This window comes from Vitis vinifera, chromosome 11 (genome assembly GCF_030704535.1).
Source record: "Vitis vinifera cultivar Pinot Noir 40024 chromosome 11, ASM3070453v1".
Lineage (NCBI taxonomy): Eukaryota > Viridiplantae > Streptophyta > Magnoliopsida > Vitales > Vitaceae > Vitis > Vitis vinifera.
The window spans coordinates 19,494,806-19,563,910 of NC_081815.1; the positions used below are offsets into that span (position 1 = coordinate 19,494,806).

The 69,105-nt window shown below is 34.1% G+C and overlaps 10 protein-coding genes across 11 annotated transcripts in view; 4 read left to right on the forward strand and 6 right to left on the reverse strand.

Annotated features, from left to right (window-relative positions):
- Positions 1-1,215: 1,215 nt before the first annotated feature.
- Positions 1,216-6,712, forward strand: LOC104880798 (protein DETOXIFICATION 15-like). The gene is made up of 4 exons (XM_059740573.1): positions 1,216-1,566; positions 2,926-3,150; positions 3,636-3,813; positions 6,540-6,712. Exons 1-4 carry the CDS (start codon positions 1,273-1,275, stop codon positions 6,710-6,712), a joined length of 870 nt encoding a protein of 289 aa, XP_059596556.1. The 5' UTR covers positions 1,216-1,272.
- A 377-nt stretch (positions 6,713-7,089) lies between these two features.
- Positions 7,090-9,447, forward strand: LOC109123393 (uncharacterized). The gene is made up of 5 exons (XM_019222954.1): positions 7,090-7,359; positions 7,819-7,969; positions 8,159-8,220; positions 8,290-8,401; positions 8,948-9,447. The coding sequence occupies exons 1-5, from the start codon at positions 7,090-7,092 to the stop codon at positions 9,445-9,447; spliced, it is 1,095 nt and encodes a 364-aa protein (XP_019078499.1).
- A 4,931-nt stretch (positions 9,448-14,378) lies between these two features.
- LOC100241039 (protein DETOXIFICATION 16) lies at positions 14,379-22,821 on the forward strand. Its single transcript, XM_002270834.5, has 8 exons — positions 14,379-14,731; positions 20,450-20,994; positions 21,099-21,185; positions 21,308-21,364; positions 21,452-21,690; positions 22,054-22,172; positions 22,285-22,371; positions 22,459-22,821. The coding sequence occupies exons 1-8, from the start codon at positions 14,462-14,464 to the stop codon at positions 22,522-22,524; spliced, it is 1,470 nt and encodes a 489-aa protein (XP_002270870.2). The 5' UTR covers positions 14,379-14,461; the 3' UTR covers positions 22,525-22,821.
- A 1,741-nt stretch (positions 22,822-24,562) lies between these two features.
- Positions 24,563-28,155, forward strand: LOC104880781 (protein DETOXIFICATION 16). 2 transcript variants are annotated; one of them, XM_059740546.1, is made up of 3 exons: positions 24,563-24,844; positions 24,890-24,976; positions 27,877-28,155. In XM_059740546.1, exons 1-3 carry the CDS (start codon positions 24,707-24,709, stop codon positions 27,895-27,897), a joined length of 246 nt encoding a protein of 81 aa, XP_059596529.1. In that variant the 5' UTR covers positions 24,563-24,706; the 3' UTR covers positions 27,898-28,155. The 2 variants fall into 2 exon arrangements, with proteins under 2 accessions (XP_059596529.1, XP_010656813.1); XM_010658511.3 differs by having other exon boundaries at positions 24,564-24,976.
- On the reverse strand, positions 25,962-34,677 carry LOC100242781 (protein DETOXIFICATION 16). The gene is made up of 8 exons (XM_002276427.5): positions 34,033-34,677; positions 27,784-28,328; positions 27,593-27,679; positions 27,417-27,473; positions 27,091-27,329; positions 26,609-26,727; positions 26,410-26,496; positions 25,962-26,322 (listed from the first exon to the last, which is right to left on the reverse strand). The coding sequence occupies exons 1-8, from the start codon at positions 34,300-34,302 to the stop codon at positions 26,257-26,259; spliced, it is 1,470 nt and encodes a 489-aa protein (XP_002276463.1). The 5' UTR covers positions 34,303-34,677; the 3' UTR covers positions 25,962-26,256.
- Positions 34,678-35,195: 518 nt separating this feature from the next.
- Positions 35,196-39,913, reverse strand: LOC100263305 (protein DETOXIFICATION 16). Its single transcript, XM_002270869.4, has 8 exons — positions 39,527-39,913; positions 36,975-37,519; positions 36,780-36,866; positions 36,596-36,652; positions 36,272-36,510; positions 35,790-35,908; positions 35,592-35,678; positions 35,196-35,494 (listed from the first exon to the last, which is right to left on the reverse strand). The coding sequence occupies exons 1-8, from the start codon at positions 39,800-39,802 to the stop codon at positions 35,435-35,437; spliced, it is 1,470 nt and encodes a 489-aa protein (XP_002270905.1). The 5' UTR covers positions 39,803-39,913; the 3' UTR covers positions 35,196-35,434.
- Positions 39,914-43,052: 3,139 nt separating this feature from the next.
- Positions 43,053-45,620, reverse strand: LOC100258170 (anthocyanidin 3-O-glucosyltransferase 7). Its single transcript, XM_002270911.4, has 2 exons — positions 44,918-45,620; positions 43,053-44,101 (listed from the first exon to the last, which is right to left on the reverse strand). The coding sequence occupies exons 1-2, from the start codon at positions 45,603-45,605 to the stop codon at positions 43,224-43,226; spliced, it is 1,566 nt and encodes a 521-aa protein (XP_002270947.3). The 5' UTR covers positions 45,606-45,620; the 3' UTR covers positions 43,053-43,223.
- A 3,541-nt stretch (positions 45,621-49,161) lies between these two features.
- Positions 49,162-50,055, reverse strand: LOC100253036 (cytosolic sulfotransferase 18-like). The gene is made up of 3 exons (XM_019222955.2): positions 49,959-50,055; positions 49,635-49,718; positions 49,162-49,529 (listed from the first exon to the last, which is right to left on the reverse strand). The coding sequence occupies exons 1-3, from the start codon at positions 50,053-50,055 to the stop codon at positions 49,162-49,164; spliced, it is 549 nt and encodes a 182-aa protein (XP_019078500.2).
- A 10,734-nt stretch (positions 50,056-60,789) lies between these two features.
- On the reverse strand, positions 60,790-64,165 carry LOC100247914 (anthocyanidin 3-O-glucosyltransferase 7). Its single transcript, XM_002270989.5, has 2 exons — positions 63,600-64,165; positions 60,790-62,008 (listed from the first exon to the last, which is right to left on the reverse strand). The coding sequence occupies exons 1-2, from the start codon at positions 64,087-64,089 to the stop codon at positions 61,119-61,121; spliced, it is 1,380 nt and encodes a 459-aa protein (XP_002271025.1). The 5' UTR covers positions 64,090-64,165; the 3' UTR covers positions 60,790-61,118.
- A 3,236-nt stretch (positions 64,166-67,401) lies between these two features.
- LOC132254626 (flavonol 4'-sulfotransferase-like) overlaps positions 67,402-69,105 on the reverse strand; it is a 2,148-nt gene continuing 444 nt past the window's right edge. Inside the window, exons 2-4 of the mRNA XM_059740574.1 lie at positions 68,480-68,658; positions 67,875-67,957; positions 67,402-67,769 (exon numbers count right to left, since the gene is read on the reverse strand). Coding sequence (XP_059596557.1) covers positions 67,402-67,769; positions 67,875-67,957; positions 68,480-68,658 — 630 coding nt within the window. The remainder of the gene's footprint in view (positions 67,770-67,874; positions 67,958-68,479; positions 68,659-69,105) is intronic.

Here is a 69,105-nt window from a genome sequence, read left to right on the forward strand (position 1 = left end):
ATATATATATATATAACATAATTTAGAATAAATAAATTCCTCATTAGACAACATTTTAGAGTGGCTGTGTGAATGGAGTTGTTTCTTTCGAAACCTGAATGTGGCCAGCTTAACAACATTTGTAATGAGACCCTTGGGTCCATCTGGGTTAAGCCCAAAAAGTTTAGAGAAATAGAGGCCCACGACCCAACCTTAGAGCTTGATGATTCAGTATTCTTGAGAATTTTGATACAACATATTTGGTAGTTTTGGCAATTATTTTTAAAGTAAAGTATTTTCTAGTTTTTATTTCCATAATCAAAATTGTTAGAAAGGGGGAAAATAATTTTCAAAAAAATCAATCTCCTTTTTTTTTTTTTTTTCATTAGAAGTTCTTTTTTCTTTTTTTTTTTTTATAAAAAAAAAATAAATAAAATATAATTATTTTTTGGGAAGGGTTAGATCTTAGAACAAGTTTTTCCGTACTTCCCTTGCTTTTCTCCCTCAAGTTTCCCGAGAAACAAAAGCTTATCGTCTTTCAAAGAAAAATATTAAAAACAATCTCAAAATCTTTATCACAGATCCAAGAAAACCGAAGCTGGGCATGGTAGTCGTTAAGATGCTTTAACATTTCCAAATTTTTCCTAGAAAGAGAGCCAAACAGAGGGAACCGCAAAGAAACAACCAAGTTCTTTCTACATATTATCAGCTCTTGTATTCCAATCATTCTTCACTGTACACCACAAGAGAACCTATCATCAACCGAGAACAAGAGAGACAGAGAAAAGAGTGAACACAGGTCCAACCACAACCTCTCAACAACTGCTTCCTCCTCTACTGCAGCTCTCGTCTATCCCTGGGAAACGAAACCAAAATCACTTCTAAACCAACCTCTTATGATAGAAAGCCTGCTAAATAGTACTTTAATCGCATAGTAATCATAGAAGGACTTGATGGTAGTCTTTTCATACTCTTGTTTCCATGACAAACATGGCCTTTACTATTCTTGGAAACAATCCAGAGAGATCAGGGATTGAACAATTTGGAATGATAATACTTGGAGATGGTGGATTCTTTTGGGTTCTATTCCTGAGAGTGGGCACATTCCCAAGCATGTAAAACATTCCTTCTTTCTTTATATTCTATGGTTGTTCCCCCTCAATTTTCATTTTTTTTGTTTAAGCCCATGGTTCATTGTTGGGCTTCTTTTTGTTAAAATTATTATGCTTTCTTCATCTTTTCTTTCTGAAGTTATTAGCCTTCATTTATTTTGCTTTTGTTGAAAAGTTAGGAATGGGAAGCGCATTAGATACCTTCTGCGGTCAGTCATTTGGAGCAAAACAATATCATATGCTTGGTATACATAAGCAAAGAGCCATGGTTGTGCTTCTATTGGTTAGCATTCCTGTTGCTTTTATTTGGAGCAATACAGGCTATATTCTTGCATCATTGGGACAAGATCCAGAAATATCAGCTGAAGCCGGACTTTATGCTCATTTTATGATACCTAGCATTTTCGGTTTTACACTTCTACAATGTCATATTAGATTCTTACAAGCTCAGAACAATGTAGTTCCCATGATGATTATTAGAGAATTCATTACAATAGATTTTCTTTCTATTTTTAAATTCTTCTAATTAGTTGTAATTTCCTATTTTTGTGTTTTGGGCTAATTCTAGGATTGTTTCCTATTTTTGTGTTTTGGGTAGATTATTTTCTATTTTTGTGTTTCAGGTTTGTGTATATATATTCATTCTTAATCAATGAAAAAGTTAAGCCATTGTTTCTCAATAATCCTCTCTCTACTTCAACATGGTATCAGAGCCTAATCTTCTTGGGCGTATTTTCTTTTTCTTTTTTTCCTTCTCCTCAATGGCTTCACTCTCAAGATCCTCACCATCCCCTCCTTACAATCAATCTCTCCAATATCACCAAATTGTCATCCACCAATTATCTCACATGGAGCCTTCAAATTCAATCTCTTCTTGAAGGTTATGATTTTCATCACTTCATTGATGGCGCTCATACTCCACCACCACCCACCATCACCATCACTGGTGTTGCATCCCCAAATCCAACATACACAACCTGGAAGTGTCAGGATCGTCTCATCTTTAGCGCTCTCCTTGGTGCTATCTCCGTTTCAGTACAACTACTTATTGCCTGCACCACCACTTCCCTTGATGCATGGCAAACCTTAGCCAATACTTATGTCAAACCATGTTGTGGTCATATTAAACAATTGAAGGAACAATTACAGCGATGTACCAAGGGCTCTCTAACTTATTGGACTTACGCCTTTGCCACTGCTGTATATCTCATCAACCGTATGCCCACACCCACACTACATCTCTCATCTCCTTTTGACAAACTCTTTCAGTCTCCACCCAACTACACTAAACTTCGGGTGTTTAGTTGCTTATGTTATCCATGGTTTCGTCCTTATTCTCAGCATAAACTTGACTCTTGTTCCACTCCTTGTGTTTTTCTTGGTTACTCTTCAACACAAAGTGCCTATATTGTTCATCTTGGTCGTCATCCAATTTCCTTAGCAGATCAACTTGTCGACGCTCTTACTGAACCACTTCCACGAAGCCACTTCCAAGAATTACAGGTCAAGATTGGCGTCTCCTCTGGAGCTCCATCTTGAGGGGGCATATTAGAGAATTCATTACAATAGATTTTCTTTCTATTTTTAAATTCTTTTAATTAGTTGTAATTTCCTATTTTTGTGTTTTGGGCTAATTCTAGGATTGTTTCCTATTTTTGTGTTTTGAGTAGATTTTTTTCTATTTTTGTGTTTTAGGTTTGTGTATATATATTCGTTCTTAATCAATGAAAAAGTTAAGCCATTGTTTCTTAATAATCCTCTTTCTACTTCAACAATGATAACCACAGGATTCACAACTCTACTCCATATCCTCACTTGTTGAATACACTTCTTTAAATCGGGGCTTCGAAACAAAGGGGCTGCACTTGCAAATGCCATATTTTATTGGATCAATGTCTTGTTGTTAGCGATTTATGTCAGGATCTCCCCTTCTTGCAAGAAAACTTGGATAGGTTTTTCAAGGGAAGCAATGCATGATGTTCCAAAGTTTCTGAGACTAGCTATTCCTTCGGCTGTGATGATATGGTATCTCCAGGTTCACTTCAACAATAAAATTGTTGTGTGTATTTGAAATGTTATATTAAATATTATATATATCTTGTAGTTTCATTTGTCTAGTGTATCTTGAAACAACTTGGAAATCTGGTCATTTGAAATGATGGTACCGTTATTTGGTCTTCTTCCTAATCCAAAGCTTGAGACATCAGCTCTATCAATCAGGTACCATATCCTATACCTGTACCCCTCAAATAAGTTTAAAGCCTTAATAACATATGAAAACTCCTTAAAGATCAATAAAAAAAAGTTACATATTACTAATGGATTATATATTTTAATGTTACAGCCTCATATGTTCAGTAATTTACATGATACCCCTTGGATTTAGTGGTGCAATAAGGTATGATTTATTTAGTATAATAATTGCAGCTCCTGCAAATGCAACATGTTGCTTAAATTATTCTTCTTTTCATTTTCCCCTTCAGTGTAAGAGTTTCCAACGAATTAGGGGCTGGACGACCACAATCAACACTTTTAGCAATATAGGTTGTGTTATTCATGGTCACTATAGAAGACGTTTTGGTAGCCACAATCCTGATCTTAGGGCATAAATTTTGGGGCTATTCTTATAGTAATGAAGAAAAAGTAGTGAAATATGTTGGAGAAATTATGGTGTTGCTTGCAATATCCCACTTTTGGGATGGTATTCAATCAGTGCTTTCAGGTTTATAACAATTTGTAATATGTACTTACAATCTATCAATTTGATCATTCATGTGATAACTGAAATTTCTATACTAATTTGTTTATGCTAAACCTATATTTATGTGAAAAGATGAAAATTCATCATATATGTATAGCTCAGTGTTAGATATGAAAATTATCTTTCTAATGTATAGTCTTACTGTCAGCCCCTTAGCCTCATGACCCAATGTTGAAGGAAGGGGCCTCATGGGTAGGCCTTGCACCTATGGGAGCCTAGACAAAGAGCAATGATAGCCTGGAGGTTTGGTGGTTTAAACCCCAGGAGTTAAAATGAGGAGGTCATATGTGAGCTAGACATGCACCACGACCGAGCTAGACACACACCACCCGTGTATCGTAGGCGAGCCAGACACGCACTGCGTGCACACCAAACGAGCACCCCACGCGCGCCTGTCATATGTTGACTGTGGAGTTGGTGCAGATGGAATGTGAGGTTTATTTTGGAATATAATTTATAATTATTTAAATATTCTATTATGTCTTCTCAAGCATGTATGATGTCTCCTCCAGACATCTTGAGAATGACCCGTATTGCTCTTTAAAGAGAAGGATTGGGTGACTCAAGGGGACACCAAGGGAAGGCCTTGACCAAACCAAGGGGGCACCATGGCATGACCTTGGGCGTGTCTAGGACACACGAACAACACCCAAGCACGTACACATAGGCTCCATGACATGTGTGGTGTACACACTGTGGCCGCAATGGCACAGGGCCTGGTGTGACCTACCTTTTCCCTATGCTGACACGAAGGCGCTTAAGCTTTATGTAGCGAGCCAACTAGAGAAGCCATGGGCGCAATGCCATGGTTCAATGGGGCACTAGACATGCAGTTGACTCGAGCTCATGAGAACTAATGATTACTACTCAAAAACCACACATTTTAAAGAATAATTCTCACGAGTTTTACATCTTTTGAGTAGTAATTATGCCTAAAACACTCAATTAACATGTTTTTGCCCTTGTAAGAGTTACTAACAAGTTTTATGAAGTTTTGGAGTCATTTCAAGGTATGATTTTGATAAATTGGTGACAAAAGAGATGAATCAAATTGAAGAAAACAAATAAAGTTGATGATAATCCAAATGCACAATGAAAGAAGTAATGCAATTGGTTTGGACCGGGATTTGGAGTTGATTTGAAGGTAGTTGGAGTGGAATCAAGAGAAAGAAATGGAGGAAATGACAAAAAGGAGTTAAAAAAAACTATGTTTTTCAATTTCACGTGAACATGTGAAAAATTCGCACAAACGTGCGAAATAGACTAGGAGGGGATTTTGACTGCAGCTCAAAGGGGAGAAGTGAAAACTGATTTCACATGACCATGTGAAAATTTTGCACAGTCATGTGAAATGCTTTAGGAAGACGAAAATGATGTTGATGAACTTTCCACTTCGCACAATCGTGCGAAATTGTTGGAGCTCGTGCGAAATTGTATTTTTTCTAGATTTCTTAGTGAAAAAGCCTCTGAAAGACCTCTTAGATGATGCCAAGTGTCTACTTGACCTTGACCTATAAATAGAAACTTGATTTACTCATTTAAGGACTTTTTACATTTTTCTAATTGTAGAACTTTCCAGATTTTCTCTCTCTATGGAATTCTCTACTTTCCTTCATTTTATCTCATTTTCTCATTAGTCAAACATGCCTTATGAGATCAAATCTCCAAGCATGAGTGGCTAAATCTCATTTTTCTCGGAAGAGGAAGGATCCAGAGGCAAGATCTATGGTGAATTAGAAAAATGAACTTGAATTGCAAAGGTAATTTGATCCAATTGATTGATTAATTAAAATTTGGGGATTTTTCTCTTCAAATTCTCTTGGATGATTACTACAATGCAAGCTAGGTAGATTCATCAAATTCTTAATGCTAGATTTGATGAGATTGAATAGTTGCATTGTGTGAATCATTGGAAGATAATTTAAGATGGATTGAATATATGATTTGAATTGATCTCTTGGATAAGATGACCTGATTTGAAGAGAAATTAGATATAAACTTAAAGCTAAATAAAAAATCGGTTTAGATGAAAATTTAGGTTTTCAATCTAACTTGATGAAAATTAGATCTCAACATCTATTCACCATAGAAATTGCTTTCTAGAAAATCCTTACTTCGAGAATTTCATTTTCTATTAATTTTCTTATATTTTACATTTCATTTTCCTCTCAATTTGGAATCATTGTCATTTTGAATTGTAATCATGAATTGTCAAATCATTTTCACTTAATCTCAATCATTTCTTCTCATCTCATTCAAGCCTTGATTACCAAGAATAATCCATATTTGTGGACGATACATAAAACCCACTATACTATAGTAGTTTGTACTAAAACCACTTTTTGATCGGGTACAAATTGTTATAGAATAGTGAATTAGGTTATAAATTTTGTTTCGATCCAATAAACGACGAAAATCCGAGCGATCAACTATGCATGGCATATGGGCGCAATGCCTTGTGCACTAGGAATAAACAGCCATGAGCACAATGCCATGGCTTGTTGCTGTGGAGCTTGACCTGATAGTGGGAGCTAGTCACATACCTAAGCCATGGGCACCTTAACATGGCTTGGACTCATACATGAGTGTGGGGAAGGCACACTAATGCACTAGACACCTGGTCAGCTAGTTGGTGCATGCTACTGGTTTAGATGACAACAAACTAGTGGCAACAAGTGAGTGATTAGGACAGCATTTAGCTACAAGGGACTGGCAGATGGTTCTGGTGTTGATGGCTGGTGCGAAGAGACACCTTGAGCTGAAGAAGTGTCTCCAGTTGGGAGGTTATGCAAGCAGTTCCTCCAACTGGGTGGTTATGCAAGCAGTTGTGGCAGTTGTGGTGATTGTAGCAGTTGCATAACCACCAGTAACCTCCCTAGTTTTGAAATTCAAATTGTAAACTGCAAGCTGAGTCTTTTAAAAAGGGCCTCCTGCATTTCTTAGATAGAGCATGAGAGTATGAGACTGCCTTTGAATACTTAAGGGTTCTAAGCATTGTACTCTGACTCAAGTCAAATGTTGACACTTTGGGAAAACAATTTTGTATCTTGTAGAGTTGAATAATACAAGTTGGGAAGGGTGTTCTTGTAATCATGTGGTTGCCTATTACTTTGTTTTTCTAAGGGTTGGGAAGAAAGGTTGGCTAAGGAAGGGTCCTTAGTACCACACACTCGATGAAAAAAAAAATTGGGTTGATATTCAAGGGTGTGACAAGTAGTATCAAAGCCTGCACCAAAGATGATTGGTGGTAGTGCAATGGAAGCCTTGTGGGAAAGGATTGCTCGGATGGAAGAAATGTTAGGAGAATGGCCATGTGAGAATGGCACCGTGGCTTCATGGGAAAAACACATTGTGGGAGAAATTCAAGTGCAGAGGAGTTTGCTGGAGATCTATGAAAAATTCTTTGAGGATAAATTTGTTGGCTTGAAAGTAGAAATTCAGTCCCTGATAGATGACTTCAAGGGCTTCCTGCAGTCTTATGGAGAAGAAATTGCAGTCCTCAAGAAGGTTGTGTTGTAGGAATGCTCCTCAGGCCTTAAAGCCCCTCCCAAAGTCCGGGTCCCAGAGCCTAAGGGCTCCAATGGTAATAGGAATGTGAAGGAGTTTGAGAATTTCTTATGGGACATGGAGCAGTTCTTTAGGGTTGCTCATGTTCCTGATGGCGAGAAAGTGTCCATTACCAGTATGTATTTGACTAGTGATGCCAAATTGTGGTGGTGAACAAGAATGGAGGATGATGCAAAGTCTAGAAGGCCCCAAATCATCACTTGGGAAACTCTGAAAAAGGAATTAAAAAATCAATTCCTCCATACCAACATTGCTTGGGTGGCCAGGGAATCATTGAAAATGCTTAGACACATCGGATTAGTGACGGACTATGTCAAGGAATTTAGTTCCTTGATGTTGGACATGAAGAACATGTTAAAGAAGGACAAGCTTTTTAATTTCATGTTTGGACTGCAATAGTGGGCTGAGATGGAACTTAGGAGACAAGGGGTCCGTGATCTCCCTACTACCATGACTATAGTAGATTGCTTGGTGGATTACAAGATGGGTGGCGCCATCTCCACCATGCAGAAAACAAAGTCAGAAGGGAGTAAGAAGGCTAAGGCTAAGGGTAAGACTTCTGAGAAGGCGGGATGGAAGAAATAGAACAAGAAGGGTGCTGCAGGGGTAAAACTAGTGGAGAATACCACAAAATTTGTGCAATAGTCCACCCGAATGGTAGGGTGCTTCATTTGCAATAGCCCACACCTAGCCAGAGACTGCCCTAAAAGAGAAAAACTCTCGACCCTTGTGAATGCAGACGACAAGGAAGAATCTGACTCAGAGACCCTTCCTGTAGTTAACCCATTGCAACTCCTAAATGTAATTCATGGTGAGACCCTAGTCCAAAAGTCCCTAATGCATGTTCATGTGGTTGTAAATTGTGTGCAGGTGAAGACTTTGGTGGACAGTGGTGCCACTCATAATTTCGTGGCCACCAAAGAGGCAAACAAGTTGGGATTGAAGTTAGAAAATGATACCAGTCGGATCAAGGCAGCCAATAGTAAAGCCCAGAAGATCTAAGGGGTAGCCAAGAATGTTCTCATGCAAGTTGGTGACGGGAAAGGCACGTGTAGCCTACTTTGTGTGCCCTTGGATGACTTCGATTTGATCCTTGGTGTATACTTCCTCTTGAAGGCTAAGGTGGCCTTGATCCTATATTTGGGTGGATTGGTAGTGTTGGAAGAAAGACAACCCTGTTTCGTGCAGGCCTTGAGGGCAAAGGATGGTGGTAAGGGTCAACATAAGATGTTTTCCGCTATTCAGTTAAAGAAGGAATTGAAGCAGGGCTAGGATACTTATGTTGCAGCCTTGATCGAGATTAAGGAATGACAGTTTGTGGAAGTCCCTGATTTAGTGGTCAAAATTTTGAAAGAGTTTAGAGATGTGATGCCTGCACAACTCCCCAAGAAATTGCCACCCCGACGACCTATTGACCGTAAGATTGAATTGTTGCCTAGAACAAAGCCCCCAACTCAAGCCCCTTACAGGATGTCTCCTGCAGAATTGTTGGAGCTACGCAAATAGTTGAGGTAATTATTGGATACAGGCCTGATCCAACCCTCAAGGGCTCCATATGGTGCACCAGTGTTGTTCCAAAAGAAGCATGATGCCTCTCTACGCATGTGTGTGGATTATAGGGCTCTCAACAAGGTGACCATAAAGAACAAATACCCAATCCCCTTGGTAGCAGAACTGTTTGACAGATTGTTAAAGGCCTCTTATTTCACCAAGTTGGACTTGAGATCAGGCTATTGGCAAGTGCGGATTGTAGCAGGAGATGAAGGGAAGACCACTTGTGTAACTCGGTATGGTTCATACGAGTTTCTAGTAATGCCCTTTGGGCTAACTAATGCCCCTTCTACTTTTTTCAATTTAATGAATGATGTCTTGTTTGATTACTTGGATGCATTTGTGGTAGTATATCTAGATGATATTGTGGTATACAACCAAACTCTAACAGAACATGAAAGACATTTGAGATTGGTGTTCCAACGACTGAGTGAGCACAGACTTTATGTAAAGCCAGAGAAATGTGAGTTTGCTTAGAAGGATATCACATTTCTTGGACACAAGATCAATGTAGGCCTGATCAAGATGGATGAAGGCAAGGTGCAAGTTATTAAGAAGTGGCCAGTCCCTAGCAAAGTTACGGAGTTGCGGTCCTTCCTCGGCTTGGCCAACTACTACAGAAAGTTCATTAAGGGGTATTAAAAAATGGTGTCTCCCCTTACTGACCTATTGAAGAAGGACAACCAGTGAGACTGGAGCATGCAGTGTCAGATGGCTTTTGAAGGCTTGAAGGAAGCTATCTCCACTAAGCCTGTGCTGCATTTGCCAGACTTGAACTTACCCTTTGAAGTCCAGACGGATGCCTCAGATAGGGCTTTGGGTGGGGTCCTAGTGCAAGAAGGGCACCTTGTGGCGTTTGAAAGTAGGAAATTGAATAATGCTAAGCAGAAATACTCCACTCTTGAGAAAGAAATGACAGTTGTGGTTCATTGCTTGCAACAGTAGAGACATTACTTGTTGGGGAGTATATTCATAGTGATTACTGATAATGTGGCCAACACCTTCTTCAAAACTCAAAAGAAGTTGAGTCTCAGACAGACCTAATGGTAGGAGTTCATGGTCGACTTCCAGTTTGAATGGTTGCATCGACCAGGAAGACATAACATAGGGGTTGATGTCCTGAGTAGAAAAGAGGTGATTACCTATATTTCGGCCTTCTCATAAGTCATCTCTAACTTTAATGAGAGAATCAAGCAGGCTGCAGAGCATGATGTTGCATATGGTAGGCTGAAACAAAAAGTTAAGGGGGGTATGATTAGGAGGTATTGGCTAGAGGGAGACCTCCTTATGAAAAAAGGAAAAAGATGGTATGTTCCTACAAGCGGCTTGAGAAGGGAACTGTTGCGGGAGACTCATGATGCAAAGTGGGCAAGCCATTCCGGTGAAAAGAGAACCCTAGCATTGCTGGCCAAATCCTATTATTGGCCAAAGATTGGTGAGGATGTGCAGGCGTATGTGAAAATCCTGTCTGATTTGTCAGATGGACAAGACCGAAAGGAAAAAGGCTGCAGGGTTGCAGCAACCCCTCCCCTTTCTAGAAAAACCTTGGGAGAGCATTCCATGGATTTTATCACCGGATTTCCAAAGGTTCATGACTTCAAATCTATCTTTGTTATTGTAGATAGATTTTCTAAGTATTCTGTGTTTATACCTGCTCCTAATGCATGCCCTACGGAGGAAGCGACTAGGCTATTCTTCAACCATGTTTTAAAACACTTTGGGTTGCCTCAAGACAGTGAGTGATTGGGATGCACGGTTCACAAGCCGATTTTAGGTGGAATTGTTCAAACTCTTGGGTTCAGGGTTGAAGTTTTCCACAACCAATCTTCCTTAAATTGATGGGCAGACAAAGAGGATCAATGCCTTACTAGAGGAATACCTCAAGCACTATGTGACAGCACACACAAAAGAACTTGGTTGATTTGCTGGACACTGCCCAATTGTGTTATAATCTGTAGAGGAGCTCAGCAACAGGGATGAGTCCCTTTGAACTGGCTATCGGGGTGCAACCAAGGATGCCTTTGGAAGTGGCTAAGCAAAAGACATGAGGAAATAGTCCTGCAGCATATAAGATGGCTCGATCCGAATAGGAGATGTTTGATGAGGCCCGAGACAATCTAGAGAAGGCAACCAGATGGATGAAGAAGTATGCAGACCGTGATCGACGACCCTTGGAATTTCAGGTTGGGAACAAGGTCCTCCTGAAGTTGACTCCTCATATATGGAAGAAAATCAGTAGCAACACAAGGCAAAGGGGTCTAATTCCCAAGTATGATGGATTATTTGAGGCAATAAAACGAGTGGGATAGGTGGCCTACATGTTGAAGCTGCCTAAGAGACTCAAGCTTTACCCGACTTTCCATGTCAGTTTTCTGAAGCCTTACCATGAGGATCTGGATGAAAAGAAGGTGTAGACAAAGCGGGTTCCTCCATTGGTCATGAAGCAATTTGACCAAAAGATGGAGAAGATCTTGGATCATAGGACCATGGGACATAGCAAAAAGAACCGACGAACTGATTTCTTGGTTAAGTGAAAAGGGACTTCGGAAGTAGAAACTACATGAAAAAATGATGTTACCTTGTGGCAGTTTGAAGTGGCGGTCCGGGCATACTGGCAGACTAAGTCGACGAGGGCGTCAACTTCAGTAGGCGGGGGTGGGTTTGTCAACCCCTTAGCCTCATGACCCAATGTTGGAGGAAAGGACCTCATGGGTAGGCCTTGCACCTATGGGAGCCTAGATGGAGAGCAAGGATGGCTTGAGGGTTTGGTGGTTCAAACCCTAAGAGTTAAAATGAGGAGGTCATGTGTGAGCCAAACACGCACCATGGGCGAGCTAGACATGCAAGCACGCACACTGTGGGCGAGCCAGACACGCACCGCGGGCGAGCTAGACACGCACCACGAACAAGCTAAACAGGCACCACATGCGCACCATGGACGAGCCAGATAGGCACCGCGTATGCACCGCATGCACACCAGATGGGCATCGCTTGCGCACGAGGCATATGTTGACTATGGAGTTAGTGTAGATGAATGGTGAGGTTTATTTTGGAATATAATTTATAATTATTTAAATATTCCATTATGTCTCCTCAAGCATGTATGATGTCTCCTCTAAACATCTTGAGAATGGCTTATATTGCTCTTTAAGAAGGGGGAGGGGAGGGAGGGTAGGTGATTCAAGGGGGCACCATGGCATGACACTCAAGCACGCACATGTGGGCTCCACGACATGTGTGGTGTGTACCCTATGGCCAGAACGACACGGGGCCTGGTATGGCCTACCTCCTCCCCACGTTGGCACGAGAATGCTTAAGCCTTGTGCAGCGAGCCAGCTGGAGAAGCCATGGGCGTAATGTCGTGGTTCAATGGGGCATTAGACACATAGCTAACTCGAGCTCATGAGGACTATGCATAGCACAAGGGCACAATGCCTTGTGCACCAAGAATGAACAACCATGGGCGCAATGCCATGGCTCGTTGCTGTGAAGCTTGACCTGACAGTGGGAGCTAGGCACATGCCCAGGCCATGGGCACCTTGACATGGCATGGGCTCACATATCAGTGTAGGGAAGGCACACTAATGCACCAAACACCTGGTCAACTGATTAGTGCATGCTGCTGGTTTAGATGGCAGCTAGCTAGTGGCAGTAAGTGAGTGATCAGGACAACATTCAACTACAAGGGACTGGCAGATGGTTGTGGTGCTGATGGCTGGTATGAAGAGACACCTTGGACTGAAAGAGTGTCTCCAGCTCTAAGCATTGTACTCTGACTCAAGCTGAGACACTTTGGGAAAACAATTTTGTATCTTGTAGAGTTGAATAATACAAGTTAGGAAGGGTGTTTTCCGTAGTTGTGTGGTTGTCTGTTACTTTGTTTTTCTAAGGGCTGGGAAGAAAGGTTGGCTAAGGAAGGGTTCTTAGCACCGCACACTCAATGAAAAAAAAAAGGTTGATATTCAAGGGTGTGACACCTACCATGTCTACATGAAAAATCTTAACACAGAAACATATATTGGCAGTTCCCACTCGTTGGTTATAAGCATTTATTTCTTACTAAATTTGTTATGAATAAGTAATGATAACTAACTTACTCTGTTCTCTAAAGAAAGGTTAATCAACACTTTAATTAATTGGGTTCCTCTGATAACATTTGTCAAGCATGGTTAGAGGAAGTGGCAAGCAAAAGATTGACGCTTTGATTAACCTAGGAGCTTATTATCTTGTTGGAATTCCATCTGGTGCATTATTAGCTTTTGTGTATCACATTGGAGGAAATGTGACTCTTATTCTACCTTCAGTCTTTCTCCTACTTTTAATATTCCAATCTAGTTTATATTCTCCAGAAAGAAGAAAAGTTAACCCTTTTGTATATCTACTTGGTCCACAGGGACTCGGACAAGAATTATAGTTTCACTGTTCATGCAGGCAGTATCCCTCGCAATCATAATTTTTTGCACTAATTGGGAGAGAGAAGTATAATTCTTTTTCACTGATGATTGTGTCTGTGTCTGTGTCTGAGAATTCTCTTGTTGAATTCACTAATGCTTTATTTTATCTCTTTCTTTTGCAGGTAAAGAAGGCTACTAATAGAGTTCATCATGACTCAATAGTCCCTGTGAATGTAGCATCATCAAGTTCACATTGAAGTAATATTGCTTATCCGATAAAAATCATGCCCAATCGTATATTCCGTTTCTAGTGGTCCTACTATCCGATGTTCTAGTCCTTGAAACACAGTCCGCAACAAAGCATTTTGAAAAGAAAGGAATATATGATTTATTAATAGCCCAAGCATCTGGCAACAAAGTGATAAACCCCAACCTCTTACTAAAAGGTGACGGATAGTACAAATTAAATTGATTACAAGAACCCACTAGTTCTAGTTTACCTTCTTTCACTTCACTGGCAGAATCTTGACTTATTCCCGACAAACTGTGGTGCCTTTAGAATTAATTCCATATTCCATCGTCCAAAATGGATTTCTCTTGTAAAGCTAAAGAATCAAATTTTGATAGGAGAATTTTCATAGAAACAGATTTTTTTGAATAATTTTTAAAATGAATAGTTTTTGTTTTTTGAATAATTAAATATTAAAACAGTAAAAGAAGAATAATGAACCTTTAAAAGGTAAAGTAATTTCATTATATTAAAATATGATTTTATATATATATGTATGTATTTTTTTTTCAATTTCTATTTAATTTTTTTTTTCTATTTTTCTTTTGCAAAAAATTTAGTAAACATCTCACCTTATGAGATTGAGACCCATATTTTAAATTTTAATTAATGGAAAACTACTAGGAAGCTACTGGACAAACTTGTTCTATGAATTTTGGACTATATGAAGATGTATCTGTGAAAAAAAAAAATTTAAATAAAGACACTTCAAGGTGGAGAGTAGTTTTATAACAATATTTTCAGCTTTGTGGGCTGAGATTTGTGATTTGTATTCCGAGTGGCGATAACAGAGACAAGCCCTATCTCCATGGATGGGGAAGACCAGAAACCAAGTCTGGAATCACCATTGATTTCTCAAGAAGCTGTGTCTCACTCCAGGAATGGAGCAAAAAGAGAGGAGATCTTGGGTGAAGTGAAGAAACAGTTGAAAATAGCAGGGCCTTTGATGTTAGTCAATGTTCTACTATATAGCTTACAGGTGATTTCAGTAATGTTTGTGGGTCATCTGGGAGAGCTAGCTCTCTCTGGTGCTTCCATGGCCACTTCCTTTGCTTCAGTCACTGGCTTCAGCTTGATTGTAAGTAACATGGATTTTTTTTTTTTTTGTGTCATCATCTCACACATCCATCCACATTTGATTTAGCTACTTTTGGGTTGTACCCTTTCGAATATCTGTTGCATCGCATAATTATTCGGCTGAATTCTTCATTGGATTGCCGACATAGATCAGAAAATATTTATCTAAACTTAGAGGTTACTATAATATTGTTGGGAATCCATCATAACTTTTTTTTCCACAGCTTCTGTCCAGTTTCCTTTATGGACCGAAATTTTGTCTCATTTATCCATTCTTATCTCATACAATGACAACAGTGTCCTTTAAATCTTCTTGATTCAAGGCTCTTGGTTCTTGATCCACTCTTGACCCCTCTACAATGGACAAAGCAGTAATATATTCTGAGTAATGTTGTAACAACTTTCTCTGTTGTTTATTTATAAGAAGGAATCATCTTAATCTTAATTAGTAACTAAAACCTATGAGATAAAAATTATTGGAAGCTACAAAAACAAGAAAAAGAAAAAAAAATGTTGGATAAGAAAAAATATAAAAAAAAAGAATGTCAGAGGAAATAATTATTATAATATAGATATTCTAGATTAAAAAAAAAAAAAAAAAAGTGGACATACCTGTGGATTTAGATTATTGCCTGTGGATATAGACATTATTATTATTAAAATATAACAAATTGATCAATTAAATATAAAAAATAAGATTTAGATAAGAAAAAAATGAGAATATAATTGTAAAGCTATCAAGAGATGCTCTCACATGGTCATAGTGAACTCTTTTCATTAATTGCTACTTTCTTATTAGTTACTACTTTTCAATATGACATGAAAGAAAAGTTATCGGGTGGTTTAAAAAAGCCCAATCAAGAAATCTGTTTCTCCAACTTCATTGGATTGATGAATAACTATTAATATCAAGAATAATGAAAGGGCATGATCTAATACCACTATATTATTGGTTGGAGTTCTAATCCTAATTGATAGAACAATCTTTACCTTTTTGGTATGGAATGAAGGTAAGTATCTATCTAGTAAAAAAATTTAAGTCTCCAACATCATTAGATTAGAGTTGGGGTATGGTAACTGATGAATAACTACTAGTATCAAGAATAGTGTACTTGTGTTTTTGAGTAAATTTGTCCATTTCTTTTATCAAGTTATTACTTATTTTACAAAGATTCTGCTTATTTCTTTCTATATATGTAAGAACCTTTGAGAAAGATTTCAAGTGTTAATTATTTAGTATGCATTATTAGTCTTCCAACACTCCAAAGACATTTTCAACCAAGCTTTTGAAATGAGTTTTATCCACCTTTTTTCTTTCATCTTATTTCTTCAACTTTTCATTCACAATTAAAGGAGCATTTTAGAGGTTCACAACCAATCATGCCAATTTTTTTTAGGATATTCAACATACCTCTTTTGACAAATAAACACTCCATCTTCTTTTTAATAGACTTGAATTCCCAATGCAAAAAATAGTACAACAATCACATGTTGCTCATTTCATATTTTTTTCATCATTTTTTTTTTACTTTTCAATCATTTTTCAGCATTTTAAGTTAAAATCAAACCAACAACAATAAGTAAGAATCTTAGAGCTTCCTTTGCTCTTGAAACAAAGTAGTTAGGTTCATTCTTGCTTCTATAGAAGTCATTTTTGGTGAAGTAGCTATCAATTTAATTGTACTAGACATAAAGAACTTGTTTCAAATTGTACAAGGCCTTCTTCAACTTGTAAACCTTCTTTCCTTTACCAACAACAACAAAGCCTTGAGGTTGTTCCGTATCAATTTTTCATTCAACTTTCCATTCAAAAATGTAGATCTTACATCAAGTTGGTAAAGTAACCAACCTTTTTTAGCAGCCACAACAATGATAGCTTTAATAGTGTCAAGACAAGCAACTAGAGCAAAAGTTTCATGGAATTGCAACCAACCTTGTTGCAAACATTCAAACCCTACTATCAAAATGGTGTTTCACCCTATAGATCCACTTCACCAAAATCATCTCTTTTCCTTTTCCTTTTGTGACTAGCAGCCATAATGCATTTTCCTCAATGATATCAATTATTTGTTCTATTGCTTCCTTCAATCTTCATCTTCTACTGCCTTTTCAAAGCTTTGAGGTTTAGTAATGCAAAAATTGCATCTCTTATAAATGTCACTCAAACTCTATATTTTTCCTGGAGTTAAGGATAGTGATGATGAGCATGAAGTTGGAGACCTAATGAAGGGAGGCAATGAAACTGATCTTAGGGAGTTTTGAGGTGATAAAATTGAGTTTCCACTATTATCATTTTCAGTGGGGGCACTAGTTGAACTTTTTCAAAGAAATTTGTTTTTTGTTTGTTTGTTTGTTTGTTTGTTTGTTTGTTTTTTTAACTTTGCCTTCTCCTAATTCCAAGAAACTTTTTCATAAAAAAAATTATATATCTACTTATCATCAAATTGTTTGTTTTTAGGTTTTACATCCTATAGCTTTTTGATTCTAAGTTTTAACCTATGGAAATATATTTTTCACTTACTTCATCCAACTTACTCTTCTTTTCTTTGAGTACTTGTGAATAACATATACAACCAAACACTCTTAAGTGTCTCCTAGATGGTTTTCTTTCACATTATTATTGGAGTTCAATTTAACAATGCTTCTATTGAGCATCTATTTAATAAGCATGCAATAATGTTAACAACTTCATCTTGGAGGATTTTAGGTAACCCTTTCTCATGTAGCATTGCTTTAACCATTTTCATAATAGTTTGACTTTTTTCTTTCAACTACTTCATTTTGTTGAGGAATATATGTAGCAATTTGTTACCTCTCAACCCCTTCATCTTGATGAAACTTCTCAAATTGGCATAAAGTAAATTCTTTTCCTTTGTCACTTCTCAAGGTTTTTACATAACAACCCTTTTGTTTTTCAACAAAACTATTGAAAAATTTTTAAGACAATGAACATTTAAAAATTTTTGCTTCATTAAGAATACCAAAGTCAATGTTGTAAAATCATCAATAAATAGTATAAAATATTTGTTGTTACCTTGAGAAGTTGGACACATAAGAACACAATCATCAACGTGAATTAGATCCAATGCCTTTGCTCTTCATGCAACTTCCTTGGGAAATAATTACTATGATGCTATCCAAGAACACAACCTTCACATACTTTATTCTTTCCTTCAATGGTGTTGAGCAATCCTTATACCATCTTCTTTTGGCAAAGAAAATTTAAACTTATATTGAAGTTCAAAGTGCCCACATCTTCTATGAAAAACCAACCTTCTTTAACATCTTCTACTCTAAAAGCTACATTTTAAGCATATTTGAAGACAATTAGAACATTTCTATTTTTTTTTTCCATTTTTATCTTTGTCACTACACTTCTTCTTTGCCCCTTATCATAGATGGTGCACTCATTGTCTTTAAAGTGAAGTTTGTATCCATGCTCTACTAGCTAATCCACACAAAGCAAATTTTGCTCCAAAGCTGAAAACAGGTAGAAGATTTCAAATGTACTTGGTTACCATTTTAGTTTGAATGCTAATGGTGTCTTTTCCCTTGACATGCACTAGATCACCTTTTACCCATTTTGACTTATGATTTAATGGTTCTATCCATGTCAAGAAAAATATCTTTATTATCAAACATGTGGTTTATGTAACCACTATCAATGAACCACATATTATTTCTCTTCTTAATATCTTTTTGACAAGTATAAAACATATTTTCTTTATCTTCTTTTTTCTTCAACACAATTTGCTTGTTGATTGTTGGAAGCCTGCAATCTTTTCTTAACATACCCAAATTTTATTTATAATAGAGAATTGAAGCTTCCCTTTAAACAAACAATCATTTTCAACATGACCTTTTTTTTTTTGTGGAAAATATTGCATTTTTGGAATGTGTTAGTGAATTGTCGAAATTAGTGATTTTTTTTCGACCATTGAATATTTGTCTAGCTACCTCTTCCATTTCTTCCTCTACCACTTTCTCATCCACTTCTACCTATCCTAGGTTCCAAATATTACATTTTAGGAATGCATTAGTGAATTTTCTTCCACTGTTGAATCTTTCTTTACCTCTTCCATTTCTTTGTCTTCCTCTTTCTCGTCCATTTCTACCAACCCTAGGTGAATCACTTCTATTTTCATTGCTTGTGGGTTTGTTTTCAACATTTCTCAAGTGAATGCTCAACTTGCACTAGATTGCACTTTCAATTGATTTTTCAAAATACCTCACTAGTCCCTGCTCATAAGTTTTCAAGGACCTAAAAAATGGCTCATGTAAGCTTAGCTAAAAGAGGTTTTGTTTTTTTTTTCTTCAACCATAGTCATAATTGGGTCAATTTTATCAAGTAGGCTAATTAAAATTTTCTCAATAATTCTTCTATCATTAATTTTTTTCACAATATGACTTCATCTAATTTACTAACACCATGAACTTGGAAGAGGACTTATTTAAAGTTTCATTTTCCCTCATGTTCATATTTTCTAGCTCTCTTCATAAAGTTTGGAGCATTACTGAATACTTTTCCATCTCTTTGGAACTCCTATTGATGGTGTCCCATACTTCTTTAACTTTTGAAGATCTCATAATTCTTGAGAAATAGTATTGTCAATACTTTGAATAAAAAAGAGAGTTTTTGAATCCATTTTTCTCAACAATTTTAACTAATGCTTTTTTTTTTTTCCATTTGGAGTTAGTGTTGTTGCATTTTTAGGTTCACTCAAAGCGATTTAAAAAAAAATCACAAACATCTTGAAACATAAATAATGTTTTCATTTTCACACGCCAAAAATCATAATTTTCCCTTATAAATGATGAAATAAAAGAAAGTTGAGAACTTATACTTTTGTTACTTGTGGCAACCACTGATGTACTCTAAAAATCCTTGATCTTCTGCATCAAGGGTGAAGGTTCCTTGTTATTCTTCTCAAATAACAACTAAGTTGTTGAGCTCATTGATCACAACTTTGATTCTACATGATCTTCTTAGACCATAACAACTCTGCCTTCTTTTGTTTCTCTTTCTCTATATACTTAGGTTCAAGCATTGAAAGGCAAAGGCAACAGAGACAGTCCCACCTACTTCATACTTTATTTCCTCACAACAATCCTTTTGTATTGATAGCTACTCTCCTTCACCAAACCTTAGCCTGATTGCTACGGATTCAAGTCTTCAAAGAAGAAGAGAAACCTTAGAATTCCTCCTCTCTGCTATAATATGTGTTTGTCAAGATTCCATGAACAAGGAGCATGCCAGTACTAGAGACAAGAGACAAGAAGAATACTTAAAAAGAGAGAGAGAGTGAAAAAGAAAGTACGAGTTTGGGAGAGAACCTGCAAATACAAAGCTATCCAACAATAAAACAATTTAGAGAGTTAGAGAAAGAGTTAGAAACATAAAATCGCTAGCTTTTATTCAACTTTTGTTAGTTGTTATTTCAACCAAAAACGTGGGATAGAAATTGAAGATAAAAAGGATATTTAAAATGGAAGACTCAGCTGAAACTTGGTCTCCTTTTGTATTTATTTATTTCCTACTACTATTTTATTTGAAGATTGCAATCCACATTTATAACAAATTTAATCAATTAAATCTCTCTCCATGGATCGATAATATTCACACCAAATACAAACACAAAAAACTAATTTTTATGTGAGTGACATTATGTAACATTTTCTTTGTGATGTTTTTAGCATTAATTTCACTTTTGTTTAATAGGTAGGAATGGGAAGTGCATTAGACACCTTCTGCGGTCAGTCATTTGGAGCAAAACAATATCATATGCTTGGTGTACACAAGCAAAGAGCTATGGTTGTGCTTCTATTGGTTAGCATTCCTGTTGCTTTTATTTGGAACAATACAGGCCATATTCTTGCATCATTGGGACAAGATTCAGAAATATCAGCTGAAGCCGGACTTTATGCTCACTTTATGATACCTAGCATTTTCGCTTTTGCGCTTCTACAATGTCATATTAGATTCTTACAAGCTCAAAACAATGTAGTTCCCATGATGATAACCACAGGATTTACAACTCTACTCCACACCCTCACTTGTTGGATGTTGGTTTTCAAATCAGGTCTGGGAAACAAAGGGGCTGCCCTTGCAAATGCCATCTCTTATTGGATTAATGTCCTCTTGTTAGCAATTTATGTCAGGATCTCCCCTTCCTGCAAGAAAACATGGACGGGTTTTTCAAAGGAGGCATTGCATGATGTGCTAAAGTTTCTCAAATTAGCTATTCCTTCAGCTATAATGCTATGGTAATATCTTTGGGTGACCTTTCACTTCAATAGCACATTTGTTGTGTGTATTAGAAATATTCGTAGATATCATGTAGTTTTATTTGTCTGGTGTCTTGGAACAGCTTGGAAATATGGTCATTCGAAATGATGGTATTGTTGTCTGGTCTGCTTCCCAATCCAAAGCTAGAGACATCAGTTCTATCAATCAGGTACCATATCCCATGCTTATGCACTTGAAATAAGCATAAACCTTTAATAGCCTTTGAGAATTCCTTAAAGATTACTAAAACTAGTTACATATTACTAATGGATTATGTGCATTTCATCACAGCCTTAACACATATACAGTACTTTATATGATACCCCTTGGACTTAGTGGCGCAACAAGGTACTTTTCAGTAATTAGTTTAATGGTTGTAGCTCCTGAAAATCAACATGTCTCTTGAATCATTCTTCTTTCCATTTTTCTTTTTAGTACAAGAGTTTCAAACGAATTAGGGGCTGGACGACCACAAGCAGCACTTTTAGCCGTGTATGTTGCATTATTCATGGTCGCCATAGAAGGCATTTTGGTAGCCACAGCCCTGATCTTAGGACGTAACTTCTGGGGCTATTCTTACAGTAGTGAAGAAAAAGTAGTGAACTATGTTGGAGAGATGATGTTCTTGCTTGCAGGATCCCACTTTATAGATAGCATTCAATCAGTGCTTTCAGGTATGTGCCAATTTGCAATACGTACTTATAATCTTTAATTTGATTCTTCATGACAACTGAAATTTCTATAATAATTTGTTTATACTAAACCTATATCCATGAAAAGATGAAAATTAATCAAAAATATATATAGCCCAGTGTTAGATAGAGAAATTATCTTCCTAAAGTATAGTCCTACGCTGTCTGCATGAAATATGATCTGAATTCACAAACATATATTGGTAGTTCCCACTTTTTGGCTCTAGGCATTTATTTCTTACTAAAGTTGTTATCAGTAAGTAATGATAGCACACTTACCCTATCATCTAAAGAAAGGTTAATCAACACTTTAATCAATTGAGCGACTCTAATAATATTTTCCAGGCGTGGTTAGAGGAAGTGGCAAGCAAAAGATTGGGGCTTTGGTTAACCTAGGAGCCTACTATCTTGCTGGAATTCCATCTGGTGCATTATTAGCTTTCGTCTATCATATTGGAGGAAAGGTAACTCTTACTCTATTTTTAATCTTTCTCCCCACTTCTCATATTTCGTTCTAGTTTATATGCTCCAAGAAAAAGAAAAATTAACCCATTTGTATATCTACTTGGTTCACAGGGACTCTGGACAGGAATTATAGTTTCACTCTTCATGCAGGCATTATTTCTTGCAATCATAATTCTTTGCACTAATTGGGAGAAAGAAGTATGGTTATTTCATCGATATTTGTGTATGTATGAGAATTTTCTTGTTGAATTCACTAATGCTCTATTTCATCTCTTTCTTTTGTAGGCAAAGAAGGCTACTGATAGAGTGTATGACTCAATGGTCCCTGTGAATGCAATATCATCGAGTTGACATTGAAGTAATATTTCTTTCTAACTAGATCTATAAAAATTATGCTCAATCTTGTTTGATAATTTATAATAATAAAGGTAATTTATGACTATAAAATAATTTGCTTTGAACATGTAAGCCCTACCAGTTTGGAATAGCTCATGGTTGTTCTGTCTAGTGTTCTGGGATTGTTCATTTCCACTAATGTAATCTTATAGGGTTAATTTTGATCAAGCAATACATTAATACTTAAAACCAAGGGTGTATTGTAGTCCTCATACTACAATAGGAATATTGAAATGACCTCATTTTTGCATCTGTTGGCTACATTGTCTTGTACCATACACCCAATTTCCATTAATCCTATCTAAACCTACTTGTTCTTGGAACTAAGTGACTTAAACATACAATCCGCTGGAGACAGCTAGAGTCCCAAGCCATAGCAGATCTCCCAGCTGATTTCACTGTAGTAATAGAAGGAACATCCAGAGATCGCATACCTATGGTGTTGAGGTGAAGGATGGAGAGGCAAAGGCCAACGGACACTATTGATAGATGGGTCCTCTATCAGGGTTGGGGGTGAGTAGATCATAGGTTACTTATTTCTGAAAATGCTTTATTGAATATGTTCTTGAAGGCTTGTAATAAACTAAAGACAAATAAATATCAACACTGTCAGTATAGTGCATTGCTTCCATTAAAGCTAAAAATTATGTTTTAATTTGGCTTTTCAAATTATTTTGTAACAACTTGAAACACAGTTGGTAACAAGGCATTTTGAAAAGAAGAGAATATATTATGATTTAGTAATAGTCCAAGAATCTAGTGACAAAGTGATAAACCCCAACTAATATTAAAAGGTGAAGGATCGTATATATTACATTTCTTACAAGGACCCACTAGTTCTATCTTCTTTCACTTCACTGGCAGAATCTCTACTTATTCCCCAACAAAGTGTGGTGGCCTTAGGATTAATTTATTTTTCGATTAATTTATTTTTCCATCATCCAAAATGGGGTTCTCTTGTAAAGCTAAAGAATCAAATTTTGTTTGGAGAATAATGTCCCTTTTTTCCTATGGGTATTTTAACCAAACAAAACTATGATATAATGGAAAAATAAATAAATAAATATTAATTTTTTCCTCTTTTTTCTTTATAATCATAAATTTAAAATAAAATGAGTATTGAGATTATCATAAAATTACCTCATTAATTTTGTTTTCCGACACTATTACAAATATATTAATAAAGTATTAAATTCTGATTCTATATTTTTTTTTTCAATTTCTTTTCTCAAAAACTTTAGTAAATATCTCACCTTACAATGATTGAGAACCTTATTTTAAATTTTAATTAGTGGAAAAATAGTTGGAACCCACTGGACGCGCTTGGTCTATAAATATTGGACTATATGTAGATGTGTCTATGAAAAAAAAAAAATTAGAAAGGGAGAATTATCTTTTGGGGGTAGATGGGCCTCCAAATTAATAAAAGATCCATATAACTCTTCAAATTGAATTGAAGGATATGAAATAGTAACGGACAAATATACCCTTTAAGAACACATATAAAATATTTTATAAAATTAAGTTAAATAATTTTTCTTCAATAATTTTTTTTTTCAAAAATACGAAATTAAATAAAAGTAGTTTTCAAAAATATTAAATTAAATAATTTTTTTTTCAAAAATATTAAATTAATTTTTTTTTCAAAAATATTAAATTAAATTAAAGTATTTAAAAAATATTAAATTAAATATTTTTTAATATTAAATTAAATAAATTTATTTTTAAAAAATATTAAATTAAATAAAAGTATTTTAAAAAATATTAAATTACATAAAAGTATTTTTTAAAAATATTAAATTAAATCAAAAATATTAAATGAAATAAAAGTATTTTTCAAAAATATTAATTTTTTTTCTCAAAATCAACAAGGGCATTTTTGGAAATACTGAAGAATGATATCCTTCAACTCAATTTCCATACTTTCATTGGGTCTTGGACTCAATTTAAAGAGTTACATGGACCTTTTGTTAATTTAGGGGTCCATCTACCTCCAAAACATAATTCTCCCAATTAGAAAATAAAGATACTTCAAGTTCAAGGTGAAGGGTACTTTTATAATAACATCTTCAGCTTTGTCGGCTGAGATTTGTGATTTGTATCCCGAGCGGCGTGAACAGTAACCAGCCCTATCTCCATGGATGGAGAAGACAAGAAACCAAGTCTGGAATCACCATTGATTTCTCAAGAAGCTGTGTTTCACTCCAGGAATGGAGCAAAAAGAGAGGAGATCTTGGGTGAAGTGAAGAAACAGTTGAAAATAGCAGGGCCTTTGATGTTAGTCAATGTTCTACTATATAGCTTACAGGTGATTTCAGTAATGTTTGTGGGTCATCTGGGAGAGCTAGCTCTCTCTGGTGCTTGCATGGCCACTTCCTTTGCTTCAGTCACTGGCTTCAGCTTGATGGTAAGTAACATGGGTTCTTCCTTTTTTATTCATTTTCTCACACATTACCCACATTTGATTTAGCTCCTTTTGGGTTGTACCCTTTCAAATATATGTTCTATCTGTTATTTGTTATACTGAGTTCTTCATTGGATTGATGACATAGATCAGAAAATATTTATCTAAACTTAGAGGTTACTATAATATTGTTGGGAATCCATCCTACCTTTGTTTCCACAGCTTATCTCATAGAATGACAACAGTGTCCCTTCAACCTTCTTGATTCAAGGCTCTTGGCTCTTGACCCACTCTAGGCCCACTCTACATTGGACAAAGCAGTGGTAGTATTTAGGAATGGCAATGGGCGAATTTTTTCGGGTACCTGTCCTACCCCGCCCCGTTCCTAATGGGACGGGTATGAGATTTTTTTTTTAAACCCAGGGCGGGTTTGAGTATTGCCCCGATTATATATAAAATTAAATTTAATTTAAATTTTAAAATTAATTTAATTTAAAATTTAATTTTACTATTTTTAATATATAGATAATAATTTAAAAAATTTAATAAAATAAGTTATTAAAAATATAATAATTTTATTATTTATAAAATATATTTATTTTAATGTAATTAAAAATTTTAAAAGTAATTTAAAAAAAAAAAAATGCTAAACGGGATGGGGATGGGAATTGTTTTTAATAAACGGGGCGGGGTTGGGATGGGGGCGACCCGTCCCGAACCCACTCTGTTGCCATTCCTACCATTGCCTCTCCATCCTTCACCTCAACACCATAGGTATGCGATCCCTGGATGTTCTTTCTATTACTTCAGTGAAATCAGCTGGGAGATCTGCTATGGCTTGGGACTCTAGCTGTCTCCAGCGGATTGTGTACATGTTTAAGTCACTTAGTTCCAAGCTTTGAACAAGTAGGTTTAGATAGGATTAATGGAAATTGGGTGTATGGTACAAGACAATGTAGTCATACAGATAGTAATGAGAACCAACAGATGCAAAAATGAGGTCATTTCAATATTCCTATTGTAGTATGAAGACTACAATACACCCTTGGTTTTAAGTATTAATGTATTGCTTGATCAAAATTAACCTTATAAGATTACATTAGTGGAAATGAACAATCCCAGAACACTAGACAGAACAACCATGAGCTATTCCAAACTGGTAGGGCTTACATGTTCAAAGCAAATTATTTTATAGCTATAAATTACCTTTATTATTATAAATTATCAAACCAGATTGAGCATAATTTTTATAGATCTAGTTAGAAAGAAATATTACTTCAATGTCAACTCGATGATATTGCATTCACAGGGACCATTGAGTCATACACTCTATCAGTAGCCTTCTTTGCCTACAAAAGAAAGAGATGAAATAGAGCATTAGTGAATTCAACAAGAAAATTCTCATACATACACAAACATCGATGAAATAACCATACTTCTTTCTCCCAATCGGTGCAAAGAATTATGATTGCAAGAAATAATGCCTGCAGGAAGAGTGAAACTATAATTCCTGTCCAGAATCCCTGTGAACCAAGTAGATATACAAATGGGTTAATTTTTCTTTTTCTTGGAGCATATAAACTAGAACGAAATATGAGAAGTGGGGAGAAAGATTAAAAATAGAGTAAGAGTTACCTTTCCTCCAATATGATAGACGAAAGCTAATAATGCACCAGATGGAATTCCAGCTAGATAATAAGCTCCTAGGTTAACCAAAGCCCCAATTTTTTGCTTGCCACTTCCTCTGACCATGCCTGGCAAATATTATTAGAGTCGTTCAATTGATTAAAGTGTTGATTAACCTTCCTTTAGATGATAGGGTAAGTGTGCTGTCACTACTTATTGATAACAACTTTAGTAAGAAATAAATGCCTAGAGCCAAAAAGTGGGAACTACCAATATATGTTTGTGAATTCAGATCATATTTCATGCAGACAGCGTAGGACTATACTTTAGGAAGATAATTTCTCTATCTAACACTGGGCTATATATATTTTTGATTAATTTTCATCTTTTCATGGATATAGGTTTAGTATAAACAAATTAGTATAGAAATTTCAGTTGTCATGAATAATCAAATTAAAGATTATAAGTACATATTGCAAATTGGCACATACCTGAAAGCACTGATTGAATGCCATCTATAAAGTGGGATCCTGCAAGCAAGAACATCATTTCTCCAACATAGTTCACTACTTTTTCTTCACTACTGTAAGAATAGCCCCAGAAGTTACGTCCTAAGATCAGGGCTGTGGCTACCAAAATGCCTTCTATGGCGACCATGAATAATGCAACATACACGGCTAAAAGTGCTGCTTGTGTTCGTCCAGCCCCTAATTCGTTTGAAACTCTTATACTAAAAAGAAAAATGGAAAGAAGAATGATTCAAGATACATGTTGATTTTCAGGAGCTACAACCATTAAACTAATGACTGAAAAGTACCTTGTTGCGCCACTAATTCCAAGGAATATCATATAAAGTATTGCATATATGTTAAGGCTGTGATGAAATACACATAATCCGTTAGTAATATGTAACTAGTTTTAGTAATCTTTAAGGACTCAAAGGTTATTAAAGGTTTATGCTTATTTCAAGTGCATAAGCATGGGATATGGTACCTGATTGATAGAACTGATGTCTCAAGCTTTGGATTAGGAAGCAGACCAGATAACAATACCATCATTTCGACTGACCAGACTTGCAAGCTGTTCCAAGACACCAGACAAATAAAACTACATGATATCTACGAATATTTCTAATACACACAAAAAATGTGCTATTGAAGTAAAAGGTCACCCAAAGATATTACCATTGCATTATAGCTGAAGGAATAGCTAATTTGAGAAACTTTAGCACATCATGCAATGCCTCCTTTGAAAAACCCGTCCATGTTTTCTTGCAGGAAGGGGAGATCCTGACATAAATCGCTAACAAGAGGACATTAATCCAATAAGAGATGGCATTTGCAAGGGCAGCCCCTTTGTTTCCCAACCCTGATTTGAAAACCAACATCCAACAAGTGAGGGTGTGGAGTAGAGTTGTGAATCCTGTGGTTATCATCATGGGAACTACATTGTTTTGAGCTTGTAAGAATCTAATATGACATTGTAGAAGCGCAAAAGCGAAAATGCTAGGTATCATAAAGTGAGCATAAAGTCCGGCTTCAGCTGATATTTCTGGATCTTGTCCCAATGATGCAAGAATATGGCCTGTATTGTTCCAAATAAAAGCAACAGGAATGCTAACCAATAGAAGCACAACCATGGCTCTTTGCTTGTGTACACCAAGCATATGATATTGTTTTGCTCCAAATGACTGACCACAGAAGGTGTCTAATGCACTTCCCATTCCTACCTATTAAACAAAAGTGAAATTAACGCTAAAAACATCATAAAGAAAATGTTACATAATGTGTCACTCATATAAAAATTAGTTTTTTGTGTTTTTATTTTGTGTGAATATTATTCATCCATGTAGAGAGATTTAATTGATTAAATTTGTTAAAAATGTGGATTGCAATCTTCAAGTAAATTAGTAGTAGGAAATAAATAAATACAAAAGGAGACCAAGTTTCAGCTGAGTCTTCCATTTTAAATATCCTTGTTATCTTCAATTTCTATCCCACGTTTTTGGTTGAAATAACAACCAACAAAAGTTAAATAAAAGCTAGTCATTTTATGTTTCTAACTCTTTCTCTAACTCTCTAAATTGTTTTATTGTTGGATAGCTTTGTATTTGCAGTTTCTCTCCCAAACTCATACTTTCTTTTTCACTCTCTCTCTCTCTCTTTTAAGTATTCTTCTTATCTCTTGTCTCTAGTACTGGCATGCTCCTTGTTCATGGAATCTTGACAAACACATATTATAGCAAAGAGGAGGAATTCTAAGGTTTCTCTTCTTCTTTAAAGACTCGAATCCGTAGCAATGAGTCTAGGGTTTGGTGGAGGAGAGAAGATATAAGTACAAAAGGATTTTTGTAAGGATATAAATTATGAAGTAGGTGGGGCTGTCTCTGTTGCCTTTTCCTTTCAATGCTTCAACCTAAGTATATAGAGAAAGAGAAACAAAAGAAGGCAGAGTTGTTATGGTTTAAGAAGATCATGTAGAATTAAAGTTGTGATCAATGAGCTCAACAACCTAGTTGTTATTTGAGAAGAATAACAAGGAACCTTCACCCTTGAAGCAGAAGATCAAGGATTTTTAGCGTAAATCAGTGGTTGCCGCAAGTAACAAAAGTATAAGTTCTCAACTTTCTTTTATTCCATCATTTATAGGGGAAAATTATGATTTTTGGTGTGTGCAAATGAAAACATTATTTATGTTTTAAGATGTTTGTGATTTTTTTTATAAAAAAAATAGCTTTGAGTCAACCTAAAAATGCAACAACACTAACTCCAAATGAAAATAAATAAATGCATTAGTTAAAATTGTTGAGAAAAATGGATTCAAAAACACTCAAGGAAGTATTGACAAAACTACTTCTCAAGAATTATGAGAGCTTCAAAAGTCAAAGAAGTATGGGACACCCATCAATAGGAGTTCCAAAGAGATGGAAGAGTAATCAGTAATGCTCCAAACTCTATGAAAAGAGCTAGAAAATATGAACATGAGGGAAAATGAAACTTTAAATAAGTCCTCTTTCAAATTCATGGTGTTAGTAAATTAGATGAAGTCATATTGTGAAAAAAAAATTAATGATAGAAGAATTATTGAGAAAATTTTAATTAGCCTACTTGATAAAATTGACCCAATTATGACTATGGTTGAAGAAATAAAAAAAAAAAAAAAAAACCTCGTTTAGCTAAGCTTACATGAGCCATTTTTTAGGTCCTTGAAAACTTATGAGTAGGGACTATTGAGGCCTTTTGAAAAATCGATTGAAAGTGCGATCTAGTGCAAGTTGAGCATTAACTCAAGAAATGTTGAAAACAAACCCACAAGTAATGAAAATAAAAGTGATTCACCTAGGGTTGGTAGAAATGGATGAGAAAGAGAGGAAGAGAAAGAAATGGAAGAGGTAAAGAAAGATTCGATAGTGGAAGTTCCTAAAATGTAATATTTGCAATCTAGGATAGGTAGAAATGGAAGAGGAAGTGGTAGAGGAAGAAATGGAAGAGGTAGACAAATATTCAACGGTCAAAGAAAATTCACTAATTTCGACAATTCACTAACACATTCCAAAAATGTAATATTTGCAAAAATAAAAAAATAGTCATGTTGAAAATGATTGTTTGTTTAAAGGGAAGCCCCAATTCTCTATTATAAATAAAATTTGGGTATGTTAAGAAAAGATTGTTGACTTCCAACAATCAACAAGCAAATTGTGTTGAAGAAAAAAAAGATAAAGAAAATATGTTTTATACTTGTCAAAAAGATATTAAGAAGAGAAATAATATGTGGTTCATTGATAGTGGTTACATAAACCACATGTTTGATAATAAAGATATTTTTCTTGACATAGATAGAACCATTAAATCACAAGTCAAAATGGGTAAAAGGCGATTTGGTGCATGTCAAGGGAAAAGACACATTTAGTATTCAAACTAAAATAGTAACCAAGTACATTTGAAATCTTCTACTTGTTTCAGCTTTGGAGCAAAATTTGTTTTGTGTGGACTAGCTAGTAGAGCATGGATACAAACTTCACTTTGAAGACAATGAGTGTACCATCTATGATAAGGGGCAAAGAAGAAGTGTAGTGACAAAGATAAAAATGGATAAAAAAAATAGCAATGTTCTAATTGTCTTCAAATATGCTTAAAATGTAGCTTTCAGAGTAGAAGATGTTAAGGAAGGTTGGTTTTGCATATAAGATTTGGGTACTTTGAACTTCAATATAAGTTTAAAGTTTCTTTGCAAAAAGAAGATGGTATAAGGATTGCTCAACACCATTGAAGGAAAGAATAAAGTATGTGAAGGTTGTGTTCTTGGATAGCATCATAGTAATTATTTCCCAAGGAAGTTGCATGAAGAGCAAAGGAATTGGATCTAATTCACGTTGATGATTGTGTTCTTATGTGTACAACTTCTCAAGGTAACAACAAATATTTTATACTATTTATTGATGATTTTACAACATTGACTTTGGTGTTCTTAATGAAGAAAAAGTATTTAAATGTTCATTTTCTTAACAAAATTCAATAGTTTTGTTGAAAAACAAAAGGGTTGTTATGTAAAAACCTTGAGAAGTGACAAAGGAAAAGAATGTACTTTATGCCAATTTGAGAAGTTTCATCAAGATGAAGGGGTTGAGATGTAACAGATTGCTGCATATATTCCTCAACAAAATAAAGTAGTTGAAAAGAAAAAAGTCAACTATTATGAAAATGGCTAAAGCAATGCTACATGAGAAAGGGTTACCTAAAATCCTCCAAGATGAAGTTATTAACATTATTGCATGCTTATTAAATAGATGCTCAATAGAAGCATTGTTAAATTGAACTCCAATAACAGGGTGGAAGAAAACCATCTAGGAGACACTTAAGAGTGTTTGGTTGTATATGTTATTCACAAGTACCAAAAGAAAAGAGGAGTAAATTGGATGAAGTAAGTGAAAAATGTATTTGCATATGTTATAGGATGTAAAACCTAAAAACAAACAATTTGATAAGTAGAGATATCATTTTTTATGAAAAAGTTGTTTGGAATTAGGAGAAGGCAAAGTTTAAAAAAGAAAAAAAAAAACAAACAAACGAATAAAAAAACAAAACAAATTTCTTTGACAAAGTCCAACCAAACAAATTTCTTTGACAAAGTCCAACCAATGCCCCATCGAAAATGATAATAGTGGAAGCTCAATTTTATCACCTCAAAACTCCCTAAGATCAGTTCCACTGCCCCCTTCACTGGGTCTCCAACTTCATGCTCTTCATCACTATCCTCAACTCCAAGAAAAATAAGGAGTTTGAGTGACATTTATAAGGGATGCAATTTTTGCATTACTAAACCTCAAAGCTTTGAAAAAGGCAATAGAAGATGAAGATTGAAGGAAGCAATGGAACAAACAATTGATATCATTGAGGAAAATGCATTCTGGCAGCTGGTCATGAAAGGAAAAGGAAAAGGAAAAGAGATGATTGTGGTGAAGTGGATCTATAGGGTGAAAAACCATTTTGATAGTAGGGTTTGAATATTTGCAGCAAGGTTGGTTGCAATTCCATGAAACTTTTGCTCAAGTTGTTTGCCTTGACACTACTAAAGCTATCATTGTTGTGGCTCCTAAAAAAGGTTGGTTACTTTACCAACTTAACATAAAATCTACATTTTTGAATGGAAAGTTGAATGAAAAAATTTATACTGAGCAACCTCAAGACTTTGTTGTTATTGGTAAAGGAAAGAAGGTTTACAAGTTGAAGAAGGCCTTGTACAATTTGAAACAAGTTCTTCATGTCTAGTACAATTAAATTGATAGCTACTTCACCAAAAACGACTTCTATAGAAGCAAGAGTGAACCTAGCTACTCTATGTTTCAAGAGCAAAGGTAGCTCTAAGATTCATACTTATTGTTGTTCTTTCTGTTGTTGGTTTGATTTTTAGTTAAAATGCTGAAAAATGATTGAAAAGTTCAAAAAAGAAATGATGAAAAAAAAAATGAAATGAGCGACATGTGATTGTTGTACTATTTTTTGCATTGGGAATTCAAGTCTATTAAAAAGAAGATTGAGTGTTTATTTGTCAAAAAATGTATGTTGAATATCCTAAAAACATTTGGCATGATTGGTTGTGAACCTCTAAAATGCTCCTTTAGTTGTGAATGAAAAGCTGAAGAAATAAGATGAAAGACAAAATGTGGATAAAACTCATTTCAAAAGCTTGGTTGGAAATGTCTTTGGAGTGTTAAATAATTAACACTTGAAATCTTTCTCAAAGTTTCTATACAGATATAGAAAGAAATAAGCAGAATCTTTGTAAAATAAGTAATAACTCAAAAGCACAAATACACTATTCTTGATACTAGTAGTTATTCATCAATTACCATACCCCAACTCTAATCCAATGATGTTGGATGCTTAAAGTTTTTTAGTAGATAGACCCTTACCTTCATTCCATACCAAAAAGGTAAAGATTGTTCTATCAATTAGGATTAGAACTCCAACCTATAATACGGTGGTCTTAGATCATGCCCTTTCATTATTCTTGATATTAACAGTTATTCATCAATCCAATGAAGTTAGAGAAACACATTTCTTGATTGGGCTTTTTTAAAACACCCGATAACTTTTCTTTTATGTCATATTGAAAAGTAGTAACCAATAAGAAAGTAGCAATTAATGAAAAGAGTTCACTATGACCATGTGAGAGCATCTCTTGATAGCTTTACAATTATATTCTCATTTTTTCTTATCTAAATCTTATTTTTTATATTTAATTGATCAATTTGTTATATTTGAATAATAATAATAATAATAATGTCTATATCCACAGGCAATAATCTATATCCACATGTATGTCCACTTTTTTTTTTTTTTTTAATCTAGAATATCTATATTATAATAATTATTTCCTCTGACATTCTTTTTTTATATATTTTTTCTTATCCAACATTTTTTTTTCTTTTTCTTGTTTTTGTAGCTTCCAATAATTGTTATCTCATAGGTTTTAGTTACTAATTAAGATTAAGATGATTCCTTCTTATAAATAAATAACAGAGAAAGTTGTTACAACATTACACAGAATATATTACTGCTTTGTCCATTGTAGAGGGGTCAAGAGTGGATCAAGAACCAAGAGCCTTGAATCAAGAAGATTTAAGGGACACTGTTGTCATTGTATGAGATAAGAATGGATAAATGAGACAAAATTTCGGTCCATAAAGGAAACTGGACAGAAGCTGTGGGAAAAAAAGTTAGGATGGATTCCCAACAATATTATAGTAACCTCTAAGTTTAGATAAATATTTTCTGATCTATGTCGGCAATCCAATGAAGAACTCAGCCGAATAATTATGCGATGCAACATATATTCGAAAGGGTACAACCCAAAAGTAGCTAAATCAAATGTGGATGGATGTGTGAGATAATGACAAAAAATAAAAAATAAAAAAAATCCATGTTACTTACAATCAAGCTTAAGCCAGTGACTGAAGCAAAGGAAGTGGCCATGGAAGCACCAGAGAGAGCTAGCTCTCCCAGATGACCCACAAACATTACTGAAATCGCCTGTAAGCTATATAGTAGAACATTGACTGACATCAAAGGCCCTGCTAGCTTCAACTGTTTCTTCACTTCACCCAAGATCTCCTCTCTTTTTGCTCCATTCCTGGAGTGAGAGACAGCTTCTTGAGAAATCAATGGTGATTCCAGACTTGGTTTCTGGTCTTCCCCATCCATGGAGATAGGGCTTGTCCCTGTTATCACCACGCGGAATACAAATCACAAATCTCAGCCCACGAAGCTGAAAATATTGTTACAAAACTACCCTCCACCTTGAAGTGTCTTTATTTTTTAATTTTTTTTTTCATAGATACATCTTCATATGGTCCAAATTTCATAGTCCAAGTTTTTCCAATAGCTTCCTAGTAGTTTTCCATTAATTAAAATTTAAAATATGGTTCTCAATCTTATAAGGTGAGAAGTTTACTAAAATTTTTGCAAAAGAAAAAAAGTTTAAATAGAAATTAAAATATATATATATATAATCCATAGTCAAAAAGCTTTCGGTCATCATTATTGAGCCGAAAGTAAGATTCCCTACGAAAAAGTCTAAGTCTAAAGTGTTACAGTAGTTTTACTGTTCATATTTAAAGGACGAGTTACTATTCATGCATGAAAAATTACTATTCACAGCAGACTCTCACACACAATCCGATTCTTTTTTTTCGAACAAGAGATAGGAAAGCAAAAATGTGAAAAGAAGACAAATCAAAATGAAAAGCGTCCATTATCTAATGGATAGGATAGAGATCTTCTAAATCTTTGGACGCAACTTATTTTCATATATTCTATTATTTTATCAGTTAAGAAATTTGGAATGATTTAAATTAGAGATGTTTTTATTTATTATTTATTTAATTTATTTAATATTTAATATAAAGGATTACCTTTTTATTATTAAATATTCATTTTTTTATTTATTATTAAATCAAATTTTGATTATTTAGCTTTACAAGAGCAATCCATTTTGGACGATGGAATATCAAATTAATTCTAAAGGCACCACAGTTTGTCGGGAATAAGTCAAGATTCTGCCTGTGAAGTGAAAGAAGATAACTTACAACCACACAAAACTAGAACCAGTGGGTCCTTAATTGAAAGCAATTTAATTTGTACTATCCGTCACCTTTAATTTTAATATCGGTTGGAGTTTATCACTAGATGCTTGGACTATTACTAAATCATATATTCCTTACTTATCAGAATGCTTTGTTGATTAGAACATCGGCTAGTAGGACCACAAGAAACGGAATATACGATTGGGCATGATTTTTATCGGATAAGCAATATTACTTCAATGTGAACTTTATTATGCTACATTCACAGGGACTATTGAGTCATGATGAACTCTATCAGTAGCCTTCTTTGCCTGCAAAAGAAAGAGGTAAAATAAAGCATTAGTGAATTCAACAACAGAATTCTCAGACACAGACACAGACACAACCATCAGTGAAAAAGAACTATACTTCTCTCTCCCAATTAGTGCAAAAAATTATGATTGCAAGGGATACTGCCTGCATGAACAGTGAAACTATAATTCCTGTCCAGAGCCCCTGTGGACCAAGTAGACATACAAAAGGGTTAACTTTTCTTCTTTCCGGAGAATATAAACTAGACTGGAATATTAAAAGTAGGAGAAAGGCTGAAGGTAGAATAAGAGTCACCTTTCCTCCAATGTGATACACAAAAGCTAATAATGCACCAAATGGAATTCCAACAAGATAATAAGCTCCTAGGTTAATCAAAGCGCCAATCTTTTGCTTGCCACTTCCTCTAACCATGCCTGACAAATATTATCAGAGGAACCCAATTAATTAAAGTGTTGATTAACCTTTCTTTAGAGAACAGGGTAAGTGTGTTATCATTACTTATTCATAACAAATTTAGTAAGAAATAAATGCTTATAGCCAATGAGTGGGAACTGCCAATATATGTTTCTGTGTTAAGATATTTCATGTAGACATGGTAGGACTATACATTAACAAGATAATTTTCATATCTAACACTGGGCTATACATATATGATGAATTTTCATCTTCTCACATAAGTATAGGTTTAGCATAAACAAATTAGTATAGAAATTTCAGCTATCACATGAATGATCAAATTGATAGATTATAAGTACATATTACAAATTGGTACAAACCTGAAAGCACCGTTTGAATACCATCCCAAAAGTGGGATACTGCAACCAACACCATAATTTCTCCAACATATTTCACTACTTTTTCTTCATTACTGTAAGAATAGCCCCAAAATTTATGCCCTGAGATCAGGATTGTAGCTACCAAAACGCCTTCTATAGTGACCATGAATAACACAACATATATTGCTAAACGTGCTGATTGTGGTCGTCCAGCCCCTAATTCGTTTGAAACTCTTACACTGAAGGGGAAAATGAAAAGAAGAATAATTCAAGCAACATATTGCATTTGCAGGAGCTGCAATTATTATACTAAATAAATCGTACCTTATTGCGCCACTAAGTCCAAGGGGTATCATGTAAATTACTGAACTTATGTTAAGGCTGTAACATTAAAATATATATAATCCATTAGTAATATGTAACTTTTTTTTTATTGATCTTTAAGGAGTTTTCATATGTTATTAAAGCTTTAAACTTATTTGAGGTGTACAGGAATGGGATATGGTACCTGATTGATAGAGCTGATGTCTCAAGCTTTGGATTAGGAAGAAGACCAGATAACAACACCATCATTTCAAATGACCAGATTTCCAAGCTGTTTCAAGATACACTAGACAAATGAAACTACAAGATATATATAATATTTAATATAACATTTCGAATACACACAACAATTTTGTTGTTGAAGTGAACCTGGAGATACCATATCATCACAGCCGAAGGAATTGCTAGTCTCAGAAACTTTGGCACATCATGCATTGCTTCCCTTGAAAAACCCATCCAAGTTTTCTTGCAAGAAGGGGAGATCCTGACATAAATCGCTAACAACAAGACATTCATCCAACAAGATATGGCATTTGCAAGTGCAGCCCCTTTGTTTCGAAGCCCTGATTTGAAGACTAGTATCCAACAAGTGAGGATATGGAGTAGAGTTGTGAATCCTGTGGTTATCATCATGGGAACTACATTGTTTTGAGCTTGTAAGAATCTAATATGACATTGTAGAAGCGCAAAAGCGAAAATGCTAGGTATCATAAAGCGAGCATAAAGTCCGGCTTCAGCTGATATTTCTGGATCTTGTCCCAATGATGCAAGAATATAGCCTGTATTGCTCCAAATAAAAGCAACAGGAATGCTAACCAATAGAAGCACAACCATGGCTCTTTGCTTATGTATACCAAGCATATGATATTGTTTTGCTCCAAATGACTGACCGCAGAAGGTATCTAATGCGCTTCCCATTCCTAACTATTAAACAAAAGCAAATTAAATGAAGGCTAATAACTTCAGAAAGAAAAGATGAAGAAAGCATAATAATTTTAACAAAAAGAAGCCCAACAATGAACCATGGGCTTAAACAACAAAGATGAAAATTAAGGGGGAACAACCATAGAATATAAAGAAAGAAGGAATGTTTTACATGCTTGGGAATGTGCCCACTCTCAGGAATAGAACCCAAAAGAATTCACCATCTCCAAGTATTATCATTCCAAATTGTTCAATCCCTGATCTCTCTGGATTGTTTCCAAGAATAGTAAAGGCCATGTTTTTCATGGAAACAAGAGTATGAAAAGACTACCATCAAGTCCTATGATCACTATGCGATTAAAGTACTATTTAGTGGGCTTTCTATCATAAGAGGTTGGTTTAGAAGTGATTTTGGTAACCCCTTTTAGTTTATAACACTTTTATTAATAAAGCTTATATTAAAAGTGCTTTTATAAAAAATCATTTATTTCTTGAGTATAAATTAAAAGAGAATTTTGACTGTGATTTTGGTAATGCCTTATATCATAAAAAAGTGATATTTGAAATAATCACCCATATCATCCAAGAATGATTTTAAGTGATCTTTTAGATTTTTAAAAATGATTTTCAAAAGTTTATCAACTGCCTAAATTTTATAAGAAAATACTTCAAATATTCATAATTGTTTTTAACCCTCTCAGACTCCCTTTTAACCAGGCTCTAAATGCATTCATCAGTAAGAAAAGAATTATAATTTAGGATGTCCTCCGCATATAGCTAAATGGCTTCCCAGCCTCATCAGTGCTGTGTCATCGAAGTAAGTTTCCACACATGGAAAGAATGAGCTGCACAATCCTTGTAAAGCAGGCGCACAACTCAGTCAAAAGAAACAGACAAATTTACTCACAAAGCACAAGTACACTATTCCGGCTCTTGTAGTTTTTACCAACTAGTGTACCCCAATTCTATTCTAATCAGGTTGGACACCCAAGTTTCTTGATTGGGCTTTTCTAGGGCACCCAGTAACTCTCTTAGTGTCTTGCTAATTAAAAAGTAGCAACTACTGAAAAGAGGTCACTGTGACCATATGCTGTATCTCTTGATACCTTTCTTTCTATCTAAACCTCATTTATTTATATATACTTATTCAATTACTCATACACTAATAACAATAAGAACAAAATAATAATAATAATAATAATTAGAGGATGTATTCGGATATTCAAGTGAAAATGAGAATATTGACCTTCACATATGACATGAAATAATCATAGGAAAATTAAACAAGGTAATAGTATATACCCATATTCGTGTCTAGTCGTTCCATTTTTTTTTAATCTAAAACGTCCATATTATCATAATTATATAAGCTAATATTCTCTTCTTTACTTGTTTTTTATCCTTCATTTTTTTTCCCCTCTTATTTTTGCAACCTCTAAGAGTTATTGTCTTTGTCCTATTGTCTTAATGAGTCCAAAGTAAGACCATTTTTTCTTATCTATATATATATATATATAAAACGTAGACACAGAGACACAGTTGTCCGCTACAGCAGAAAGCTCCAGTAATAATTAATACCACATGTAAGGGAGGGTCCACTCTTTTGCAGGCGGCCTCAGCCACCCATCTCAAAGGTGAAAGGACAGCTCCATTTAGCCAAGAGAAGAAGAGCCTTGAATCAAGGGGGGAGAGAGAGAGAATGGTCAGAGGAGGAAAAAAATTGATAAAATTTTGAGTCCAGAAGAAGAAACTGGAAAGAAGACGTGGAAATGGAAAGAAAGGTAGGATGGATTCCCAAAACCTCCAAGTTTGATTAGATGTGTATTTTCTGATCTATGACATCAATGATCCAATGAAGAACTCAGCCTAATAAATATGAAATACTTACAAATACAACATATATTGGAAAGGATGCAATCCAATGTAGCTAAATCAAATGTGGATGGTATAAAGAAAACATGGATGTGTGAGAAAATGAATAAAAAGGGAAGAACCCATGTTACTTACCAGCAAGCTGAAGCCAGTGACTGATGCAAAGGAAGTGGCCATGGAAGCACCAGAGAGAGCTAGCTCTCCCAGATGACCCACAAACATTAGTGAGATCATCTGTAAGCTACATATTAGGAGATTGACTGACATCAAAGGCCCTGCTAGCTTCAACTGTTTCTTCACTTCACCCAAGATCTCCTCTCTTTTTGCTCTATTTCTTGATCCAGGCAGAGCTTCTTGAGACACTTGAATCAATGGTGATTCCAAACATGATTTATGGTCTTCTCTATCCATAGAGGTAGGGGTGACCACTTTTCTCGCCGCTTGGCATACAAATCACAAATGTCGAGCTCACAAAGTTGAAGATATTATTATAGAAGTACCATTCTCCTGGAAGTATCTTTAATTTTTAACTTTTTTTTTTTTTGGATAGACCCATCTTCATATAGTCCAATATTTATGCACCAAGTTTGTACAGAGGTTTCCTAGTATTTTTCCATTAATTAAAATATGAAGAAAATTGAAAAAAATAAAAATAAAGGAAGTTTATAGCATAATTGAAAATAAAAATAAAATAAAATTGATTGATCTCGAGCTGCTCAACAAAAGAAACGCATTTTCGATTATGGAAAAATGAATTTTAAGGAGGAGACCACACTTCATTCTTATTCAAATTCGAAGTAAACAGATCGATGGGTGAAAAGGAGATCATCCCTTTTTCAGGAATCAGTGAAGTGAAAGAAGATGACTTACAACCACACAAAATTAGAATTAATCATTCACCTTCTATGATATTCTAAAATTTCTTGTAGCACCTCAGAAGTCGTTGGAGTTGGAGACTTTTGTCGCATGATTCTTGGACTATTACTAAATCCTACAATGCTTTGTAATATAATATTACAAGTATCTGAAAGACAACCAACAAAGCATACTTGTAATATAATATTATTAGAATTTATTGATTGGGCTTCATCTTCGGACTTTTCTCAATAGTACGATAATTTAAAAAAGTTATGCTTAAATTATTGTAGTAGAAGAAGTTATTACAAATATATGATAGTTTTTGCAACTTAGGAGATAAGAGAGAGGAGAGAGGGTGAACGGATAAATTTTTTTTAAAACCAAAATCATCTTTTCAAATTTCAAAAGACGAATCGTCTTTTCAAAAGACGATTTTAAAAAAATTTCAAAAGGGAAATCGTCTCTTCATGAGACGAGTTCCCATGAAAAAAATATATATTTTTTAAAAAATTCCCAAATAATTAAAAAAAATAAAAATAAAAATAAAAAATTCCTCAAGGGAACTCGTCTCTTGAAAAGACGAGTTCCCATGAAAAAAAATATTTTTTTTAAAAAAAAAATCCCAAATTATTAAAAAGAAAAAAAAAACAATTCCTCAAGGGAATTCGTCTCTTGAAAAAAAATTCCCAAATTAAAAAAAAAAAAAAAAAAAAAACGAGTTCCATGAAAAAAAAAAAAAAAATATATATATATATATATATATATATATATATATATTTAAAAAAATTCCCAAATTATTTTTAAAAATTCCTAAATTAAAAAAACAATTCCTCAAGAGACGAGTTCCCATGAAAAAAAATATATATATTTTTTAAAAAAATTCCTCAAGGGAAGTTGTCTCTTGAAGAGACGAGTTCCCATGAAAAACAAAATTCCCCAATTATAAAAAATAAAAAATAAAAATTCCTCAAGGGAAGTCGTCTCTTGAAGAGACGAGTTCCCATGAAAAAAAAATTCTCCAATTATAAAAAATAAAAATAAAAAATTCATCAAGGGAACTCGTCTCTTCAAGAGATGAGTTCCATGAAAAAAAAAAAAAAAAACAATTCCTCAAGGAACTCGTCTCATGGAAAAAAATTTTTTTTTTTTTAAAAAAAATTCCCAAATTAAAAAAAAAATTCTCAATAGACGAGTTCTATGAAAATATATATATATATATATATTTTTTTAAAATTCCCAAATTATTAAAAAAAAAAAAACAATTCCTCAAGGGAACTCGTCTCTTGAAGAGACGAGTTCCCATGGAAATTTTTTTTTTTTAAATTCCCAAATTATTATTAAAAAAAAAGAAAAAAAAAACAAAAGACGAGTTCTATGAATATATATATATATATATATATATATATATATATATATATATATATATATATATATATATATATATATATATATATATATATATATTTAAAAATTCCAAAATTATTAAAAAAAAAAAACAATTCCTCAAAAGAACTCATCTCTTCAAGAGACAAGTTCTCATGGAAAAAAAATTTTATTTTTTTTTAAATTCCCAAATTATTATTAAAAAAAAAAAAACAAGAGACGAGTTCTATGAAAATATATATATATATATATATATATATATATATATATATATATATATATATATATATATATATATATATATATATAGATATATATATTTAAAAATTCTCAAATTATTAAAAAAAAAACAATTCCTCAAGGGAACTCGTCTCTTCAAAAGACGAGTTCCTATGGAAAAAACAAATTTTAAAAAAAAAAAATTCCCAAATTATTATTTAAAAAAAAAAATTCCTCAAGGGAACTCTCTCTTCAAGAGACGAGTTCCCATGAAAAAAATATATATATTTTTTTAACAAAATTCCCAAATTAAAAAAAAAAAAAAAACAATTCCTCAAGAGACGAGTTCCCATGAAAAAAAATATATATTTTTTTAAAAATTCCCAAATTAAAAAAAAAAAAAAAACAATTCCTCAAGAGAACTCGTCTTTTCAAAATATATATATATATATATATATATATATATATATATATATATATATATATATATATATTTTAAAATTCCCAAATTAAAAAAAATAAATAAAAAAAATTCTTTAAGGGAACTCGTCTCTTTAAAAAAATATATTTTTTTCTTTATAGCGTCAACCTTATGCACCATCATAATATTGAGGTTGTCTTTATAGCGTTAATATTTTTCATTGTTAAAAAGGGAAATCAATTATGTCTTTACAAAGATGTTAATATCCACATTTTCTAAGTATATTTTTTAAAAATATACATTTTATTATTTTATTATAATATTTTAATTCATGTTTTATTAAAAAAATATTTATTTTTAATTTTATTTGTAATTACAAACTATTTTTATTTTTAACAAGATTTAAATTAAATTTAATTGGTATTATATAAATTCAATTTACAATATTTTTACACAATCAAAGTAGAAAAATTATTTTTAAAACCAACTTATCTAACCAAGTTTCTTATTTTTTATTTTTTAAAAACAGTTTCTAATAATAAATTTTCTTGACACCTTTACTTTTATGAAACACAAGTTCTTCAACTTTAAAGGAAATTTTAAAAACAAGTGTAGAAAATATAGTCAAATGAATCCTTATTTTTAGAACAAATTCTCAAAAAAAAAAATGTGCTAAACATTATGTTTTATAAGTTAGAAAATTATTTTCTGTTATAAAGAAACATAAAATTGTTTTCAAATATCTAAACGAGAAACTAAATTAAAAATGTTGATTCAAGATATTCTCGAACAGAAATTTAATTATATATATATATTACTACGAAGACAATTGCCACCAAAATCTCCCTTTTTTTTATTTTATACAAATTAGAAGATCAAAGTCCATATATTTATTTATATATATTACATTATCCCTGCTTCTACTTGAACTTGACACCAATAATTGAGCCACTAGTTGGCAGCTACATGTGAGACTACCTCTAATAAAGTACTGAAATTTTTAGTTGAGCTTCCATTTGATTCAACAGCCTCTGTAGCGAGCTCTTTTAGGACTCCAATCTTCTCTCTCATTTTCTTCCCTTCATGCGCCAAAATAAGTTCCAAGTCTCTCGTTAATCCACTTTTTGTGAAGACCCCACCCTTAACTCCCACGCCAATCCCCCATACGTCCTGTACCATTCGCCTGTTCAGATTTTGATCTCCAAAAAATGGTCTGCAGATCATAGGCACTCCACATACGATGCTCTCTGTCACTGAGTTCCAACCGCAGTGCGTTACAAACACTCCAACTGAGGCATGTCCCAAGACCTGCAACTGGGGAGCCCATGGTACCACTTTTCCATTTTGGCTTGTCCTCTCTAGAAACCCTTTTGGTAAATTGTCCTTTGAATTGTCCCTAAGAGACCAAAGAAATGGTACCCCAGTCGATTCCAAGGCTTCTGCCAGTGCTACTAGCTCATGGGGCGGTGGCGTGATTATGGTTCCGAAGCTAATATATGCTACTGATGCTGCTTTCTGCCTGTCCAACCATAACAGGCAGCTGTTGGAGTCAGGAGCCAGTGGCGGTGGCGATGATAGGGTGAAAGGACCAACATTGACAAACTTTTTGAACTTCGACTTGAGATTGTTCACGACAGTTGGCTCCATCTCTTCAAAGGAGTTTATGACGACAGCAGCTGCCCGTGGCAGAGTGAGCCCCATTTTGTGTAGCATCTGCGAAAAGGGCGAATCTAAGCTCCCAGAAACTATTTCTTCTGGTAAGTCTACAGCATGAATTGATGACAATCCTGGAATGAAGTCCAGGGTTTGGACTTCATGCCCTTCAATACCTGCATTTGCATTGATTAAGCAGAAGAATGGTGAATGAAAATGCTGTTTTAAAAACCATATGAGCCTTTGGAATACTGGTTTATTCATTAATGTATTTAGAATTCAGATTCCTCTCTTCCACTATAATTTCCCTCCATTAGTATTAAACTCGCCCAATATAAATATACAACTTTGTTCATGAGAAAAAAATGCCCAACTCATTTTTTCAGGATTAACAACTTATTTCTCCATTTCATAAATTAGTACCTTTTTTTTTTGTCTGAATTGCCTCTCACGTGTATATATACAATAACATTGGTAGAGCTTGGTGAACCAAATGGAAGATCATGATGCGACATATGTGATGAAGTTAAAATTATGAGATTTTACCACCACTAACCGCATTGGGAGTGCGGGCGCCCAACCCCTCTGCTACCATCACTCCATCTCTAATCCATTGAAATGTGGGGGGTTTGCATGCCTTTATGATGGACCTGCTTGATTTATTACTTCCCCCCACCCCCCTATATATATTCGCATTTCTCCCATCTTATACCAATTTTTGACATAGTGAATTTTCTTCTCCTTTAGTCATGGTTTTTCCTATTTATCTCCCGTTGTTTCATAACAGATATGAATATAATAATGTGTATTGTAAGTTATATATTTTCTTTTGTCCGAGTATGTGTATATATATATATATATATACCAAGACTTTTTTTTTTTTTTTTTTTATCATTTTTCTACAAGCCCACAATTGAAAACACACTCACTTGATGAATGAAAAAGAGAAACTCAAGCAAATTAAAGGAGATTTAAGGTTTCATCTGGCTTACCATTTGCTCCTAATACCATTTTGCGGATATCATCAGTGTAAACATGAACAGCAAGGGACACAGGCCCAGACGTCCAAAGTGGCACCCACGGAATGCACCTATCCTCCGCCATCTCCCCCGCAAACCACAGAAACGCATCCGTCAACAAGCAGCTAATCCTCATCCCACTCTCCCCCTCCGCCACCTCCACTACCTCCCTAAAGTTCCCCGGCGTCACCTTCAAGAACAACTCAATACCCTCCTGGGGATTCCCGGACAGCACATGCCCCTCCGGCATGCCGTCCGCAACGTTATACGCCTTGATGTTGTCATCCACATCGTCTTTAGGCCCCGAGAAGATCAACCCATTGGACTTCGCTGTGTTGAAAAATGAAAATCTCGCCCTCGGCACGGCCCTCGCCAGCCTCCTTACCAGACTGAGCAGAGGCGCGGCGTGGGTGGCGAACGGGAAAGCGAAGACCGCTACATGTTGGCTCATGCTGGTCAAGGAAGCAAACTTCTGTAAATGTAAATGCTTAGATGTTACTGTTTTTCCGTTGTGGACGACGATGGCGATGATCCGAGTCCAAAGACGAGATGATTGGACAATGGACAATTTCAAAGATGATACGTACCCGCAGTTTGAAAAGGTAGTATAAGGCTGTGGCCATGAATCATCCACGCTTTTGCAATAATTTTTCTTTACCATCGTTGACTTTTCAATCCTAGAATTTGGCATTACTAGAGGATTATTGATAGATCTTCATTCAAATGATTGGAACATGTGAGTTTGACTGGACCAATTGGATCGGGGAAGTCTTCATTGAAATTAATACGCCATAATTTTATAACATGGATCACTAATTGATTAATTTTTTTCTGTTTAACTCTCGAAATTTCATACATTTAATTTCATTACGTTTGCTATTTTAAATGATCATATATACTGATGAGGAAAGAAGAATAATCTCCTAGGTTATGAAATTGATTTTTTTTTATTTCTCCTAAGAAATGGATTTTTTTAACTATAAAAGAAATGATTTTTCAATGTAAATTATTAGAAATTAAAAATTTATTAGTAACAAAAAAAAAAATTATGGTAACACATTTGAATACAAAATTATTGAAATATAACTTAATTACACCCATGAACTTTCTTATAACTTGTTTACAAAAAAAAAAAAAAATATGTGATGGATTATGCAATTTCTTTCACCATAATTTTTTTTTAACAAAAAGTAAAATATATCTGTTAGGAAGAAAAAATAATGAAAATAAACTCAAAGAGCAAAAGTTTGTAAAAATAAATAAATCAATAAAAATAAAATAAAATAACCTTGTTTGACCTGCTAAATTCATGAAATTCATAATATGGAATTAAATTAAACATGAATTTTCTTTAGCATGACATTTTTATCTCTTCTACTTAAAAAAAAAATGTTTTTTATTCGACCAATTAATTATGGTACACCATAAAGTAAAGAATCCTTCAACAAAGAATACTTTGTTGTATGCCCCACACCAAAAGCGTTTTAATTCAACTTTTTGTTGGATATGTACGAGTACTAAGATCTATTTACTTCTTGAATTGATCATGGCATTGTTATAAAATTGATATAGGTCCCTATTAAAAGGGATCCCGCATATGTGAGTTGGTTTTCCATGTCTTATGATATTAAAAGTATGTTTAGGAGTGATTTTAAAAAGTATTTATAATATTTTTTAATATTTAAATGATAAAAAATTTAAAATATTAAAAATATTAAAAGAATTTCCTAAAATCACTATCAAACATACTCTAAAACCTTTTTTATTTATTCCACTACAAAAGGACTTTGTAATCAAAGAGTTTATGGGTAAGTTTGTTTTTTTTTTTCCCTTATACTTATTTTTAAAAATTGCTTTTATGTATTTTTTTTCTAATACTTATTTAAAAAAATTATTAAATTAAAGAAAAAAATGAGTATTTTATAAAAATATAAGTGTTTGATAAGTTTCTTAAAAAATATAATTTAAAAAAAATATATATATTTGGATAGGTTGCTTTTAAAAACATTGTAAATTTAATTTATATAAATATTGATTAATTTTATTTAAGTCTCAAAAAGGAAACTAGCACATCTTTTGAGTCACGAGAGGGGTAAAAGGAACGTGGATGTGGCAGAGAGGAAGGTCTTCGCTGGCAGTAGTGGTGGGATTCTCTTTAGCACGGGCCTCCCAGAAGGGTATGCAATCATGGGGATTAGTTGAGAGCAAGGCTGTATCTGTTCCTGTTCAAAATGGTGAACAAAAGGGCCTTAAGCCATGTGCTGCCAGATTTTGGATAAGTGGCTGAGAGGATATCAGTGGGTCGTACCTTGAAGCAGCGTTGTTGGGCTAGTATGCCAATAATTCTTTGAACCTTTGGTTGGTGTTCACCTTCTCCTGGGGAACAAAGCTCCCTCTTCTTCGTAGTTGGGTTATGGTGAGAGATATGAGTTATGAATGATTTGGAGTACAAGCCTGCGTTTTATTCTCCTTTTCTGTTGATTTATTTCATTTTTCTAGTGGCGATCACCGAGCTCTTTGCAGAACTTGAATTTGAGTTCCAACGTGAGATTGACTGGCTGTGTTATCCTCTATCCAAATAATTTATTTTGTTGTATTCTTTGATTGAGATTTAGAATCAATATGCCAGGGAACTGTTCCTTACTGAGTCACCAATGGGCATCCACTTGGAGTCCACTACATACATTTATTCATCCGTCACTGCTATTGTGGTACCCAATTGCAACTTATCAATATTTAAATTATTGAATTTCCATTTTTCATCTTTTTATGTACAAGGATATAACGGTTTTTATCATGAAAATATTGGTAATTGAATTTTACGGTTGTATCTAAAAATATCAATCAAAATATTGAGGGAGATGAGAAAAACTCTAACAAATAATAATACATATTTTCAAGTTATTTTATTAAAAGAAAACAATATATAAATTGAAAATAGTGGTTGGAACTTTTATTAAGAATGGGAAGAATTTATCAAGGAAGAGATAATTAATAGTTTTAAAAAAGGAGAAATAATTAATAACTTTGAAAAGGGGAGGTAATGATTTTAAGAAGGCTAAGAATTTTATATGGGGGAAATTTTTTTCACTATTTTTCTTGCTTTATAATGTTCAATGCATTAAGTGTAGCTTCTTCCTGCCTTGTTTTACATTTTTATTATATTTTATTCCATATAATGCTTTATTTATGGAAAAGTTATTTTTGTGTAAAAATATAGGATTGAGAGATGTATGCGTTATCTTCCATGAAATCTTTTTTAGATGAGCATACTTGAGGGTTAAGTAAACTTTATTATAACAGTTTTGATGGGTTTATGTAACAATGTTATAGTATGTAACTCATATTTGAACGAAAAGACATATAGAGAAAATGGGGCAAAATGTCGGAGCGAATAAATACCCTTTTATGTAACCCTAATTTTAACATAATGATATCATATTTCCCTGTTTTCGTCGACGTAAGCAATTAGCCGAACCACGTTAAATCTTCGTGTTCTTTTTTCTCCTTTTTTTTTCTATTTTTTTCACCATTAATCGTTACACGGATTCCAACAAACAATATTTTGTTATAAAATTATAAAAGAAAGATTGTTAGGACAATGAGTCTACGTTGATGTTGAAAATTTTGTTTTAATTATTTTTTAGATTATTAAACTTTTATCTAATAAGGTAGGGTTGAATTGTAAATTTTAATTGAGTTAAAATATTTTAATTATTTAGAAAAAAAATAAATTGAGAAGTTAAAAAAAAAATCAAATAATAAAAATAATTTAGAAATGAATTTTAAATTAAGGATTTTAAATTAAAAATTTTAAATGAATTTTTTTTTTCAAATTTTTTAATTTAAAATATGAAATCTAATAACTTGCTTGATTGGGAAAAACCAATAGAATTGAAATCAATTTAGAAATCATATTTTATAAAAATACAATTTAAAAACTTAATGGTTTTAAAAAGATTTGGTGAGATTTTGCTATCATCCAAATGTAATCATATACTTTAATGTTCTGGTTTTAAATTCAGTACTATTATATATATCAGCTTGCGAAATAAAATGAAGTTATTTCAACACATAAACCATTACATGTTAAGGGGAAACACCCCACTCATCAACTCACTTACACATTGAGAATCAACTACAATAAACGTTCCAAAAAAAATCCACTACTAATAAGGCATTAAACACATGATCACATGTCTTATCAGAAATACAAATCAGAGTTTCACCCAAGTACCCTCGAACTTCTCCTTGGTGATTCGATCTAAACACTCCACCATCTCAGTAGTTAAATGATTCTTCCAATCTCCAGCCTTACCTCTTCTAAAATATACATCATTTGCACGCACACAGGTTGGGGAAGCAGCCGGTGTTCCAATCTTATTCACCTCCAAATTGCTCAAGTTCTCAAAACTGCACAACTTTATCATTTTGTGTACCACGCCTTCTTGGTCATCCTCCAAAGAGAAAGGCTGCCCCATGAATTCGGCTAGTGTCTTGACATGGACAATAGGCTCAGTCTGCAGGTCCTCATATCTCAACAATAGCACCCTATGAGGCCATTCTAATCTTGCTTTCCAGTACCCTAAAACATGAACCCAGTATGGTCCATGTCCCGAAAACCCGTTAGCAAAATGCTCAAATGCCACCTCTTAGGAAAAGGGTGGCAATTCCTTGGGTCTCACCTTACTCGCAAATTTCCACAAGGAAACTGGAACATCTTTTGGATTGCGATACACGTAAACAGTTTTGCAACCTGAAGCTAATATGAAGCCTGGTAATGAAGTAAAAGAAATATGGGTGTGACAGATCTGAGGAAGGTCTTGGTTGAAACTTTTATGGTTCTAACCAGCATCGGCCTCCAAGAAGGTATGCAGTCATGAGGACTAGTTGAGAGCAAGGGGTGGGAATCATAATTGTATCTGTCTCTGTTCAAGATAGCGAACACAAGGGCCTTAAGCCATGTGGTGCCAGATTTTGGACTAGTGCTCAAGAGGATATTAGTGGGTCGTACCTTGAAGCATCTTTGATGAGCTAATATGACTTCTGAGAGTCGTTCGTCCCAGTATCAAAATCTTTGGTAATGGTACAAATGCTCGGTGATCCAACATTTCTCTCTGGGTAGGGTTGATATGAATTCTTTCAACTTTTCCTTGCTGCTCACCTTCTCATCATCTTCTCCGTAGCTGCTTCGTGAGCACGAATCTTCCTCTTCTCCATAACTGATTTTTGGGGAGAAATCTGTTCAAATTGATAAATGATAGTTTTTTCATTCATATTTTCATTCGTTCATGTACAGAGTATATATAGAGGGTATCGCCATTCTAAGAATGGGAAAGAATGATACAAAGAAAGAATGACATAAGGAAATAACAATTAATATCCTAATATCTCAACTTTCCTAATATCTCAATATTCCTAATATCTCAATATTCATAATATCTCAACTTTCCTAATATCTAAACATTTCTAATATCTCAACACTAAATAATATAAGGAAATAATGATATAAGGAAAGCATTCTTAATATCTCAACACTCCCCCTCAAGTTGGTGCATAGATGTCACATATGCCCAACTTGTCTAAAAATTTTGAGAACACTTGACTTGAGACAGCTTTGGTAAGGATATCGGCCAATTGATCTTCTGATCGAATCTTAGGCAATTCCACAATCTTATCATTCAACTTTTCCTTAATGAAGAATCTATCCACCTCGACATGCTTTGTACGATCATGTTGTACTGGATTATGAGCAATGTCACACGCTGCTTTATTGTCACAAAACAATCGGATTGGTTGCCTAGATAGGTAACCTAAATCCTGTAAGAGGAGTCTTAGTCATAATGCCTCACAAAGTCCTAGAGTCATACCTCTAAATTCCGCTTCTACACTTGAACGAGCGATAACATTTTGCTTCTTTCTTTTCCATGTTACAAGATTACCACCTACAAAGGTAAAGTAACCAGATGTAGATCGCCTATCATCCACTGCACTGGCCCAATTAGCATCAATATATACTTCTATACTTTGATGATCAACATTTTTAGCGAATAAAATTCCCTTCCCAGGAGCATTCTTCAAATACCTCAAAATACGCATGACTGCATTCATATGTTGCTCTCCAGGATTATGCATGTATTGACTCACTACACTCAATGCATAAGCAAGATCTGGTCTTGTATGAGCTAAGTACATTAATCTCCCCACAAGTCTCTGGTATCTTCCCTTATCGGTTGATACTTGATTAGGCTCAACACACAATTTCAGACCTTCTTCTATTGGTGTATTAACAGGTTGACATCCCGACATTCCAGTCTCCTGTAAAAGATCTAAGACATACTTTCTTTGAGATAGAAAAATTCCTTCACTTGATCGAGAAACTTCAATCCTAAGAAAGTATTTTAGAGGACCTAGATCTTTCATTTCGAATTCTCTAGATAGATAATTTTGCAGAGCTTTTCTTTATTCAGGATCATTTCCTGTAACTACCATGTCATCCACATATACGATGAGTGTCGTAATCTTACCATGTTGCTTTTTCAGGAACAAAGTGTGATCTGAATTACTTTGACGATAGCCAAAAGCTCTCATTGACTTTGTGAACCTTCCAAACCATGCTCTCGGGGATTGCTTCAACACATACAATGACTTCTTCAATTTACACACCTTTTAACATTGCTTTTCTGACACCATGCATCCTGGTGGAAGATCCATATATACTTCTTCAGATAACTCGCCATGCAGAAAGGCATTTTTCACATCAAATTGTTGTAATGGCCAATCTAGGTTTGCAGCTAAAGATAGTAATACTCGAACTGTGTTGATCTTAGCTACAGGTGCAAATGTCTTTGTGCAGTCAATTCCATAAGTTTGAGTGTACCCTTTTGCTACCAGTCTTGCTTTAAATCGTTCAATACTACCATCTGCCTTGTACTTCACAGTATAGATCCAACGACACCCAACTGGCTTCTTTCCTAGTGGACATTCTACGAGTTCCCATGTTTCATTCTTCTACAATGATTTCATCTCTTCATTCATGGCTGCTTTCCACCTTGGATCAACTAAGGCTTCCTGCACACTGTTAAGAATAGCTATAGTAGATAATTGATTTACAAATGACTTGTTTGATTCAGACAAATGATGGTTAGACACATAGTTGCTCATAGGATATTTGACTTTGGTAGACAATTCAGGTTCATATGTGGGTTTAGGAATACCTCTATTATGACGGTGTGGTAACCGTTTCATGAATGGATCAGGTTCCAAATTAAGAACACCCTCAACATACGACGATTGGTTTGGTATTTCAGTGAAGACATCTTCGGACCCAAATTGTTGACCACTCATATCCAACTCACCCATTTCCTGGTTCACTAGTTCAGATTGTCCAGATTTATCTTCCTCAGATATATGATAATCATAATCGAGAGTTTGAATTTCCTTATGGTACTCCCCCTGAAGTTCAGACTCAGATGAAAAATACATTGAATCTTCATGAAACACCACATCCATTGTAATATACATTTGTCGAGTTGGAGGATGGTAACATCGATATCCCTTTTTGTGCAATGCATATCCAACAAACACACATTGTAATGCATGAGAAGTTAACTTGGTGCGTTAGTGCTTGTGTAGATGCACAAATGCCACGTAACCAAAAACACGAGGAGGTAGATTTGGGACGGTTGGAGCAACTACGGCATTAGTAAGAGCTTGGAGTGGTGTTTGAAAGTTAATTGAGCTAGAAGGTACCCGATTGATCAAGTATGCGACAGATGTGATTGCTTCTCCCCAATAAGATATCGGTGTTTTTGCTGCTATCAAGGAAGCACGAACAACCTCTAACAAGTGCCGATTTTTTCGTTCAGCGACTCCATTTTGCTGGGGTGTATTGGAACAAGTAGTTTGATGAATGATGCCATGTCCTTCCAAATACTTTTGAAGATCAGAACTTTGATATTCTCCACCATTATCACTACGCAGAACCCGAACCTTTGCATTGTACTGAGTTTCAATCACTTTATGAAATTTTTGAAACAACAAGTTCACTTCACCTTTGGTCTTCATCAAGCATAATTATATCATTCTAGTACAATCATCAATAAAAGTAACAAACCAACGTGAGCCACTCAAAGTTGGGACTTTGGATGGGCCCCAAACATCAGAATGTATGACCATAAAAGGAAACGGACTTTTATTTAAAATTAACGAAAACGAAGCACGATGGCTTTTAGCCAATTCACAAATATCACAACGGAAACTAGAAATATCACTCTTTGCAAACAAACTAGGAAACAATTTTTTTAAATAACCAAAGGAAGCATGTCCCAAACGTCGATGCCACAACCAAATTTCAGATTTTTTCTTCTCTCCCTCAGATTCATCTGCCATCAAGGCTTGTTGCAACTTATTTGAATCCTTTGACTGCAAGTCCAAGTAATAGAGTTTTCCCCGCTTAATACCACAACCAATCGTCTATCTTGTTTGGATGTCCTTAATCACACAAAATTCAAGCCAAAAAATGACAATACAAGATAAGACTGCAGTGATTTGAGAAACTGACAAAAGATTGTAATCTAAAGATGAAACAACTAAAACAGAATCCAAATTCAAAGTATCAGTAAGAGTTAAGGATCTTTCCCCAATGACTGGGGTTGTGTTACCATTGGCTGTGGAAACAATTTTTTGTGAGGAAGGTCTAAGGGTTGAAACCTGTCTAGAATCAAAAGTCATATGATATGTAGCACCAGAATCAATTATCCATGCACTATTAATAACAGGTGTAAAAGTATTTAAAAACTTACCACCATGATCTGTAGCGGCTACCAATGCAGAGGCTTTCTCAGCAACATTAGCCTCTGTTTTTATTTCCGCAATAGTTGCAGTCGAGGTTTTCTTGGAATCCTTCTTTCGTTGATCACGATTAGTATCATTAATAACAAAGTGTTGATAACCTAAACATGATTTAAAGGTCCATGGTTCAAACCCTCGGTTCCTCATTTTTTTCCTGATCATACCAAGAGTCATTGCTTTGAAATTGTGGGATATCCAGACTGGTGGGATCGAGTGCATTTGAAGGTTGACTTATCAATATTAGGGCTTGTCTTAGGATGGTTGATCGCTGTCGGACTACCATAGCGACAAAATATCCAGGATTTCAATTTCATGGCTCTGATACCATGTTCAAATTGATAAATGATAGTTTTTTCATTCATATTTTCATTCGTTCATGTACAGAGTATAAATAGAGGGTATCGCCATTCTAAGAATGGGAAAGAATGATACAAGGAAAGAATAACATAAGGAAATAACAATTAATATCCTAATATCTCAACTTTCCTAATATCTCAATATTCATAATATCTCAACTTTCCTAATATCTAAACATTCCTAATATCTCAACACTAAATAATATAAGGAAATAATGATATAAGGAAAGCATTCCTAATATCTCAACAAAATCTGCCATGCAGAGAAGATGAACGAGCTATAATTGCTCCAAATTTCTATTAAATAAGCCGTGTTGAAGGGTATTCAAGAGCAATGAATGATTTGGGCGTAATACATGGTGTTTTGTTCGTTTTTTATTATTCATTTCAGTATTCTGCTTCACGTGCAGAAACCGGGTCCACTAGGCATTTATTTGCTAGTTCTCAGATTTCAGAAACCGCGTCCATCTATTATTGGCATCTGCTCCTATAAGAATTACCATGGATAAAAATGTTGGGACCGGTTATTCGTGGGGCAAAAAATTATTAAAAAAAAATCGATAAATTCCCTGAAATATTGACGAAATGTCGGTTTGGGATCAATTTATTGTTGATTTCTCGCGAAAGGAGCACACACTCATGGGGCAAAAAAAATCACCGATTGATCGTCGATGTTTTGGCCATTTTTTTAAAATATTATCTATTTATCAATAATTTTTCAAAAAAAATGTTATTTTTTTAAATATTTATCTGTGTTTTTTGTTTTTAAAATTATTTTTTGTGATTTTTTTATTTTAAATTTATATTACCTTTTATTTTTAATGATTTTTTATTTTATTACATTAATCTTATTTTAAAAGATTATTATGACTTCACTTTTATTTTTTTTTATATTTATCCTTTTAATTTTATTTAATTTTGAATGTTTTTATTTTAAAATATTAAAAATATAAATTTATTCAAAAATTTCTAAAATATAAAAAAAAATTAAAAGTGAAGTCATAATAATCTTTTAAAATAAGATAAATGTAATAAAATAAAAAATCATTAAAAATAAAAGGTAATATAAATTTAATTAAAAATTAATATCTTTTAAGGATTGAGTCTTTAAAAGTAAAACATGATGTAACAAAGTTAAATTTAACTGTGTCTTTGTTATCCTTTTGGTGTATTGATATTGATTTGAGCATTCAGCTCATATATCTTACATTGTATATAACTTGTATGTATTAAGAGTTGTATAGAAAATATAAGTCAAACTTCTTTGTAAGTAGATAATACAATTGGTTCATGGATTTGGGTAATCTAGTAGAGACTGTAGTACACCACCTCCTAATTGGAGAGATGATTTGTTTTGGCCGTCGAAACAGGTTTCCTATAGTGAGTGCACTAGTGTATGTGATACACGTTTGATAGAACTTACAGTGAATCATGACACAAGGATATCAATTGTCAAAATTTTTTAAGCTACTATACTACATAAACTCTCAACCTTGAGAGAATATTAGGTTTGTATAAAAATCAATAGGAGACTTTAACCTATGAGTAAAACCCTAAAGTGGTCATATATCCCTATGGATTGAGTCACTCTTGATAAAGGTTATTATCAACGGTATTCTCAATAGAGACAACATGATATCTCAAGAAATTGAGAAAGTGTGTTCCCTTGGGTGATCCAAAGGACATATGATCATGAAATCTATAGTCAAAGTAATTCATTTAGTGGAATTTAACATATACTTCTTGAAGTTAAAGTATGTCGGTTAATCACATAATAAGTGGGATCTATAACTTAAGAATTTGAGAGATAATCTTGATAGGTGATAACTCTACCTTGTTAGATTACAAACACCAATTCATGGGGAGTCTACATCAAGTGGATAGTAGATCATGGACCTGAACTTCATCTCGTTCTTATTTACATAAGATATTGGAGTGCATTTGATTCTCTTTAGTAGAATGTTAAATCAACTTCAGAATTGGATTATAAGGGAGCTAGTACTTCATAGGTCCTAACGGCCTCCACTCTAAGCTCATATACCATGATGACACAACTTATGAGAGTTGGATTGACTCTAAGTTCATTCTTGTGCATAAGAATGTTTTAGTAATTACACAAGGTTGTGTGGTTAATTAATGTTTTGGGTTAGATTAAGTGACCAAGCCTTGATAGGCTCAAGTCACTTAAGCCTAGTAGAGGAACCCTATAAATACTCCTTAGGGGTTAAGGTTTCTATCACTTTTTGGTGTAACAGTTGTCTTTCACCTCTAGAGAAAGAGAGCCTAAGTTTCTTCTCTTCCATTACCCACACTTTGGAGCGCCAAGACTATGGTTCTAATCATCAAACAAAAGATCTTGGGTATCTGAGACCTTCAGACTTCTTCTTTTTTATGTGGAATTGATTTGGGAATATCCAAATCAAAGTATGAGCTTTATTTTCTCTAGATCTTATGTTAATATAGTTTTTGTTGCCATATGTTTCCGTTTTTACAAATTTAAAGAAGTCTAGGATAGTTTGCATGCACTCTACGTGATCCAGGGCTAGGAAATGAAGTAATCCAGTTTTCCTAATAGAAATCCTTTCAATCATGCCAAGGTGGTTGCCCTCTTGTAGAATACTACAATGAGTTAAACTCAATATTCATGGACTTGATTATTGAAGGTCTAATGATGTGATGTGTGTAACTGATATTGAGAAACAAAGGAAGAATACTATTGAGGATCGGGCTTATATATTTCTTGTAGGTCTTTATCATAATTTGGATCAAGTTAGTAGTCATGTTTTAACCACCTTACTTTTACTAAGTCTAGAATAAGCCTATTCACTAATCCATCGTGAAACGTAGAAGCAAGTCACCATGAGAACCAAAGATCACTCTGAAGCTTCCATACTGACTATCCATAAGATAGTTATACATGTTCTTAACATGATTCAACCATTAGGAAACATAGAGATCCGAGTTTTTTCCATCATTTTCCTCTTACATCAGAATTATATATTGGATCTCTTGGTTGAAACTGGTAACTCCACTTATGATCCTGTAGATACTTCCATTGAGATAAATCATTATCTGTCCATCTATCCTGATCAGATTCCAACGAACAAGGAAAAATATCAGAGACTAGTGGGGAAATTAATCTATTTGACCTATACTATTTAACTTGTCATATGCAGTTAGTGTTGTAAGTCAATTTATGCATAATTTGAGTGACCAACACATGAATGAAGTAAATTGTATCTTGGCCGAAGTGAAATCCTTTCCAAGTAAAGGTATTTTGTTCTCCAAACATAGACATTTAGATATTGAGGATTACATAAACTCTAACTTTGTCAAATCCAGATTGAATAGAAAGTCTACTTCAGGGTATGTGTCATTTGTAGGAGGAAATTTAGTGACTTGAAGCAATAAGAAACAAAATGTGGTCTCATTGTCTAGTGCAGGAGTTGAATACCAAGCATTCCATCGTGCAACTACGGAACTTGGCTAAGAATTCTTTTAGGCGAGCTTGGGTTTGGTCCTAAGAAACCTATGGTACTATTTTGTGATGACACAATAGCTATTGAGATTGCAAATAATATGATACAATACGATTAGGCTAAGCGCATTGAACTTGACAGGAACTACATCAAGGATAACCTAAATTTTGGCATGATAAAGGTTCCTTACATTAAGAGTGATGAACCTCATAACAGTCTCAAAACTAACTACCAAACTGCACCAGAATACTTCTCATCTGCACCAGATAACACTCCCATTTGTTACTTTGTTATAGCTTAACTAATGTACTTGTAAACTGTTACTTAGTTATCTCCTCTTCAAGAAATATATAATAGGATGTAATAGTGCAGAAAGTGATACAAGAATGAAAAGAAAACTTACTGCAAATCCAATTTCTTATATGGTATCAAAGCCATCGTCCATCCTCATCACCCAGATTTTCTTTTAGCTAAATCCATGGCCAATTCCATCCAAAGTTCCAATCTGCAGCAATTACATGGTCCAGAAATCACCTCATCGCAACAGCTTAACATGATTCAGTCACTGCACATGCTGAATCATCCTCTTCCTGTTAAGCTAGATAGAAACAACTACATTCTTTGGAAAACTCAAATGGAGAACGTCATATATGCAAATGGATTCGAAGAACACATTGAAAGACTCAAACCTTGTCCTTCCCAGATGACTGTAACAGGTGAAGTTAACCCGGATTTTCTCACCTGGCGACGTTTCGATCACATGATCCTGAGTTGGATCTTTTCTTCTCATCTGCACCAAATAACAGTCCCATTTGTTATTCTGTTATAACTTAACTAATGTACTTGTAAATTGTTACTTAGTTATCTCCTCTTCAAGAAATATATAAATAGGTTGTAATACTGCAAAAAGTGATACAGGAATGAAAAGAAAACTTACTGCAAATCCAATTTCTTGTAAAGAGTACAAATCATCTAGTGGATATGAAGACTCGTGTTGTTACTAGTAGTCCATTCTATGCATCATTATCCAAGTTGGGCATGTACGATATTTATACACCAACTTGAGGAGGAGAATCAACATATATTCACAACTATGATTTAAGTTAGAGCTATGATTTACACCTATAATTGGTTATATAGCTATGATTTATATAGTTGTATATTATTTTGTATAATTTGTTATCTTAAAATAGTTTTGTATACCCTATATAAATACCCTTGAGATATATGAAAATATTTATTCAGTAATTTAAACATAAAACATAATAAAAATGATGTCAAGTATCTATATGACATATATATATATATATATATATATATATATATATATATATATATATATATATATATGATGATAATGGATGCCTCATCAAAACCATACCAAACTAGTGAAATTTGTGAACCCATCAACAAAAGTACAACTTAAGACTTGTTTGGGAGTGATTGTGATAAAAATATTTTTAATCTATAAATATTTTATCAATAAATGCTTTTACGAAATGGGGACTAATTATAGTGAAAACAATTTTAAATATAACAATTTTGTTACAAATGTGTTCATGAAAACATAGTTAGTCTTTTGATATAAATAAAATAATAATAATTTACAGTGTTTTTAGTGATATGTTACATATAAAAAACCGATTTTCAAAGAAATATTTGTTAATTACTAATAAAAAATCATTCAAAGTGATTTTCTAAATTTTAAAAATTTTATCAAATGTCTAATATTTCTAAGAAAAATGCCTCCAATAATTAGAACTACTCTTAGAATTACTTTGGTGCTTAAGTTAGTTGCTCCAAATCCAAACCCAGTTCAACTTACTATCTTATCAATAACCCTTGTTCTCATGGCCGCAAGTTCTTATTCATCTTTGATTTCTTTAGCTTAAACCATGACATAACACAGCAATATCCAAACTCCTTGTTGAATCGATTTTTCAGTTTAACCTCACGAGATTCCCCAATGCCCTCTTTGACCCATTTTCAGTCTTTAGCCAACTTGGCTCAAATAAATGTAGGAAAATAATAGAATTTGAGATCTTTTTATAAATTCATTAACTATGTTGTGCTAGCCAAATGTTTAATGCAAATAATGTTAGTTTAAGAACACAAAGAGGAAATAATTACACAAAAGTACGCTAGATTTTAACATGATTTGACTAACCATGCTTACATCCATGAATGAAAGAAAATATTTTCACTATATCATAGAGAATATTACAAAGGATAAAACCAAATCCAACTATTAGGCTCCAAAACATCACATATTTCCACACTCCTCGTATCCACACCTTAGATCACAAGCCTCTCACTTCATTGCATGTCTCCCATTCTTCCTCACATCTCTATTCACTTCGTATAATTTTTACAAGCACATCTCCTTCTCATAACATTTTCCTTTTATGACGTAGAATATTTATAAAAATATTTTTATATTACAACTTTCCTTATTCTATAAGGAAATCTAATATTACAATAATATATCAACTTAGAAAATATTTTATACAATACTCTTTACAAATCTATTCTAATTAAAAATTTAGGACACTTTCCAAAAAAGTGTTAAATTGATTCATCAATCATTAATTTAGTCACTTTCGTCCTTACAATCAAACCTTTGACACAATCAAACCTATGACTCTAAAACTGTGGATCAAGTAGCTCAAAATTAAACCATGACAATAATATCATAAATAAGATCTAGACCAACTTCATTTCAATAATAATTCCATCATAAACAAAAGAAGGGATTATGCATGTACCACATGAAAATCTTCCATATTCATATTCTCTTGTGAATAAATGTATAAATCTAAGGCTACTGTGACCTCATTCATGGCATATCTTTTCATTTTGTCTCTACTTGTTAAAGAAAATGAACACGTGCCTAAGAATCCATTTCATGACTTTCATTATACCTCATTCAAGACTACTCATGCGCATCTTTGTGATTAGCCTATATTAATTTTGATTGAATTAGCAATTTCATTCTCTTATACGGCTAAGCATAGTTTAGTGCACTCTTTTAATAATCATAAGAGATACAGACTCCAATTTCCATCTTATATTCCTAAAGTTACTTTAAACAAAACACAATCATTGTTAGAGTAATAAGAGTGATAGAGAAATACAAATAATTGCAAAGAAGATAAAATTTGAGAGAATTAAAAATTTATTGTGTTTCACCACTCTCTCTTGTTCAAGTATTACTTAACCTCAATAGAAAATTTATTGAAAATTACATGCTGATACTTACCTCAATAGAAATCCTTAATAATAAAATATAGAAACCTTATAGGAGTTGACGACTCGAAAATGTAAACTAAAATAATCACTCAACATAAAATATTCTTCTAGAAAATGTAAACTAAAATAATAACTCAACATAAAATATTCTTCTCGAAAATATAAACTAAAATAATCACTCAAAATAAAATATTCTTTCTGAACTTTTTAACGTCCTGACGAACACCATTGAGGCAGCTACTTATTGGTGTCCAAAGGTAACTTAGATGTTGTGATTACCTCCAACAAATGACCTAAATTTTGAGTTGAGCTCCCGTTTGGTTCAACAGCCCTTCTAGCAAGCTCTTTTAGGACCCCAATTTTCTCTCTCATTTTCTTCCCTTCATGGGACAAAATTAGTCCCAAAGCACTCATTACTCCCCTTTTTGTGAGGATCCCTCCCTCAACTCCTATACCAATCCCCCATACATCCTGTACCATCCGCCTGTTAAGACGTTGATCTCCAAAGAATGGCCTGCAGATCATGGGCACACCACCAACTATACTCTCAGTCACCGAGTTCCAACCGCTATGAGTAATAAACACTGCAACTGAGGCATGTGCTAAGACCTGAGGCTGGGGTGCCCACGAAACTACTTTTCCATGAGCGGTCGTCCTCTCTAGAAATCCTTTTGGTAAATTGTTCATTGCATGCTCCCTAAGAGACCAAAGAAACGGTATCCCAGTTGCTTCTAGGGCTTCTGCCAATGCTACAATCTCGTTGGGTGGTGGTGTTGCTATGCTTCCAAAACTAACATATGCCACTGACGCTTCTTTTTTATTGTCCAACCATGGCAGGCAGCCACTGGCGTCCAATATCAGCGGTGGTGGTGAAGATAGGTCAAAAGGACCAACAGTAAGAACTTTTTGGAGCTTGGACTTGAGATCATTTGTGACAATGGTCGGCTCTAGTTCTTCAAAGGAATTTGTGGCAACAATGGTTGCTCGTGGCAGCATGAGCCCCATTTTATGCAACATGCATGCGAAGGGAGATTCTGTGTCCCCGAAAACCATTCCTTCAGGTAGGTCTTCAACCTTTATTGCTGAGAATCCTGGGATGAAATCAAGGGTTTGGTCTTGCACCTGCCCTGTAATAGGCGAATAGCTGCATTAATTCATATTAATTGACGGACGTCACTGATCAAGATGAATGACAAACAAAAAAAAATGCTTTCTATGAGAAAAATAATAACTGGGTATTTGCAGTAACTTGAAATCACAACAAGAAAATGGTCATTTTAATTGGAATATGTTTCATATGTAAAAAACTGGTCATGAAAAAAATAATTTGGCAATCTTAGAAATTGTTGAAGGAAATATTCAAGGAGATACCCAAAATCAAGCATGTAAAGGGCAAGAAGGCACTCCCATCAATATTTCTATAAATCTAGAGAATATATTTGATTTTTGTAGGAATATTCTTTATTTCTTTTCATAAATAACTCATTTATATTTTTGTATAAAGTTCCAAATGAAGTAATAGAAATAACAACTTCCATTACCAATACACAGAGTTATAAACTTGCATGCCAAAATGTGTCTTCCCCAAATATAGAACTTGGACTCGGTATTCAGTCATTTCACCGTCCAATATCTCTTTATGGGTTTAGTGATGCTAATTGGGTAGGTTATCCCACTACACCACATGTTATTGTGTCTTTACTTGAGCCAATTGCACCTCTTGATGTTCAAAGAAACAACCAAAGCACCGAGGCAGAGTATCTTTGGCCTTCTATGCAATTGAGTTGACTCAGATTACTTATCTCCTATGAGATATTGGAGTGTCCCTCCCTAAATCACCATAATTATTTTGTGTTAATGTTAGTGTTCTTTACATGCTCGATAATCCTATGTTTCATGTTTGTTCTAAATATGTTGAGCTTAATTATCATTTTGTACGAGAGAACCTATGGGCACTCTTTTCACTTGCTATATTTCCATACATTCCCAACTTGTTCATATTTTTATCAAATCTTTGTAAAATGACATCTTCACCATGTTTTGGGATAAGTTAGGTGTTTATATTTATTACTCCTCTAACTTGAGGGGTATGTTAAATGAAATATTTAAGGAGATACAAAGAATCAAAATTCAAGGAAATGTACAAAATCAAGCGCATAAATGGTATGAAGACACCTAATCAATATTTCCATAAATCTGAAAAAAATTAAATATTAACAATATTTGGTATTCATACTGTTTGATTTTCTTAATTTTAGGATATCTTCTTGTAGATATTTTTGTTACAAATATTCTTTATTTCTTTCCGTATATGACTCATCTACATTTTGTATAAAGTTCTAAAGAAAGTACTGGAAATCAATTGTTGTCAATATTTGATTTTTTTAGATGTGCCTCCTTGAATATTTTCTTCAACAAAATGTTTTACATACTCCATTTGAAAATTAGAAAAATGATACATTAATTTCTGAACTATTTCTCTTAGTTATTGCTTCTCCAAGATATGCTATAGCATTTCCACTAGCATAACAACCTCCAATTTTAAGTTATTAAAGAAACTAAAACATTTAGGTAGTAAAGAAACTAAAAGCAAGAGGTGATATTACTGATATGACTGATGATAAGTGAAAATAAGGGGGGAAAGGCAAGGATGATGATAATTTTGTAGTTTGACATAAGAAAAAACTTGAAAAAGAGCACACAAAAGTCTTCTCATACCCGCAACTCCCACTGCTTCCCGGATAGCATCAGTATAAATGTGGACGGAGAGTGAGTAAAGCGCAGCAGTCCTAATTGCCACCCACGGAACCCCCATTTCCTCAGCCATATCAGCAGTGAACCACAAAAAGACATCACTCACCAGGCAACTTATCTTCCTTCCAATGTCCTTCTCAGCCACTTCCAAAGCATCACGAAAGTTCCCAGGCGTCGCCTTCAAGAACATCTCGATGCGTGCCAGGGGGTTTGCTGAAAGCACAAGGTCCTCTGGCACGCCGTCTGCTACATCATAAACTCTTAGATTGTGAATACCGTGGGGACTTTGAGCAGAGGAGATGGAGCTGTTGGCCTTGGGAGTGTTGAAGAAGGAGAAGATGGTGGTGGGTGCGGCAGATGCTAGTCTGCGCAGGAGTTTTAAGAGGGTAGCTGTATGGGTGGGGAACCCTAATACTGCAACATGCCTGTCCATGGAGCTGGCGGTGGTAGTCATGGCTTGCTGGTGATTCTGTGAGTTATGGGGCGAGGTGAGGCTTTAATATTGGGGATGATGAAAGGTAATTTTTAGGCGCTCATTGTGGCGGCCTATGGCACCACAGACTCGGTTGTGGACATGAATGGTCCGTGCTTAGTGCATTAAATTTGCAAATGGCTTCTGTTCACATTGGAAACTTTTTCCAATTTTAAGCATTTTTTTATAAATTTTGGACTAAAAATGTTTTTTAGTATTTATTTTTAAAATGTGATGATTTTTGGGAACAAATTCAGGTATTTTAAACATTTTTTATGGTATTTTAGAAAATAATTAGAAATACAAAAAAGAAAAAAAAAAAAAAAACTCCCTTATATAATTTTGAGTTCCAACGTGAGATTCACTGACTGTGCCATCCTCTATCCAAATAATTAGAAATACAAAAAAACTCCCTTATATAATTTTTAACATTTTTTATGGTATTTTAGAAAATAATTAGAAATAAAAAAAAAAAAAAAAAAACCCTCCCTTATATAACTTTGAGTTCCAACGTGAGATTCACTGGCTGTGCCATCCTCTATCCAAATAATTTATTTTGTTGTTTTCTTTGATTGAGATTTAGAATCAATATCCCGGGGAACTGTTCCTTACTGAGTCACCTATGGGCATCTCGGAGTCCACTACATACATTTATCCGTCAGTCACTGTTATTGTGATACCCGATTGCAACTTTTCAATATTTAAGGTGTTATTTGTTTTTTCGATTGAATATTTAACTTTTTTTAATTTAATTAAAAGTAATTTATAGACATCAATTAATATAATTAAATTAAATTTATTGATAATAACATCACTTTAGTTATATTGGTTAATATCATCAAAGTCGTTTTAACTGAATAGAAATAATCAAATATTTTGATTTTTTTTATTCAGTCAAAAAACAAAAACTACCTAAGTTATTGTATTTCGATTTTTCATCTTTTTATAGACAAAGATATATCTATTTTTATCATAGAAATATTGGTAGTTGAATTTTAGGAATATATCAAAAAATATCAATCAAAATATTGAGGGAGCTGAGAAAAACTCTAACAAATAATAATACATATTTTTAAGTTATTTTATTAAAAGAAAATAATACATAAATTAAAAATAGTGGTTGAAGAAGGAGAAGATGGTGGTGGGTGCGGCAGATGCTAGTCTGCGCAGGAGTTTTAAGAGGGTAGCTGTATGGGTGGGGACCCTAATACTGCAACATGCCTGTCCATGGATCTGGCGGTGGTAGTCATGGCTTGCTGGTGATTCAGTGAGTTTTGGGGCGAGGTGAGGCTTTAATGTTGGGGATGATGAATGGTAATTTTTAGGCGCTCATTATGGCGGCCTATGGCACCACAGACTCTGTTGTGGACATGAATGGTCCGTGCTTAGTGCATTAAATTTGCAAATGGCTTCTGTTCACATTGGAAACTTTTTCCAATTTTAAACATTTTTTTTTATAAATTTTGGACTAAAAATGTTTTTTAGTATTTATTTTTAAAATGTGATGATTTTTGGGAACAAATTTAAGGTATTTTAAACATTTTTATGGTATTTTAGAAAATAATTTGAAATACAAAAAAAAAAAAAAAAAAAACTCCCTTGTATAATTTTGAGTTCCAACATGAGATTCACTGGCTGTGCCATCCTCTATCCAAATAATTTATTCTGTTGTCTTCTTTGATTGAGATTTAGAATCAATATCCCAGGGAACTGTCCCATACTGAGCCACCAGTGGGCATCCACTTGGAGTCCACTACATGCATTTATACGTCAGTCACTGTTATTGTGAATACCCGATTACAACTTTTCGATATTTAAGGTGTTCTTTGTTTTTCGATTGAATATTTGACTTTTTTTTATACAATTAAAAGTAATTTATAGACATCAGTTAACATAATTAAATTAAAGCTTATTGATAATAACATCATTTTAATTATGTTGATTAATATCATCAATATACTTTTAGAGGAATAGAAATAACCTAATATTTTGACTTTTTTTATTCAATCAAAAAACAAACACTATCTAAGTTATTGCATTTCAATTTTTCATTTTTTATATATAAGGATATATTGGTTTTTATCACAGAAATATTCGTAGTTGAATTTAGGAATATATCTAAAAATATCAATCAAAATATTGAGGGAGCTAATAAAAACTCTAATAAGTTATTTTATTAAAAGAAAATAATATATAAATTAAATATAGTGGTTGAAACTTTTATTAAGAATGGGAAGAATTTATCAAGAAAAAGATAATTAATAGCTTTAAAAAATGAGAAATAATTAATAACTTTGAAAAAAGGGAGATAATTAGTGACTTTAAAAAGATTAAGAATTTTCATTTCGGGGGAAATTTTTTTTTTTTTTATTGTTTTACTTCCTTAACAATGTTCAATGCATAAGTGTAGCTTCTTACCATCTTGTTTTGCGTCTTGATTATATTTTATCCCACACAATGCTTTACCTTTGGAAAAGTTATTTCTATGTGTACAAAATATAGGATTGGGAGATGCGTGCATTATCTTCCATCCAATCTTTTTTAGATGAGCATACTTGAGTGTTAAGCAAACTTCATTATGACAGTTTGGATGTGTTTATGTAACGATGTTTGGTTACCAAATTGTCAAAAGGAAGATAGTTAAGACAATAAGTCTACGTTGTATCTTGACAATTTTGTTCCAATTATTTTTAAAATTATGAAACTTTTATCTAATAAGATAGGGTTGAATTGGAAATTTTAATTGAGTTAAAATATTTTAATTATTTAGAAAAAAAAATTAAATTGAGAAGTTAAAAAAAAAAATCTTTTCAAATAATAAAAATAATTTAGAAATGAATTTTAAATTAAGGATTTAAAATTAAAATTTTTAAATGAAAAGTTTTTTCAAATCTTTTTAATTTAAAATATGAAATTTAATAACTTGCTTGATTAGGAAAAACCAATAGAATTGGAATCAATTTAGAAATCATATTTTATAAAAACATAATTTAAAAACTTAATGGTTTTAAAAAGATTCGGAGAGATTTTGCTATGATCCAAATGTAATCATATACTTGAATGATCTAGTTATAAATTTAGTACTATTATAGATATTTGATACTACATATATATCAGCTTGCGAGATAAAATGAAGTTATTTCAACACATAAACCATTACATGTTAAGGGGAAACACCCCACTCATCAACTCACTTACACATTGAGAATCAACTACTACAATAAACGTTCCAAAAAAAACCCACTACTAATAAGGCATTAAACACATGATGACATGTCTTATCAGAAATACAAATCAGAGTTTCACCCTAGTACCCTCGAACTTCTCCTTGGTGATTCGATCTAAACACTCCACCATCTCAGTAGTTAAATGATTCTTCCAATCTCCGACCTTACCTCTTCTGAAATATACATCATTTGCACGCACACGGGTTGGGGAAGCGGCCAGTGTTCCAATCTTATTCACCTCCAAATTGCTCAAGTTCTCAAAACTGCACAACCTTATCATTTTGTGTACCACGCCTTCTTGGTCATCCTCCAAAGAGAAAGGCTGCCCCATGAATTCGGCTAGTGTCTTGACATGGACAATAGGCTCAGTCTGCAGGTCCTCATATCTCAACAATAGCACCCTATGAGGCCATTCTAATCTTGCTTTCCAGTACCCTAAAACATGATCCCAGTATGGTCCATGTCCCGAAAACCCTTTAGCAAAATGCTCAAATGCCACCTCTTAGGAAAGGGGTGGCAATTCCTTGGGTCTCACCTTACTTGCAACTTTCCACAAGGAAACTAGCACATCTTTTGGATTGCGATACACGTAAACAATTTTGCAACCTAAAGCTAATATGGAGCTTGATAATGAAGTAAAAAAAAAAAAATATGGGTGCAATGTTTTCAGAATCGGACCGATCATTAAACCAAAAAAGTTATCAGTTCATGGTTCACTGGTCGAACCGCGGTCGAATCGATGTCGTCATAAATTTATATTTTATTATTTTATATATTATTAATTTTAAAAAATTAAAAAAATAATAATAAATTCTATCTAAATTTTTACAATATCTATCAAAATTATGATCAACAATTAAAAATAACACATTAAATAATAAATATAAAAGTAATAAAACATAAAATAAATTTTAAAAAATAAAAATAAAGCAGCTACTACCACTGCACAAGCTGGGGGGTGGAGTGCGATCTACACCCAATCTCCCACTTCGCCTTTCTTAAAGTGCGCCGAGTTTTTAAATCCGTGTGGGCATTTTCTAGTCTAATTTTTAAGACTCTGAAGACTACACAACCTTGATATTTCCTCTATAATCCCCACTCTCTCTTCCTCCTCAGAAAAAGGAAAGCCCAAGAAGTACACTAACCTTTTGATGTGAGCACTGATATCCTCCTTGAGATCTTCATATTTCAGAAACAACACCTTGTTTGGCCTCCCCCCACTCATCTTCCAATACTCCAACACATGGTCCCAGTAGGGTCCAAATAACTCTACACCCCGGCAAAACATCTCCAACCCATGGTCTAGGGAGGTTGGATTGAGAGGCTGAGAATAAAAATTGAGCAACTACTGTCGTTGCACAGGCCGGGGAGAGGAGGGGGGGTGGGGTTACAGCAATCTGGAGGGAGAGTTACAGCCAGGGGTTGGAGTAGCTACTACTGCATAAGTCAGGGAAGGGAGGGGGGGTTACAGCGGTGGAAGCCTGTCACAGCGTGTTGGGGGTGGGCCTAGAGGCAGGCGGTAACTGTTGTAGATATTAGGAGGAGGGTTTGGAAGGAGATCCTTCAAAATGACATCGTTTTGATGCAAAAATAATAATAATAATAATTGAACAGTTTGATTCGGAGGGAACTAGCATGTTCGTCTAGTTCATCGCTTGGACCACCGGTTCAACCGGTCCGATTCCGATTCAACCTATTTTCTGTGTAAATGATCGGATCGAAACCATGACAGGCCGGCGGTCAAACTGGCCGGTCCGATCCAGTATTTAAA

What these genes read in the sequence shown, in the direction of transcription:
- LOC104880798 (XM_059740573.1), top strand. Translation starts at nt 1,273, where the DNA reads ATGGGAAGCGCATTAGATACCTTCTGCGGTCAGTCATTTGGAGCAAAA. An exon ending in ATGTAGTTCCCATGATGATT is followed by an intron (nt 1,567 to 2,925) that starts ATTAGAGAATTC and finishes ATACACTTCTTT; the next exon opens with AAATCGGGGCTTCGAAACAA. An exon ending in TATTCAATCAGTGCTTTCAG is followed by an intron (nt 3,814 to 6,539) that starts GTTTATAACAAT and finishes GTGAGTGATTAG; the next exon opens with GACAGCATTTAGCTACAAGG.
- LOC109123393 (XM_019222954.1), top strand. Translation starts at nt 7,090, where the DNA reads ATGATTGGTGGTAGTGCAATGGAAGCCTTGTGGGAAAGGATTGCTCGG. An exon ending in TAAGAAGGCTAAGGCTAAGG is followed by an intron (nt 7,970 to 8,158) that starts GTAAGACTTCTG and finishes TTGTGAATGCAG; the next exon opens with ACGACAAGGAAGAATCTGAC. An exon ending in ACCCATTGCAACTCCTAAAT is followed by an intron (nt 8,221 to 8,289) that starts GTAATTCATGGT and finishes AATTGTGTGCAG; the next exon opens with GTGAAGACTTTGGTGGACAG.
- LOC100241039 (XM_002270834.5), top strand. Translation starts at nt 14,462, where the DNA reads ATGGATGGGGAAGACCAGAAACCAAGTCTGGAATCACCATTGATTTCT. An exon ending in TCTATCATATTGGAGGAAAG is followed by an intron (nt 22,173 to 22,284) that starts GTAACTCTTACT and finishes CTTGGTTCACAG; the next exon opens with GGACTCTGGACAGGAATTAT. An exon ending in GCACTAATTGGGAGAAAGAA is followed by an intron (nt 22,372 to 22,458) that starts GTATGGTTATTT and finishes TTTCTTTTGTAG; the next exon opens with GCAAAGAAGGCTACTGATAG.
- LOC104880781 (XM_010658511.3), top strand. Translation starts at nt 24,707, where the DNA reads ATGGATGGAGAAGACAAGAAACCAAGTCTGGAATCACCATTGATTTCT. An exon ending in TCACTGGCTTCAGCTTGATG is followed by an intron (nt 24,977 to 27,876) that starts GTAAGTAACATG and finishes GTTTTCTTGCAG; the next exon opens with GAAGGGGAGATCCTGACATA.
- LOC100242781 (XM_002276427.5), bottom strand. Translation starts at nt 34,302, where the DNA reads ATGGATGGGGAAGACCAGAAACCAAGTCTGGAATCACCATTGATTTCT. An exon ending in ACATCAGTTCTATCAATCAG is followed by an intron (nt 27,474 to 27,592) that starts GTACCATATCCC and finishes ATTTCATCACAG; the next exon opens with CCTTAACATATATGCAATAC. An exon ending in GCACCGATTGGGAGAAAGAA is followed by an intron (nt 26,323 to 26,409) that starts GTATGGTTATTT and finishes TTTCTTTTGTAG; the next exon opens with GCAAAGAAGGCTACTGATAG.
- LOC100263305 (XM_002270869.4), bottom strand. Translation starts at nt 39,802, where the DNA reads ATGGATAGAGAAGACCATAAATCATGTTTGGAATCACCATTGATTCAA. An exon ending in TCACTGGCTTCAGCTTGCTG is followed by an intron (nt 37,520 to 39,526) that starts GTAAGTAACATG and finishes TTTGTTTAATAG; the next exon opens with TTAGGAATGGGAAGCGCATT. An exon ending in GGACTTAGTGGCGCAATAAG is followed by an intron (nt 36,511 to 36,595) that starts GTACGATTTATT and finishes TTTCCCCTTCAG; the next exon opens with TGTAAGAGTTTCAAACGAAT.
- LOC100258170 (XM_002270911.4), bottom strand. Translation starts at nt 45,605, where the DNA reads ATGGTAAAGAAAAATTATTGCAAAAGCGTGGATGATTCATGGCCACAG. An exon ending in AATGGTATTAGGAGCAAATG is followed by an intron (nt 44,102 to 44,917) that starts GTAAGCCAGATG and finishes ATGCAAATGCAG; the next exon opens with GTATTGAAGGGCATGAAGTC.
- LOC100253036 (XM_019222955.2), bottom strand. Translation starts at nt 50,055, where the DNA reads ATGTTGGATCACCGAGCATTTGTACCATTACCAAAGATTTTGATACTG. An exon ending in CTCATCAAAGATGCTTCAAG is followed by an intron (nt 49,719 to 49,958) that starts GTACGACCCACT and finishes CTTCATTACCAG; the next exon opens with GCTTCATATTAGCTTCAGGT. An exon ending in TTCCTTGTGGAAATTTGCGA is followed by an intron (nt 49,530 to 49,634) that starts GTAAGGTGAGAC and finishes TTCATGTTTTAG; the next exon opens with GGTACTGGAAAGCAAGATTA.
- LOC100247914 (XM_002270989.5), bottom strand. Translation starts at nt 64,089, where the DNA reads ATGACTACCACCGCCAGCTCCATGGACAGGCATGTTGCAGTATTAGGG. An exon ending in GGAAGCAGTGGGAGTTGCGG is followed by an intron (nt 62,009 to 63,599) that starts GTATGAGAAGAC and finishes CGCCTATTACAG; the next exon opens with GGCAGGTGCAAGACCAAACC.